The sequence below is a fragment of the Hylaeus volcanicus genome, chromosome 6 (genome assembly GCF_026283585.1).
Source record: "Hylaeus volcanicus isolate JK05 chromosome 6, UHH_iyHylVolc1.0_haploid, whole genome shotgun sequence".
NCBI lineage: Eukaryota > Metazoa > Arthropoda > Insecta > Hymenoptera > Colletidae > Hylaeus > Hylaeus volcanicus.
The window spans coordinates 15759122-15831210 of NC_071981.1; the positions used below are offsets into that span (position 1 = coordinate 15759122).

General features: G+C 43.5%; 3 protein-coding genes across 3 annotated transcripts; 2 read left to right on the forward strand and 1 right to left on the reverse strand.

Moving 5' to 3' along the window:
• Nucleotides 1-926: 926 nt before the first annotated feature.
• LOC128878421 (fibrillin-2-like) lies at nucleotides 927-36715 on the forward strand. The gene is made up of 43 exons (XM_054126618.1): nucleotides 927-961; nucleotides 1455-1643; nucleotides 4002-4383; nucleotides 17408-17490; nucleotides 18302-18409; nucleotides 18494-18631; nucleotides 18948-19050; nucleotides 19118-19302; nucleotides 19675-19923; nucleotides 20067-20222; nucleotides 20668-20952; nucleotides 21233-21355; nucleotides 21565-21813; nucleotides 22022-22141; nucleotides 22271-22486; nucleotides 23023-23222; nucleotides 23322-23502; nucleotides 23578-23883; nucleotides 24193-24534; nucleotides 24675-24800; nucleotides 24931-25264; nucleotides 25417-25583; nucleotides 25881-26209; nucleotides 26453-26879; nucleotides 27300-27653; nucleotides 28083-28196; nucleotides 28273-28431; nucleotides 28517-28731; nucleotides 28884-29241; nucleotides 29422-29567; nucleotides 29684-29792; nucleotides 29910-30188; nucleotides 30786-31211; nucleotides 31832-32080; nucleotides 32148-32351; nucleotides 32428-32553; nucleotides 33008-33247; nucleotides 33329-33501; nucleotides 33838-34032; nucleotides 34354-34458; nucleotides 34569-34721; nucleotides 34833-35036; nucleotides 35280-36715. The coding sequence occupies exons 3-43, from the start codon at nucleotides 4247-4249 to the stop codon at nucleotides 35499-35501; spliced, it is 8595 nt and encodes a 2864-aa protein (XP_053982593.1). The 5' UTR covers nucleotides 927-961; nucleotides 1455-1643; nucleotides 4002-4246; the 3' UTR covers nucleotides 35502-36715.
• Nucleotides 36716-36850: 135 nt separating this feature from the next.
• LOC128878549 (galactose mutarotase-like) lies at nucleotides 36851-39228 on the reverse strand. The gene is made up of 7 exons (XM_054126835.1): nucleotides 39131-39228; nucleotides 38632-38762; nucleotides 38316-38509; nucleotides 37998-38171; nucleotides 37616-37857; nucleotides 37317-37413; nucleotides 36851-37181 (listed from the first exon to the last, which is right to left on the reverse strand). The coding sequence occupies exons 1-7, from the start codon at nucleotides 39226-39228 to the stop codon at nucleotides 36999-37001; spliced, it is 1119 nt and encodes a 372-aa protein (XP_053982810.1). The 3' UTR covers nucleotides 36851-36998.
• A 9091-nt stretch (nucleotides 39229-48319) lies between these two features.
• Nucleotides 48320-54043, forward strand: LOC128878465 (SOX domain-containing protein dichaete-like). Its single transcript, XM_054126686.1, has one exon. The coding sequence runs from the start codon at nucleotides 48612-48614 to the stop codon at nucleotides 49581-49583; it is 972 nt and encodes a 323-aa protein (XP_053982661.1). The 5' UTR covers nucleotides 48320-48611; the 3' UTR covers nucleotides 49584-54043.
• Nucleotides 54044-72089: the final 18046 nt, after the last annotated feature.

Sequence of the window (72089 nt, forward strand, 5' to 3'; positions counted from 1 at the left end):
TGAAAAAAATAAACACGGCCGTCGTTAATCATCCACCGATTTCCTTTGCCAACTCGCGGCGTGGATTAGGAACGGTCGACGATTTTCATCGTCGTCGCTCAAAACCGTCGTCGCGAATCGATGGAAAACCGTGCTTTACGACACTTTCATCGGTCGTTCGTGATTGGGGATTGTTTTTCCACATCCCGAACATTCTCGGGATCCCGTACATTCTCGGGATCTTTCCCGATACTCCCGGATATTTTCGGGAATCTCGCACATCCCTAAACATTAGACATAAAATATTGTGCATGTATTGCTATTTAAGGAAATGAAGAAACTTTTGGGACAACCTAATGACAACAACATGTCGAATTGAGTAACCTCCTCCTTCTCGAAGTCGGTAAAAAAAAGTCTCACCTGGATAGCTCGGTGGAATGAAATGCCAGCTTCTAATCACGGTAATGTCGAAGTCTTTGAAGGGTCTTTACGAGACCAATCGTCCGTCCTTGTTGAGCGTTCGCGCGCAGGGCACACATGCTCGTCGCGTTGACAGCGAAGAAGAAAAAGAAGGGTTGGGATCGTCGTTGCGGCTGTTCGTGGTTGTTGGCTTCTTGGTCGTCAGCTGGACGCGGCTGCGAGAAAACGAGCATGGAACGGTGGGGAAAGGGCGCATGGAGGGGCGGGAAGGCGCGAAGAACGAGGGACCAGCGTCTCTTCTCTCCAGATGAGCCCTCTCTTGGAGCAGCTCGTCCACGATCTGCCGCTCTAGTCTTTACGGTCTTCAGTCTCGCGTCGAGTCCCGTTCGCGCATCTTTTCGGGGCTCGTTCCTTCGTTGCTCTCGCGTTCCTCGTCGCAAGAACGTGCCGCGTCGATACATCGTCGCGCCAAGTGCTCCGGAGACTCATTCCTTTTAACCTTTTTTCTGCTGAATCGATCGGAGATAGGAGGAACCTTTGCGCCAAATCCACGATTTATTCTGTAATAATTGCGAAGAATTTTTCATTATTTTTCGCTCTTTCGCGTCGTTTGTTTCGCGACAGACGAGGGAGGCAAAAATTTATAATATTAATAGTTGGTTGTCATCTATTGGTCGTTTTCAGGATAACGTTTTAAATATGATATCGTGTGGAAATTTGAGAATGATCGTGGCTCTTGAACGAGCTACGAAACAGTCATAAATTGGAGTAATCAATGTTGATTGTTCTGTTATGGAGGGTTAAAATATCACAGAAGAGTCAATGAAAGTATTATATATTCTTCGTGATTTTTTTCTCGGTATCTTAACTCTCGATGGGCTACGATTATTCCTGTGCACGGTACATATTTTCCAGTCGTGATTCGTTTAAACTCGCGTTAGTATCGTATACGAGATAGTATTGCTACTCTCGAGTATGCTCGAACTCAGCAGTCGAAAGGTTAATAATCGAGGGCTCGTCCGACCCGTCGCTTTCTTTTCCCATTTTTCGACAAGTCTCGGTTCGTTGAACTCTCCGACCGGGGTGGCTCCGATTTGCTTCGTTTCTTGGGGTGTATCGGGCTAGTGATCGGACGTTGTCGAAAACACATGGATAAAATTGGGATCGCTGGGAAGTGCAACTGGTGACACACTGTGAAGTACCGATAGTTCGCGGTGGAGTAATGTTGATGGTTTCGTTGACAGGTATGATATCGAGGATTCGTTGAAAAGATGCCGAGAATATAATTGAAATAACATCGGTTGGAAAACGATTAGGTGCTTCCATCGATTCAAGCATTCTATTCTAAACGTAGAACATTTTATTACGTATGAGTCATCCTTGGTATATTTGACAAGATCTACCAGAAAAATGTTCACAGATACTTTTATTTTTGGCTCGTGGTCATAAAGCTCCTTAACGAATACGTCGATTTTTCTTGCAAAGAAACTCATCGAGGATCCCTGTCTCGACGTTCTGATCTTGAAACGGGGAAGGAAGTGAAAAATAATGGAGACGCGCTCTTCCACTCCGCTTTCACCCGTTATCGATAACGTAAAAGCAGTCCGAGCAGAGGCTATCGTTAACGTTCCATAAAGTCGCGCAAAAAGAGATCGGTCTGGTTCGCACGTTCTATCGCGATGTAAAGTGGATCGTACCGTCGATGACGAGGAATATCGACGGGATAGACTCGATTAAAAAATGCTCGCCACTTGCCAGCAATAAATCGCTACGCTTGGGTCAGGGAACACGTATAATCTTTGTCGATCGCTTCAGATTCTTTTCGATGGCTTCCAACTGTAGCCGCGGTCGACTAATTATCCTTTCTAACCCTGAAATCAGAAAAACTGATTTCAATTGGGCTCGAATAGTTGGCGAGGATATTGCTAATACTATGTTCAAAGTCTGTACAATGAGATACGAAGGATATCTCAGAAATTATACAGCGAGATTTGATAAAATTTAAACGTGTTATAGAATGTCGATTACGGTATCAGTAATAAGTTACCCAGTTTTTAAGTTTCGAAAATTTATGTTTTTAACTGCTTTAAGAAAAATAAAAAAAACACCAAATATATCTTTGTTCATCCCCTAACTTTCTACGCTCGCTAATCAAATATTTTGCTAAGTATCATAAAGTTTTAATAAGAAATATTACTTGGAGATTTGTATCGAAATCGGTGAATTATGGCTAGAATAAAAAAAATATATTTCATTCGTCGATTAATATTTCTGATATCGCCCCTTTCGTTACGAAAGTTTCTGGCTGTTTTTAATACTTTGATCAACTCGAGAGCCAACTTCGCAATTCCGTGCTGCCTTTCGTCGTGCCAGCGAAACAGCTATTGTGGATATTTATATCAGAAGATAGTTCCATCTATCTCATCGTACTAATTTGGTGCTTCCGGAAAGGCGTCATAGTCAGCGCGGAATCGCGGCAATTATCGCCCGTTGTCTCTCCACTCCGTTTACGTGGCGAAATTCTCGATTCGCTTGCAAAACGGACCATGAAACGGGAAGCGTTATATTCACGAGGAAATCGTAAAAAGAAAGACGATCGCGATCTGTTTTTTATTTTTTATTTTTTAAAGAAAGAATCAGAAATCATTCTTTCGTATGCGAATTTGAGAACGTTGAGACAATTTTGTTTGGCACTCGACGAATTGGCATTCTTCGTATGAAATAGTATAGTTTGAGTATTCGTTGAGAAAACGAGACGGTTATCAAAAGTTATTGCCTAGCCTACTTCGTGGTTTAATTTTGTGTACACAGTGTAGTATCAGCTTATCAGTTGACTTTAATTTGATTTAAGGAACGCAATAAATTTTCTAGTAGTGCAAAACAACGCCAACATCCCTTTACAAATACAGTGGATCCTGGTTATTTGGGTCATCGATCGGCTGGCTAGAGTGCTTACAAATTTTAACTTTTTAAAAAATATGATTTTATAGCATTGCTTATCTACTTTTAGAATATATCAAACTCAATGCTCCGTCTGCCGTTGCTTTTACGTCGTATGGGACTAAGTTACTGATCAAACTTGCGATTAGACTATGCAGGTGAGAGTGTTTTCGAATTATAGTTAATCAGTTTAATCAAATGGGAAGTTTCGTAGGAAATAAATGTGCTTTGCCTCGAAATTATAGACACCTCTGAGTCAGGGCCTGCAAAAAGAGTCTCCCTAAACAGAATCTCTCTTATCGGGAAGTCCCTTGCAGATTTCGAGACAAAGCACATTTATTCGTTTAAAACTAATTAACTATAATTCGAAAACACTCTCGCCTGCACAGTCTAATCGCAAGTTTGATCAGTAACTCAGTCGCATACGACGTGAAAGCAACAGCAGACGGAGCATTGAATTTGATATATTCTAAAAGTAGACAAGCAACGCTACAAAATCACCCTTTTTTAAAATGTTAAAATTTGTAAGCACTCTAGCCAACATTTGTAACCACTCTAGATGACCCAAATAACCGGAATCCACAGTTCTGGTCCAAACGTGTCCCAATTAGCCAGAATCGAGGTATCGAGGGAATCCCTTTAAAAAGGCGTGTCCGTTTCAGAATTCCGCGAGTGTCAGATTACCAAGCAGCCGGCCGGCCGAGAACCATGATCGAGAATCCGATCGCGGTGTCGATCGCGAAGCAGCGTTGAACGGTTCGAGCCCTCGGGAGCGATCGATGATCATGCGCGTGAAACGAGCGACCATCAACCTCGCGACGAGCTAACGAATTTCGACGGATCGTTCAACCCCCTTTGGTGATCAGTTTGTCGTTCGATCAAGGGCAAAGGAATCGCGGCCGAGAAGATGGCGAACGAGGGGTTGCTCTTCGCTGCGTGGTTGCTCTTCGTGGCCCTCGGAGGCGTCTCGACCACTGGCCAGCGTTACACCACCAGCCCCACTCAGGATCTGGATAATACTTTGCAATCAGTACCACCTCTGGGGTGAGTATCCGGTTATCGACTGGGGTTATTGCGCGACTTATACGGGGGCTCGATTTTCGGGAATATTGCGCCAATAGAAGCGTCGATTCTTGTACGAAGGGCCGGTGTGAATCGATAAACGGGATAGTAAGGCGTACGATTTACAGAGTTGTTTAATTAAATTCATCTATTCGATCTGTAACGTTAGTGAAATAAAGAAATATTAGTCTATGCGTGAAGCAACAAATACATAGAAGTACAGTCAGTTCCAGAAATATTCGTACCCTCTAATTGAAGAAATTTGTTTAAATTAAATGGTAGGTTTGATATGTTCCAAGTGTATGTTTGTATAAATATATACCTGTGTAACCTTATTCATATACATACTTATAATGAAAAATTCGTCGGATATTGAAATACCTTCAGCTTAATTTGATATTTCTGACATTGAACTAATAATTAAAATTTATCATTTACATTTGTAGATCAGTTGGCTCTTGTCTCTTTAGTCTCCTTGTTGTTGGTCCTTCGTTTAGTATCTTAGCTACTTCGTTGGGATGATTTGTTATTTTAATTTTATATGTAGTTGCAAATTTGTTTACGTGCTCGTTGACATACAGTATCCCTAGATCTTTTATGGAATTTATGGAATTGACTGTATATTTTGTATTGTAGTTTAATATAGATGATGTTATAGGTTTTGTCTCTTTAGTCTCCTTATTGTTGGTGCTTCGTTTAGTACCTTATCTAGTTCGTTGGGATGATTTGTTATTTTAATTTTATATGTAGTTGCAAATTTTTGACATACTGTATCCCTCGATCTTTATATATGGGATTGACTGTATATTCTGTATCGTAGTTTACTATAGATGTTGAGCAACGAATGGTACTAAAGGATGACCGAGCAAATATGTACCTTGATTCTCGTTTTTAGAAATGCGTTATTTCGTAAAAGAAGTGCCGTGTAAGCGAGGCGCGAAACGGGCAATCTTCGATCGATTCTTGATCAGAGATATCGCGCCTGCGCGCGAGACAGTAATTTGCCGTGATCACTAGGGGTTCCGCCGCGTGCCTAACACTGCTTGGAATTTGTGGGATGGTTGGTATATTCTGGATAATAAGACGGATATGGTAATTCAATACTTTTGAATTAACCGAATTAAGGGTAGAGGGATGCGTATTCAGCCGACGAGAAATTGTTGCACTGGAAAGATTCGAGCGCCACGAAACGAGAAAGTATTTAATTTCTAAGCGAGCTTCTTTAAATCTGAAGGATGCTGTGACACGAAGGCACTCCACACGAAGGTAATCCAAATCGTGGTGTTTGCCGAGGAGTCGAAATAATTAGACGAATCGAACGAGCAGACTCACGATAGAGTTCTCACGAGGCAAGTGTTAGTGGTTTGACAACTCCCTAACTTCTACACGTGGGAATGCCAGTGATAAAGCTGTTTTCAGCTCGTTTCTATTTTTACTTTGCTAAAGGATGGGGGACAGTAGATGGGGGGGAGTGTAGTGAAGTCGTTTTAACAAGGAACTTTCTGCTCTAGTTTCTTTTTTCATTGGAATGACGTAATACCATGCCGTCTTGGACCAGCGTAATGTTTATCACGTGTCTGGCGTTTCGGTCTGTCCGTTATGAAGCACACCGACGAACTATTCTTCGCGTGAAAAATTTGCTTTCGGTTTATTTTACGCGAACCTACGTCACAGCGTTTACGTTAGGTCAATTCACCGCGTTAAAAAATTGCCTTCGGTTTATTTAACATACGCGATTGTTTGATTTTTCCATTATTTATATAATACATTACGGAGACGAAGGAATGTCGAAACTATAATGGTCTAAATTTAGCATCCGTGGTGATTTCAATGCGGCCGCAGCGTACGTGCGCGTTCGTCGCAATTGAGTAACGTTCACACGCGAACAATTCTGAAACATTGTAACATCGCGGAAACGATTGCTATTCATTTTTCGATCTGCTTTGACTAAAACTTCACCTCGAGATCAAGGAAAGTACAAAGATCACAGTTGCTCGAATAACTGTGAGTCGTAAGGAAACCTAGCTAATTATGTACATCCGACGATAAATATGACTATAATAGAACTATTTCGCGGTCTTATCAATCGCGAGCGTTCGATATCGATGCAAATATAACTGCAGTTATGTAGTCAGCTTTAATAGAGGTCTAATTAGACATCTAATTTATTTTTATTCGATACGCAATCTTTTTGAAGTATTTCAAACTTTCCTTTCGACTAGTATTACTCGAGGTAATTAAAAAATCACGGTACGATTCACGAGTATCGTCCTCGAAGAGAAGGTTTCATTAAATTGATGACTGATTGTTTTCGAGGTCAGACGATTGTACGTGTTACAGATACTCGGGTGCAAAATACAAGTGAAACACAAGTTCGTTTGTTACCGAAAAAAAAAATGTTCCTTATTATGAAATAAAAGAAATTAAAATAAAGGTTCGAGAAACCCCTTTGTCTTCCAGCTGGTGTAATAAACGATCAAAGACCTAAAGCGGATTATTAACCGCATCGTCAGCATGAGACGCATAATTCGGACATAAATTACTCCAGTGTACAATTTACGTTTGACCAGTGCACGGTTCTGGGGTTAATTCGAAACCGCTTCGGCTGCGCGGCGTCGTCATCAACAGACGCCAAGTAAACGATGCGATCGGACGGGTTTTCTTCCGGATTATCTCGAGGATCGTGGCTAATTACCATCGTGACGGGATGCCCGCGGATTAAGGGGCAATTACCATTAGGATGGCGATTATTTCGATACTTATTCCCGCTTTTATTTATATATCATATTTCTTTTTTCACAATGAAAAGTTTCAGAAGTACATCGTGTAAAGAAACGATAGATTCAGGAGCATTTTGTTAGTTATGGAGTTAGTCCTTAACCTCTTAGTGTACAGCAGGGCTTCTTAAACGTTTTTCATTGACAACCCCATTTATGGTTGTGATTTTTTTCGCAACCCAAAAAATATAAAATAAAGATATGTAAATATTTTGTGATGATTTATTATCGATACATATATATATGAAAAAATACAGTTTTAGAATTTGTTTAAAAACATACAAAGGTATAAAATTAAAAATTCCAGAAAAATGTGTAAAATTGCATTTTTTGTAATAACATAAATAAAAGAGAATATTAAATACTTTACATTAAAATCTCGTGACCCCATTTGGACCCGTAGTTTAAGAAACTCTGGTGTACAACAACGTGCGAGACTCGTGGTATGGAATACGAGTCGGATATGAAAAGCACGAGTCAGACACGTATGTAATTGTACAACGAATTCTATGCTTGTCTTAAAGCTCCTTTTGGAAAAGCCTTCATCGATCAGACTCGGTGTGTTCAACATATCGAGCGATGGACCGATTTTGCGAAATCGCGGATCTCGTCAGACCCGCCTAATCCGAGAAGCGTCATTCCGTCGCGTCGAGGAACCGCGATAACACCTAATTGGGTTATCTCGCGCGTTACGTTACACTCTCGCGTTTCGATTCATCTTTTTATTTCGCACGACAGAGGCGAGGTTTCGTGCACCGTGCTCGTTTCACCGATCACGGACGACGAAGTATTATTATTCCACGCATTAGGCCCGCGATTGACCATGGCGGGCAAATACCGAGGCGGAAACCTCTTCCTGGACCGCCTAGGTACGTGTTCGCGGTTATTTAGCTACTGCTGGCCGAAATTTGTATTATGGTATAATATAATTGATATTATAAATATAAATTTGTAGTAACATGGTCATTGGAAGGCTAGGTAGGTTAAAAAGTGTCGCATTTTCTGCTTTTCAAGTGTGAACCCTGCACCTCGGATCGCTTGACCCCGCAATGGCATTAGTGAGCCTGAAAAATAAATACGGCGCAATACGATTAACAAGAGGAACGGAATTTTTGTTTGTTTGTTTTGTATAACGTTTTAAGCGTGCATTCATGTTGAAACTAGTTAAAGTCAATTATCGATTATCTATAATCTTAAAATCTAGATGATATATTTTTTTATTATTATTTTATTGGATGCCAAGTCTTACATCAGCGACTATAACGCCTTTTTCCGTTTTTACATGGTTTCGTCTTGTTCTTAATTCATTTCATTTATAACGTCTTTACATGTAATATATTCTATGAAAAGTATAACAATTTTATTTTTTGATATCTACTTTTACTTAATTCTTTGCGATATATTTATTTTACACATTTTTTTTTTTTTACTGTACATTTTACTATACACAAGTTACCTTGCGTTTTATTATGTTTTAACCTGTTGTATCGTTCTTATATATATCACTTATTTGGCTATTATTATATGTTCTAAACAAGTGTTTAATATATGTATATCTTATCCTGATGAATTTTTATGGATCTAAATGCTAAATTCACCCACTGGTGTCCTAAAGACTCAGTTATCCGGCAACGAAAAACGGAACGAGAGGAAAACATGCCCGATACACCCGAAAGTGACGCGTTTTCTTGATAGTTGGATACGTTTCTCGTTAGATTATCGAGGGGAAATGCGCAGAAAAAAGGAAGGTATCGAAACGTGAACGGAATGCTGGCGCGAATGGGAGCCAGTGACGCTTTATTATACAAAGCCACCAACTGACGGTATTAGCCACTCTCGCGGAAAAGTATTCAACATTACTGAGGGTATCGTATAACTGGGACCCGGGGAACTAGTTTGTTACGGTAAAAGATTCTTGGCAGCTCATTGCACGCGATAGTGGCGCGGATCTCTCCTGATCGTCTCGTTGCCGGTGGATCTCGATATGGAAAATAAGTAAAATCGAAACACGACGAGCCTGTGATTTCACTTAATACGGTGTATTAGTCGAGGCGATAACGTCAATCCAGTTGGCGGTTTCGCCATGGTTCCTGCCATTTTAACACGTTCGCTACCAGACTGATGCTCTTCGACACTTTTACAGAGCTGAAACTCTGTTTCGTGACTGACTGTAATCTACATTCCCAAATTTATTCTCCTCGGTCTTCAGAAGTAATTCGTTTAGTTTCTTGATGAAATACTAGTTGATTTGGTCCATTACAAAGCGAAGAAATGTCTAAAAAGAAACATTTCGTCTCCATTCAATTGAAAAAACTCACCCAATCCCATTGAGATTAATTTTGTTAAAGCTTCAATTAATTCTCTTAATTTCTCAGCGAGAAGCCCTGTTACTCATCTACAGTCCTCCTGAAAATATTTATAAAGCTAAAATTTTCTTTTTATACAATTGGAAACTATATAATCCGACATTTGCGTTAGTATTAGTTTTGCATCCCGATCAGAATTCATGAATCCTATCCAGGTTTCTTTTCTTTAACACTTCATTCCGATCTTCAGAATTCAGTATTCGTTTTTTCTTGAAAACACACGTCACCCATATACGGTTGACACGACTAGGTCTTAAATCGATCCCTTTCGAACTCCTAATAAACTCCATCCCTCGTTAGCTTCGGCTCGAGCTACACGGTGGTGGTTATTCCTGTTCTCGGATGCGGAGAAATAATATCGCGCTTAGCGACGCGCAATACTGTTCGCGTTCAGGTCTCGCCAGAAGGACGACATTCCAGAAATTGTAGATCGCGCGATAAGTATCTAAAGTGTTAAAGAGTTACGAACGAAACATCCTCCAGCAAATTGGCGCCATTCCATCGCCGCCGCGTGATAATCGACCCTGCACGGAAGGCCACCGAAAATCGAGCAAATCATCGTGCCTAGGCACCGAGCGTCACGCCTAAGCAACTTTTTCATTAATAAAGCCGCATTAACGCGTATCTTGTCACGGTCAATTAGACGCACGTTTCACGTGGCAACGGCTAACCGCTGATGCTCGACCAGGCCATTAACGCCGTAACATCGATTATCGTTCTCACGGAATCTTACATCTGACGTATCGCCGTTTTAATCGCGAGGTCGATTAAGACGATTTCTTTCTCTCTGCGTGAATGGAAGGACGCTGCGTTTACATTTATTGGTCGATACCGAACGATCAGATGTTCGAGTTTGGTAATTATTCGACTTTAATCAGCGTAATAATCAAAATTATTTTATTATTTCGAATATAAAGCATCAATAGATACCAAGAAGGTAGACGCAGTGTTGAAATTTGTATAATTTTTATCATGGAAACATATAGAATAACCATCTTCTGGTACCTTCATTTTGAAAGATTGGATCACAGAAGAGATTCTAAAAAAATGCTCCTCTAAGAAAAACCAGCATTTTTAACACGCTCGCGTACCCAGCTAAAAGAAAAATCTCTTTGGCACACAAGCGAACATCGCGCGAAAGGAAAAGTCCGAATTCTGTATTAATTTCTGCCGGATAAATTCCCGAAGACGGTGGAATTCGACTGCCTTGTCCCATCGAGGAAAGTCACGGTCGTCGAAGCGCTCCGGCGATCGTAGAAAAATCTTGACGGCGATCGAGAGAAGGCCGACTAGTCCAGAGGCGTGTAATCGCTAGATAACTCGTGCCCTACAATCGATGAACTTTGCCGTTTATCGGTTGTACTTGTTCGAACGCGACGATAACAAATGTTCTGGAGCGAATTAATAAGCCCGAACGAGTTACGCGCGACGCTTCGACAAACTGTTTAAAGGTTGTCCCCGTCTCCCGGGGCGTTTAATCTGCATTTAATGGATTCAGACGCAACCGAGTTCAAGCGTTAATGGGCAATCTCTGTGTAAGTGTGCGCGCGTGTGCGTGGCTCGGTTCGTGTAAGCCGAAAGCCTGAGATTTGTCATCGTTACCGCTTAGTCGGAGTAGAAAAGAGCTTTTGCAGTTAAACCTGCTAGGATCCTCGAGTTTCTTTTCTTCGAGGCTCGTCTTTTTACTCGTGCCCCTTTTTCCAATAATCAATTAACCGCCAGCGGGCTCGCCATAACTGTACGCGTCTTTGACGTTTATTTGAATGCATTAGCGAATTGTGTAAAACCGCTCCGTGTTTTTTTTTTCTCCTGTGTTATCGCCACTGTTTGTAGAACCACGACGCTTTATCACTGTTCTCGTGTACTACCGCTGTAATTAATTAACGTGACAGGAAGCTACTCTAGCAAAAAAAGTGATAAGTGTATTGTTATCACGTATCCATCGAAGATTTTCTTCGAAATTTTTTAAGACAGTGAGAATAATTAGATTCGACGACATTTGGAGATTTGATTTCAGAGGAGACGCGAAATAAAAATTATTGTAAAGGGTGGATTCGATGACGATGATAATGTAATAATAATCGCTGTCTCGAGTGTTAAGATGAGACATTACGGTGAAAAGCAACCGGAACGGTGAGCAACGCGAAAACAATGTAAGGGATGGGTCACTTTCTTATCATTTCTCTGCCCACCGATGGATTAACAACCTTCGCTGCTACTTTGCTTCCTGTACACTCGTAGCAGAATGTTACTTCCAACCGCTTTATCGTGTTGAGTGATACACAAAAACACAAAGTAGGGACTCATACTCCTCGTTTATTCATTATACGATTTGAACGCTAAATTTTCATTCAGTAAATAAATAATCAACTCCTAGTTGTCGAATAGAATTACACGAAGCATGCCTGAATCTGACGCACGTTCCACAACTTCTTTGATTTAAGCAAAATTGAATAATAAACAAAACACCTCTATACCATTTCTTGTAAATATATTATAATTGCATACAAATGATCAATAATGAAACTCATAAAATTAATTCCACTTGCGCGCGGTGCACACACAACCAAGCCTAATATTCCACTATACTTTCGTGCTTTTATTTCATTCCTGTCACATCACAACGACTGCAATTCCGTTTAATATTAGATCCACCACCGTTCTCAGGGTTGAATAGGATTCAAACGACAAATGACGTCGCTGTTATCGGTTCGAATTGAGATTTCGTCGAATCCGAGTTACGGTCTGACCCCGTTCCGCGAATCGATCCTAATTGGCGAACAATCCCGCCGTTGCGCGATTCCAGCTGAAACGTGCCACTATGCAATAAAGATGCCACTTTTCCTCCCTCCAGTTCCTCTTTCACTTCCTCCCGCGTGCGTTACGTAAAACCCCACTTAGTTTAAACTAATCTAAGTGGCGGACTAACCGTGAATAATTATGTAAGTGATGATCCAGCATTAGGCGTGAAATAGGTCCTATCCTATTTTCGAACCCGTCCCACTGCACACGCTTGTGGGAAAATCCACGCACCCTTTAAGGCCTTCTTAGAACTGCTCTTTAGAATTCAGACATCGTCGATACAATTTTTCCTAAGACTTTGACTCGACGGTGCATAATGTTTCCGCTTGAGAGTATGATATCCTATAACGAATGTTTTTTCACATTGACTCGGTGTTTTGTATACTATACTTCATGTTCGGATCAGTTGATTTCGCTGTAAGTATCCATTTTAATTTTAAATTCATCGGAACTTCGGGACTTTCAAAATATTGAAGACATTCTCCCACAGTCATTGCTGTTTCAAAGTTTACCATTTAATATTTTCTAAAGGAATAGATAAAGAGCTCGTGAATAAAGATCGTCACCTTCTCGTAGGTTAACTTGCATTATTTTTTAATACAACTTCACGAGAATTCATACAATGTTAGACTCCAATATTTCTCAATGCAAATTTTACAAGATACACTTCAAACTGCACACCTACAAGTATAAATATTGTAACTTACTACACGCCACACTTTTTGCGTTAAAAATTCTAAAAAAATTCCCTTATGCTTTGGGAGTTGAGTCAACTATACTTCTCGAACAAGCAAATATTGCATCGATCGAATCGTCTTTTATTCCTTTTCGTAATTATGGACCTACAGTTCTTATCGATAACTTTCTCAATCTAAAACGAATAGAAGTTTTTAATTCGCGTAACGTGGACGAGCGCGACCGCCCGCGCAATAACCCAATAAACTGCGCCAAACCCAACGCGTGTCTAAACAGCGCGAGCAGCGGGTGTGGGTTTAAAAAGTTCAATTGGAAAGTGCACGTTAATGGATCCGAAACAGCCGTTGGAATGGCACTCGAGATGGCGGATTACGGTCCATTAAAATTAAAGCCGATCAAAAGGCGACTTCTCCGCGCTCGGGGCCATGGCACGCAGAGACGAACGTAACCGCATTCGAACAATAAATTACGAATAAAAACAGCGTGTAGCAATTCGTTTGGAACGTTCATTCGACCGATACGTCTTTATCCGAAGAGCACGAGCCTTCATTCGTTTAACGCGAAGTATGATTTCATTGAGAAGGAGAAAAGAAGGAGAACCGAAGTGAAACGAATGCTCGCATTTCTCCAGCGAAGAATGTTCTTTATTTTAACGACAGTTCTAAGTTTCATTTTTGTTGAACAAATAACTCATCGATAGTTTCTTAGGTCAGAGAATTGAGAGTTCAGTGGAGGACGAGCTTGGCCCTCGGTGACGAGCAAGACACGTGGCACAAAAGTGGACTCTGAAAGAGAAATCAAGAATTGTGACGAGGTAATGGTTTTGGAAAATAACTCTTAGGGCAGAGTTCTCAGGTGACGAATGACGGGGAGATAGCTAAGCATCCAACGATATTTCATGCTCTGTCACTATGCAAAACCTCATTCAAAAGTCAGACTTTCTGACTAGGCAACTTTCTCAGTCAGTTATTCAGTTGTCATGGGCGTCGAAGCAACGATGGAAAAACGAACCATGGAGATCCTCTGTTTAGGACTCGTGGCATGAGACCTTCTTTGAAGACGCCGCCTAAACGCTTTGGAGCGAAACACCAACGATAGTTTGCTGTGGTCCTCGACACCTATTCTTTCCCCTGCTTCTTCTTCGATCATCCCTTTCTTTCGCGATACCCACGAAGACAATGTTCCAAAATTTCATTCGAACAGATATACGATACTTCTGACGTTCTATATAAATCAAAGCAAGTCTACGAAGCAAGTCTGCGAAGCGTGTCAGAAGAGTGTCAGTCGGATGTGCGAGCAAACAGCTCGTCGCGACGAGTCAAGCTCCTTTGTGGGACAAAAATGGGAAGAAGGAAAAAGTGTGGAGAATTAGGTAGAACAAACTGGCGCCGTTATTTACGGCCGTTTGAAACGCGAGAGATTAAAGGAGCCTTATTCAGGCCAGCCGGTGTGTTACGAAACCGACGCGCTTGTATCAACGGTTATGATAGAAATTTATTATTGTGCTTATTATCCTCTGGCTCTCGATAATGAGGAGAATGATCCTAGAGGTTACCTCGACGCGGAATAGGTTCGTTGCTGGCTACGATTGGGACAATTGACGCGTTCCTATTTACGTCCATTTGTATTGGAGTATGTGTTAACTAACGTGGTTTTTCTAAGTTGTTAAATAAGGTGCGAAGACTATGAGTTCAATGGGTATTGTCACGATTCGACGATGATACTCGTTAAGACTAAAGATGGAATCGGTGAACGTCCGTCGAGACAATTAGCGTGCTTCTATTCAGGTCTATTCGTACTAGATCATCTATTAAGTAACGTGGTTTTTGTTAATAGATTGATAAGGTGCAAAGACTGTAGGTTGGATGGACAGCTTCACCACAGATCTTTGAGATCACGAGGGGCCAGGGCTATCGACCTTTCAGAAGCTTCGAGTATATCAAAGGGAAAAAATTCATGCAATATTTCTTGTGTAAAGAGGAATATTACTGCCCGGTCGTCCTGGATCTGGTGGTTGGAGTCATTAGTAAGGCTTAGCTAGTGGATTCCAGATTCTGGTTTCGGACGTGACGCTATTAATCATTTGAACGGTTCGCGGAAACTAATTATGTTTTGCGAATAGCATTTGCAAATAGTTGTCGAAATTATAAATTCAGAATTCAACCAATATGTTTACCCATTCTTCGTATTATTTTTAGTGCAGTGAACTTTTTCGTATAATCGGTTAATTTTTATATACAGGCAGTCCCATAAATATTTGCACCCTCTATGTTAATTTAATTTTGTTTAAATTAAATGGTACGTTTGATGTTTCCAAGGGTATGTTTATATCAATATGTTGATGTATATATTAATAGATGCATGTATAAGCTTGTGTATATACATGAAAAATTCATTTGGTAATATCAAAACTATTACTTGATTTAGTCAAACTTCTTCGATAAACATAGAGTGCACGAATATTTATGGGATTGACTGTAAGCTTGAATTGGAAACTTCCTGAAAACAGTCTCATGGGTTTGAAACATCGAAGAATAGTCGTTTTTTTTATTGCTCCACTGATTTACAGACTAAAGGACCAAAGATCAAGGATCGAAATCCTACGATAAATCCTAATGATAGAATATTTCTGCATTTTTTACATCGAATTTCAGCAATGATGGCGTCAAGAAACGTGTGGAATCTCGTTTTCCTCGGATGTTTAAAAATTGTTAGGATGATTAACCTAAGAAGAGCAGTATGTATCATGTCATCGAGGATTTCGAAATTTTCATCGCGATCTAATATAAAAAGAAGGGGGTCGCGTTTGCAGGCGTGTAAATATGTCGGCGCGTTGTCGGCGCCGAGGCGCGTAAGTGGAAGTACTTAGAGGGCTGCCCATAGCAGCTGACGTTAATTACGAGTTACTCGGTGTGAATGGCCGCCTTGTTCCGAGGTGGCACACCACGTTCTCTTCCCATTCTTTCTTCTTCATGGTGGTACACGAGAGCAGTGCGCGTGGCACAACACCACGATGCCGCCATGCGTCTGAATAAAAAAAAAAATTGCGTTTCCGCCTTCTGATAACGCCGCGACCTCGTTTACATACGCTATCAGCGGAATCGGGAATCTATGGGCGAGAAGAAACGTTCAGGGTAACGTGCCAGTCACGGATAAGGTTCAATAAAATTACATTTCGTGTTGTTTTCTATAGTTGAAGACTTTCATGAAAATAGCAATGTGCGAAGTTAGGGGTAGAGGACACGTTTACGAAGTTTCATTCGAAATGAAAATTGTTTATCTGAGCTAATGGTTGTTAATTGTACTTAAAAGTTCCTATAATTTATTTATCCCTGGAATTGTAATGGTTAGATCTTTTATACGTTCGTAAAGTACTCGAGCGAAGAAGCGTGTAAGGGGAAGTCTTTAGAAGAAGTTATACGAGCTACCTTATTCAAAATGGTCGCTAGGGATTAAGAATGTAAGTAGTCTAACAGCTTCTCCCAGTTGGGATAAAACGTTCCGATCCTCTTCAAACAGTATTAGAATAATCGCGTTATCGGATTACATTTACATCTACTTGTGCGCTTAATGCGCTCATCTGTTTAAGTAGCTATGCGTCATAATAGAACAACTTTGAAGATCGGATACACGTAAGCAATAGTCATTCGGACATCCCTATCGATTTGATTATCATATTTGAGATCGAAGGATGCCTTGGCGAGGAATGAGAAAAACACTGACAATATTCACGCTTCTCGATAATATTAATGGCAACGCGGATAACCATTTGGTAACGTCTCTTGGAATGTCATTCACCTAGTTATTAATTGCTCAGCTGGGCGATTAAAAACAGTGGTTGGTGATTAATGATCCGTGACACGGGCACGCGTAACCCAAATAGATGACATCTACGAGACGCATAGCAGCATCGATGCGTTCTGAGTCCTTGCATGAAGATACAGTTGGACTAAAGTTAATAGATCGCTTAAGGTCACTCAGAGTCCCCTTTGTCGTTTTCAGAATACTCATTATCTACTACTCACCTCAAAAACCTCGGTTATTGCAGGAACTTCCAGCCCCAACTCACCTGCAATAATCAAGGTTCTACAGTATCATTATCTAGTATTCACGTCGAATACTTTGGTTACCTCAAAAACCTCGGTTATTGCAGGAATTTCCAGCTCCAACTCACCTGCAATAATCGAGGTTCTACAGTATCTCCTAAAAGGGCCCCGCGAATAGGTTCCAAGCATTGAGACAGTTATAAACCACCAACAATATCACTCCAGCATTAAATAACATTCCAAAAGGATAACTGTTCCCTTAGCTTGTTTCCTGATTTCTTCAAGAACAAGACTACAATGTGTGCGCGTAATTTTGCAGGCCGAACGTGTGCAGGTCAAGGTACAAAAATTACTGTTGCCCAGGCTGGACGAAGAAACCCGAGACCGGGTACTGCGTAATTCGTAAGTACGAGCTGCGCCCATATCAAACCTCAATTATGATTCCCCGTGAGTGTATCCTCCCGTAATGGGACGTGATCTCATAAGCGCCCGGCTGCCTGTGCTCTCGAAGCGAGTGCATTCAATTTTAGCGTTGATCGCTCCTCGGAAGAGGAGCAATAGCGATCGACTGCGCTTTTACACGACGATAATAATCGCGCAATTGAGCAACGAACAAACTGGGCGTTCATGCGACATGAGCGATCGGCTACCCGCACGAAATTGCTTTAATGGACTGTTACATGCTTCCTGTTGATCGCATTGTCTTCTCTGCTCCGTAATTCGGTTGCGTACCGACGCGAAGTGGTCACGAACGACGCTCTTTGTAAAGGAGCCTTCGAGAACACGCTCGAGAGGAGCTCCTTTTAATTCAACACAATTGCTAATGTTTCATTTCGTGCGAAAGTACGTATTATAGTTAAACGTGAAAGATTACGCTTCAGAATTCAGCTGACAGGCGTATTTTGTTATTAAAAAAAATGAAATCCTGAAGTCTCTTTTGGAAAACTCTTCGCTAGTCTGATTAGGGAAGCGCACGAGACGAGACGGAATCGAGATTTATCTCGTCTCGTGCGCATCACTAATCTGTTAATTAATGTGCTGATACTTGAAACGGGCGTAACTAGCAAACCGTTGCAAGTACAAGAATTTTTCCCAATTGTAAAGTATTCCACTTTGTGATAGAAATAAAAAGTTGTTGCTTTAGTTTTTTGATATCTCGATTAGTTACGAAGATATCGTGGGTTGAAGGAAAGGAATGCGTAACTTTTTTTAGCCGTGTGCTCAAGACGATGCGGCTCATTGGGCAGATGCATTAGGCCAAATATTTGTTTGTGCGAGGGTGGTAGCGTGGCCTCATCTTGTGGCAGCAGTCAAACCAAAGGTGAATATAGTTTCGTTTTCTTTGTATTCTCGATGGAGAAGAGCGACTATAAAATTGATTGCCCTACATATTATTCTCTTTCAGTAACTTCCACGAACGAAAATGGCAACGCACTGGATAGGGTGGAATCTGGAAGATGCAGGGTGCCTTGCAAACATGGCAACTGCGTGGATGGCAAGTGCCAGTGTCGCAATGGATATCAGGGAGAATTCTGCAGTGAACGTGAGCTAACAAAAATTCTTTTATCAATCGAGCCCTTTAGGGTAGCAAAGACGACCCGAACAAAGACATGTTTGGAGAGGAACGCGTTTTAATTTCCACAGCAAATGTTCTAGAGCTTCACAAATATTCTTCCACCTGAATTTATATACTTCTACTCATATTTCACAGTTCTTTTACATATTAGGACCCATGACTCCTACTAAACAATCGTTAAGTTAATGTTTACAATACTGTGTTCATCCTTGCTACCCCCGAACGACGACCCGATAGTTTTACCAACCAGCTTTGTTCCTCATTGACTGATTTAACGAAACAGCTATCTGCCGAGAGCCTTGCTTGAATCAAGGAAGATGCGTCGGTCCAGATCGCTGTGCCTGCATCTACGGATACACTGGAAGACATTGCGAATCAGATTACAGGTAACGATTAAATCTCGTCCAAATATTTCAAGTTTACTTAGGCCCGTGTCTTCGCTGATTTCCACAGAACTGGCCCGTGCTACACCAAAGTGAGAAACGGGCAATGTTTGGCGAACCTTCAGGGTGTCGTTTGCACGAGGCAATTGTGCTGCGCCACCGTAGGCAAGGGCTGGGGCCACCCTTGCGAGAGGTGTCCTGCCAGACTGGACTGCGAGTTGGGACACTTGAAGACCAATCAAGGTCAATGCGTTGGTAAGCAATCATGGTTAAAGATTTTGGTCAACGAAGTTCACTTCCACCACTACGAATTAACCCAGACCACTTTTGCAATTTCTTCGTGTGGCTTTGCATGTTCTTGATGTGTAGCGATATCTTTCTTTCTGCTACTCAAATAAAGAGCTAATCTCTCGCTAAGTTCTAAGCTAAGCCTTTTTATAATGAAACAATAATCGATGCTTTACACTAATTTTGAACCCGAGTAAGGATCTTATACAACTCGAGTTTCATTTTTCTTTGCAATCGTGCGCCCCAAAAAGTTAAACTCGATCAAAAAATTAGTTTACTAGGTCGAGTTTACTATTAGAACTAGGTCGAGTAATTTTAACACTCGAACGAATCGTCTAGATATCAACGAGTGCGAGGCGATACCAGGCCTGTGCGAGGGTGGAAAATGCGTGAACTCACCTGGCTCGTTCACCTGCGAGTGTCCAGAGGGCCAGGCCAGGGATCCCGAGACGAACGCTTGCAAAGACAGAGACGAGTGCCAAGAAGAAGGCATCTGTGTCGACGGGAGGTGCATAAACACAAACGGTGGCTACTACTGCTTGTGCAATCCAGGATTCATCCAAAGCCAGGATCGACGATTCTGCATCGGTGAGAACGTTGATCTTGTTTTCATTTTCTGTAAACGAAAGAAATAGTTGGAAAATATTAATTTTAAAATACAATAATGTATCTGTATAATGTACATGGTTATTGCGTGGATGTCACTGGTGCTTTTGTTAATAAAATTATAGATGGAAGGCAAGGGCTGTGCTACACGTCGGTGAACAGAAACGGTCAATGCAAAAATCGATTGGCAATGAGGTTGAGCAAGAAAGACTGTTGTTGCGGTAAGAACATGGGTCGAGGCTGGGGTGACGAGTGCTTCATTTGCCCCAATCCCGGAAGTGGTACGTACAACGTCAGCAATTGTAGTAAAAAAAAATGTCGATTACGTTCGAAAATAAATCAATAGCGAGTGATGTCATTCTAAGTTAATATTAGAATAACATGCACTGACCAATTCACCTTTTGATACCGGAGTCTGTGAGGGCCTGATTAAAAGTTACACGAAAAGGTTTAAAGCAAAATCGAGATAAATATGATTTCGATTACAAAATCTTCGCAATCTATTTATTTTTCAATAATATACAGTCCAGAGCTTTCGGGATCTCCAAGAAGATGAACTTATATCGCTGTCACGACGAACCATTCGTACCTACTTGATTTCATTTCGCGCCATTTGCAATGAACGTCAAAGAACTTTGTACTAAAACCGAGTGTCCCAAATGATAAGCGTGGACAATGGTGACAGGAATTGTGAGTAACAGGATCCGTGTTATTACTCAATTATAGACGATTACAACAGGCTGTGTTTGCAACAACTGCAGCCGATCACCGCGATAAACGAGTGCGTGCTGCGTCCGGACATTTGCGGAAACGGGAAGTGCATCGACACGAAGGACGGATACGAGTGCGAGTGTTATCCAGGATTCACCAAGAAGGCTGGGAGATGCGAGGACATCGACGAGTGCCAATTGGACTACTGCCAGGGTGGCTCCTGTCGAAATTACGAGGGGAGTTTCGCCTGCAACTGCCCGCCAGGATTCGTCGTCTCTGGAGAGGGCAAATACTGCACTGGTAATTTTGAAAACATATTTGGAGTACAGTAAAGTCTCCAGAAATGCACTTTCTCTACGATAAATGGGCAGAAACCATCCCCACCACTGGGGAGTATACTCCTTGAGGGGTGAAGGAGTTCGATCGCCGAGTAGTGTAACTTTAATAAATAATTTAATAATAAAATTTTTTTATTATTAACTTTTTTGTTGTAAAACTTTTGCCATCATATTTCTGAAATTATTCCGATTAAACGTTCGATGTCTTTAGAAGTTTGTAAGGGGTTGTGATTAAATTGCAGACCACGACGAGTGTCAAGACACAGGCATGTGCAACAATGGCCACTGCATCAACATGAATGGGTCCTTCAAGTGCAAGTGCAACGACGGCTACGCGTTGTCTCCTACAAAGAATACCTGCATTGGTAAGAACGTTCGAGCTCGTAATAATAATATAAATATAATCAAGAACACAAATAAAATAAACGTATTTCGATAAATGAAATAAAAGGAAGAATTTCTAATTTCGGATTTCTAATTCACTACGAACGATAGACTGCGATGATTAAATTTTCATTCAAATGAACGATTGAAAATACTAACGATGATGAACGAATGAACTTGTTGGTCTCAGATATCAACGAATGCGCCGACAATCCAAGGATATGCCTGAACGGCAGATGCGAGAATACGCCTGGATCGTACCACTGCATTTGTCAATCAGGATTCACAGCCTCGCGGGACAACACGTTTTGCGTGGACATGGACGAATGTTCCACGAGTGGAATGTGCGAGAACGGGAAGTGCGTGAACATGGAGGGCTCGTTCAAGTGCGTCTGCGATTCTGGGTTCCGGATTGGACCTGATCAGAGTCATTGCATAGGTAGGTATTCCGAAGTACGGTTTCTTTCGAGTTTCTGTCAATACCCGAAATTTAGCGTAAATATTGCCATGACACTTAAAGAACTAGATCATTTCGATTCCATAGTAAGATTCGAGACCAATTAAGATTCGACACCTCGGGGATAAATGTCATTGTTACATTCTTCAAGGTTCCGATACGTGTGAAATAATGTTTTACCACTGTTTAGATATCGACGAGTGCCTAAGCGGACCGTGTCAAAATGGCCGTTGCATCAACACAGCAGGTAGCTTCCGGTGCGAGTGTCATCCCGGATTCAATTTAGGACAAGACGGAAGGTCTTGCTTAGGTCAGCCTCGATTCTGTCTTTAACCAAAACCAATCTTTGTATCGTAACAGCTCGACATAGAATATTAAAAATGTCGCGTAAGATACGAAAATCAAGTAATCCAAGTTTGAACATTTCGACTCGTTTTAGACACGAGAAGGGACTTGTGCTACTCGCAGTACAGGGACGGACAGTGCTCGAATCCGACGTCAACAGCAGTAACGAAATCAAGTTGTTGTTGTTGCACCGTGATTCTGGGGCAACCTATGGGTTGGGGCAGTACCTGTCAAGCTTGTCCACTTCCTGGAACGAGTGAATTCGAGGCGTTGTGTCCTCATGGTGCTGGAATGACCTACAATGGAGATGGTAATCGAGAAAGAAATTTTGACTATTAAGTCCCATTGATGCAGTAAGCACCATGCGGTTCTTGAAATCAATACGGAGGGTCTCGCTTGGGATCTAGGCCCAACGAAGGAAAATGGGAAGAATCCCAATATTCTGTATACAACCAATTCCATAAATATTCGTACTTTCTATGTCTATTGACAAAATTTGCCGAAATTAAATAACAGCTTTGATATCTATATATTTATAATGAAACATTTATTTGGAAACATCAAAGCCATTATTTAATTAAGATAAATACATTTTTTCAACAGACAGGATTCTATGCCTCAGTGAACGTATGTGGCTGCTGTTGGCCAGATTACAATTGGAAAACATTATTTTCGCTGAAATAAATTGTCCTTTATTCTCTAGTTACAGCCTTTGATTTATAATCAACCCTAATTTAATACACATAGAATTTAAATAGAAAACAGCCGTACCGAAAGGGTTACATGTTTCTACCAAGAATAATACAAAAAGCATTATATCTATTAAATCGTCTTCCGCCAAAACAGATATAAACGAGTGCGCGCAGAATCCCAACATTTGCGTAAACGGCGGCTGCGAAAACCTTATGGGAACCTATCGATGCATCTGTGACAGCGGGTACGAAGTGGACGCCACTGGAAAAATCTGCACCGACATAAACGAATGCGAACTGGAGGATTCGTTGTGCAGCAGGGGTCAATGCCGAAATACACCTGGTAGCTTCCAGGCAAGTAAATACCTTAAGAAGTCTGGATTTAATATTACAAGGGTACCGTAAGTCATGAGCTCAACCTACTATTGTTAGCTAAGAATTTTTTTGAAACAGTGCATCTGTCCAAGTGGCACGAGGTTCAATACAGAGGATCACATGTGCGAGGACATCGACGAATGCGACGAACTCGGTCCAGACGTCTGCTTAAACGGAATCTGCTTGAACACTGAGGGCTCCTACGAATGCGAATGCTCACCTGGATACATCCTCGATCACACAGGCCATATTTGCATGGGTACGAACCACTAGCGAAAGGTTAATCAATAGTTAACTTATCTTTTCGCGTCTTATTTTAATGAAATTTGTTTAGACAACAGGAAAGGCTCCTGTTGGACCAAAATGATAGATGGTCGGTGCGAGTACAATTTGCCAAGGCTGGCTCTGAAATCGGAGTGCTGTTGCTCCGTGGGGGTTGCTTGGGGTAGTCCTTGCGAGATTTGCGATCAATCTCTCTGCGAGTGCTCGAAGGGCTACGCGAAATCTGGGGCGAAGGATTGCGTGGATGTAAACGAATGCGAGCTGAACACTGGCATATGCAAGGGTGGCGGTACCTGTGTCAACACCGATGGATCTTATCGATGCGAGTGTCCCCCTGGCTTGACTTTAGACGCATCGCGTGAGTTTCGTTCTAATATTTAATTTATAAAGAACACGGTTTCTGTATATCCTGAAGATCAAAAGAATAGTCTGCTTGATCTCATTGAATATTGCACGAATTTCCTTCGAAATTATTAGTAATCAAAGAGACTTGATAAATTTATTATTTTTATAAATATTGTTCCATCATGATTCTATCAATTTTCTTCAGATTTCGCTGGAAGGCCTACGAAGTATTTCCTTCGAAACTGTCAACAACTAAAGAGACTCGATAAATGTATTATTTTTGTAAATATTGTTCCATCATGATTCTATCAATTTTCGTCAGATTCCACGTGCATAGACACGAGGCAGGAGACGTGTTTCATGGAGTACCGTCACGGGCAGTGCTCGAATCCCATCGAAGGACAGTTTTCCAAGAGCCTCTGCTGCTGCTCGGTTGGTCGGGCGTGGGGTAGCGAACGATGCGAGTCCTGTCCGAAGCCAGGCAGCCACGCACACACGGAATTGTGTCCAAGAGGGGATGGTTTCACCGACAAACTCGATATCAATGAATGCGTCGAGTTCCCTGGGATGTGCCTGAACGGAAGGTGCAAGAATACCGTCGGCAGTTACAGTTGCAAGTGCAACCAGGGCTTTGCGTTGGACGAACATGGAATCAAGTGCAACGGTGAGCCGTCGAAAGTTTTCACTGTGATTTTCAAAATAAAAATTGCAACAACCCTCGATTTATCCGATTTTTCATATATCTTTACGAACCTGTCAAACTTCAATCGAGAACGACTAATAGATACGTTTATTCGTGTGCAGATATCGACGAGTGCGAGATCATGCATGGAGTGTGTGGAAATGGCACCTGCAGGAATACACCTGGGAATTTCCAGTGCGAGTGCAGTCCCGGCTATCGCAGCAGCGATATAATGAAGATTTGTATGGGTGAGTGACGAGATTCGGATGAAAATATAAATTTTACGACACGACAATGTTCACCTTTCGACGAGTGTAATAATAGTGTAAATACCCACGCGATAATTAACGAGGTATAATCCGTGGATGACACTTTCAGACATAAACGAGTGCGAGGAGACTCCAGGATTATGCCTAGGAGGTACCTGTCTGAATACAGAGGGCAGCTTCAAGTGTCAGTGTCCACCTGGCCACGAGCTGGGCCCTGACAAACAGTCCTGCAAGGACATCGACGAGTGTTCGAGGACTAGTGGGATTTGCTCGAATGGCGTCTGCGAGAACATGATGGGCACGTATCAGTGCATATGCGACGATGGTTACCAGCAAACTGGATTGAAGTCCCACTGCGAAGACATAAACGAATGCGCGGCTGCGAACGGAGGCTGCGAGGACATCTGCTTGAACACGCCTGGCAGTTTCTCTTGCTCCTGCAGGTGAAGCTTTACGGATATTGTTAAATGTGTTAAACGATCGTTGACGAAGATTGTTCGTTTCTTTTTGAGTTTCATAATTCATTGAACATTGTTTGTTGCCACCGATACCGTGGAAAATATGAAAAATAATTTTCCATCTTTTTTACCATCAGCACTGGCTATGCCTTGAACCTCGACGGTCGATCCTGCGTAGACGTCGACGAGTGCAAAGAAAATCCACGGATTTGCAACGGTGGTAAATGCAGCAATATCCCTGGTGGATACATATGCACCTGCACCGATGGTCTGCTGGCTGGGAGGGATGGTGCATCCTGCATAGGTAAACGCAGCACGATGCAATTGTACTTTAGAAATTATAAATGTGTAACACAGCAGTATATTCATGAATTTTTATGCCTCGCGGAAAAAGGCCAGTGAGTACTATCGACATTAATACGAGTTTCTTTTTTTAAATAATTATTAATTCTAATACAAGTCCTCGGTGAAACAAGGAAAAATATAATTAATACGAACAATGTTTACCAAGGAAGTAAAGAACTGACAATTTCGGACATTCTACTGCACTTCTATGTTTTATAATCAGCACTTTTAATATTTTAACGAATCTTTATGTCAGACGTGGACGAATGCACAACGCAACCCAACATTTGTGGTTACGGCGAGTGCTACAACACAGTCGGGTCGTTCAACTGTCGCTGCGAGGAAGGATACTCCGTGAAACCGGAACAAGGTCCTGGTTGCACCGACGACGACGAGTGTCTCCTGAACGCGTACTCCTGCAGCGAGTTCGCGGAGTGCCAGAACACTCAAGGCTCGTACGAGTGCACCTGCCACGAGGGCTTTATAGGCAACGGGGTCGAGTGCAGAGACGTCAACGAGTGTTTAACGAACAATGGAGGCTGCGACTCCAACGCTCAGTGCATCAACATGGAGGGATCCTTCAAGGTGCGAATATCACTGTTGAACAAATTAAAAAATGTTGTACGTTTTGCGATACCCATTTGGTGATTCTTAAGCCAAAGTGCCTTATCATCCTCAGTTTTCGAAAAACACGAGGTTTCGTAAATATATTTATTCCTTGCACTTCAACTTGCAGCTTCGTTCGATTACAATTCTTCATGACACTCCTCGACGAATCAAATTCGACAAGATCACCTGTATTCGAAAGACGATTTCTATTTGTTTCAGTGCGTCTGCGACGCTGGCTTCAGAGGCGACGGCTACGATTGCAAGGACATCGACGAGTGCGCGAACGACAACACCCTCTGCGAAAATGGCCACTGCCTCAACTACCCTGGCTCGTTCCGCTGCGAATGCGAGATGGGCTTCATGCACCCGGACGAAAACAACGACCAGACCTGCGTGGACATCAACGAGTGCGAAATGTTCAACAACTTGTGCGTGTTTGGCCGGTGCGAGAACATATTCGGCATGTTCCGTTGCGAGTGCAACGATGGCTACAAGCTGGACGGGTCTGGAGGGAATTGCACGGATATCGACGAGTGCGAGAATCCCCAATCCTGTCAGTATGGCACTTGCATAAACACTCAGGGCAAGTACGTGTGCAAGTGTCCGCCTAACTACGACCTGGTCGAGGCTGGGAATGCTTGCGTGGGTGAGTAGCCTTTCGGAATATCGGATTCTTCTGGGTCTGAGTGGCGTTACAGATACCTAGGTTCAAAATTCTCCCTTTGAACGAAGAAATATTTGCAAAGCAGACTAGACTGTTCTAATCTTCGGTTACCATGTATTGGGTTGTCCGGAAAGTCCATGTCGATTTTTGGTAGGTGGTACAGGTCTGAATATATCGAAGTGGTTGAAAACAAATAACATGCATACATCCCTTAAAAGGTGGAAACGTTATGGAACAAAATGGCACCTATTTCTTAGAAATTGGCACGAACTTTCTGGACAACCTAATATAATTATCGTGGTGTTCCGAATCTTTAATCTCATCTACCTCAGACTGTCACATCTCAATACTGGATTTCTTAAAAATAGAATCAATCAAGATTTTTATGTCTCCGTGTTGCAGATAGGCGAGAGTCGTTCTGTTTCACCGGTTATGAACACGGCACTGGAAGACCGCAATGCATCTTCGACGTGTCCTCATCGGTGACGAAGGCGACGTGTTGCTGCAGCATCGGAAAGGCCTGGGGCAACCGCTGCGAGGAGTGTCCTCAAGTTGGGACGAAGGAATTCGAGGAGCTGTGCCCTGGAGGGCCTGGGTACAGGCCTAACCAGATCACCGTGATCCTGGAGGACATCAACGAGTGCGAGGAACACGAGAACATCTGCCAAAACGGACACTGCACCAACACTTTTGGTAGCTTCATGTGCTCCTGCAACGAGGGCTTCATCTTGGACGATACCAAGACCAGCTGCATTGGTAACGATCCATCGGACCATTTTAATCGATAGAACTGTGGTACTCCGAGTCACATGGGTGAACGTGTCGAGATTATAGAAGTAGAATATTGAAAATACACCATTTCTAATTGAGTGAATTTCGTGGTTTTGCTCAGCTGCTTCACTTAGTCTTTGTTTAATTCTGAATTATTCAAATGAACTCGGACTCTCGAATTACATTTTGAGAAATTACCATAGAATATCTGGTGCTCCAAGTCACATGGGTGAAAGTATCGAGATACTGGAAGTAGAGTATAAAAAATTCACCATATTCAATTGAGTATATTTCGTGGCAATTCTCAATTCTTCAAGTGGACTCGGAATCTTGAATTATATTCTGAGAAATTACCATAGTATAACAAAGTAAAATATTAGTCTGCTTATCTCTAGTATCCTGCATTTCTTTCAGACATCGACGAGTGTGCCCTGCACCCACACATATGTGGCGTGGGATACTGCATCAACGACCAAGGAAAGTACCACTGCGAGTGCCCAGAAGGATACATGGCAATGCCAGGAGGAAGTACGTGAACTTTCCTTGAACTTACTATAAGTCTTTACTGTATCCGAAAATTACTAATAATCGACCATTTCATCAGAGGAGTGTGTCGACATGAGGAAGGAATCGTGCTACCTCGGCTACGAGTCTGGCGAATGTTTCAACCCCATGATGCATCCCCAAACGAAGATGCTGTGTTGCTGTTCCATGGGAGCTGCCTGGGGCAGTCCTTGCGAGAAGTGTCCTGCCGAAAGGACTCGTAAGAACAGATAATACCTTTTCCAAACGAACGAAGCTCGACTTTTAAATGCCATGGTAATTGAACGAGTGGAAATTTCTTCCAGGCGAACACGAGATTTTATGTGGCATGGTACCTGGCCAGATAATGAATCCTATAACCAATCACACCGAGGAAATCGACGAATGCTCCCTCATGCCGACCATGTGCACGCATGGCCGTTGCGTGAACACACCTGGCAGCTTCGAATGCCAGTGCGAGCGAGGCTACGTGTACGATGAGGACTCGCATCAGTGTATCGACGAGAACGAGTGTCTACAGGTAAAGAACTTTCCGCTAGAGTCGCGCATCGTCGAAACCACTCTTGACGCTAAGTACAATATTAGTGTGCTAATACAACGAATTATGAGTTTTTGTCTCTGAACGTAGAATATCGAAAGTTCTTCTCGTGATCTTTCAAATCCTTTTCACAGATTCCCAACCCCTGCAGCGGCAACGCGCAGTGCATAAACAAGCAAGGCTACTTCGAATGCACCTGTCCAGCCGGATACAAGCTTGGATTGAGTCACCGTGATTGCGTCGACATCGACGAGTGCTACGAGAGACCTGGGATCTGCAACAACGGCGCCTGCAACAATTTGCAGGGCAGCTTCCAATGCGTCTGTCATTCTGGCTTCGCGCTCACGCGGGACAGGGACAATTGCGTGGACGTCGACGAGTGTCAGCGGAATCCCAACATCTGCAACAATGGAACCTGCGTGAACACGCTCGGAGGGTACAAGTGCATCTGTTATCAGGGCTTCAAGCTTAGTCCTAACAATGATTGCGCTGGTAAGTTATCGAAAATTTCGGGTGAACTTTCGGTGCCTGATAGTTTAAGGAAAAAGCTATAATATAACGGGCCTCGTTGGATTAGATATAATCTTTAATTAAGTCGAGATCTTTTCGCGAATGAAATCGCTTAGGATTTATAAAGGTGACTTGAACCATTCTGTATCAATTCTGAGATAGATATCGACGAGTGTCGAATCATGCCCTTCCTCTGTCGCAACGGGAGATGTCGAAACACGATCGGCGCCTTCAATTGCGAGTGCGCTGATGGTTACGTGCTGGCTCAAGATGGACAACATTGCAGGGACATCGACGAGTGTCACGAGGTAAGTCAACTCTTGCCAAATGAATTAGTTAGATTTCAAACTGAAGTCAATTCTGTTGATCGATACGCATCGAGTGTTTCAAGATCACTAGAAATTAAAACTAACACTTGCGTTAGATACCTGGATTATGTCCATCGCCAGGAAAGTGTCAAAATTTAATGGGATCCTACATATGCACCTGTCCACCTGGTTACGAGCTGGACCACACCAGGAAGAAATGCGTTGGTAGGTGAACCAACCAAATAAAACATTAGAGAAACAATAACACATAAAACACATAGAATCTCATAAAAGCTCTACAAAAAAATCGTTCGAGTATACAAATGAACCTTATGCTCGCAGACGTTGACGAATGCGTGGAGACCCCGGGTATCTGCGAGAATGGCCGCTGTCTCAACACGGATGGAGGAGTCATTTGCGACTGTCCCGTTGGTTTCCAACTCAGCGACAAACCAAATTCGATGCGTTGCATCGACGTGAGGGAGGAATCGTGTTACGACAGTTACTCGCGAGGCCGTTGCTCTTATCCCAGAAATGGCGGGATGACGAAGAAACATTGCTGCTGTACGATGGGGAAGGCTTGGGGAAGATACTGCGAGCAATGCCCTCCCGATAACAGCGGTAATTATTTTGTTCTTTACAGGGATTACTTCGAAGCCTTTCCACTCCTTTTACTCTTTGCACTCAAGAGGTGACTTTCGGCCACCGCTAGGTTTGACGCAGTAAATAACAATATGTTACAACAATAATGTTTGTTTAGGTTTCATCTCTTTGGAATTTAATTTCTTTTTCGAAGCGTCGATAAAATGATTGTCGGCGAGGTAAACGTAACCTTGATTAAGCTTAGCAAAGCATCTCGAATTGCTGATATTAGGAGGTCCATTAGTGTTTCTTTTACAGTTCTAGCAACACGAGGCCGAGCATTGTCGTGGAGAAGGATCACTTTTCGGCGATTTGATGCAATTGATGGTCGTTTCTCTATCAAATTATCGTGTAAACGCTTCAATTGTTGGCAATAACGGTGACTGTTTCGTGTGCTTTTAACAACTCATAAAATACGACGACTTTCACTGTCTACAGTATTCGCGGTAAAATCTACATATACATAAACAGCGGCTTTCAATGCAACGTCCTAATAAATACCAGAAAGAAAGGGCTCGAGTGCGAAGGGTTGGTATCGAGTAGAAAAATGTTCGCTAAGAAATGATCTCCTTGCAGAGGAGTTCAGAAGACTGTGCCCCGAGGGTCCAGGCAGAGACGACACTGGGATCGACCTGAACGAGTGTCTCTTTATGCCAGACGCTTGCTCTGGCGGCGAGTGTATAAACACCGACGGTTCCTTCAGGTGCGAGTGCCCAACGGGATACGTTCTGGACGCGAGTGGCAGACACTGCATCGACAACAACGAGTGCCAGACCGTCCAGAACATTTGCGGCAACGGAACCTGCTCGAACATCGACGGTGGCTTCGAGTGCTTCTGCAACGAGGGCTTCACTCCAGGGGTGAATCAGGTCTGCGAGGACGTGAACGAGTGCCTGGAGCTCGGCAACCAGTGCGCTTTCAGGTGCCACAATGCGCCTGGTTCCTTCAGGTGTATTTGCCCTTACGGGTACACTCTGGCTCCTGATGCGAGGCACTGCATAGGTACGATGTGCGTGCGATGATCACTCTACTGTGATTTGATCGATTTATTCAAATTTCGGAGTGGTTATTCGCACTTTTCACCACAAGACACGCTTACCGAAGTTAACCCTTTGACCTACGATTTATTGAGGCCCTCAGACTGAGGGATCGTGCGTGCCATAATCAAGGATTAAATTCCTTGCTCATACGACGCGCCTGACTCGTGTTCCTTTTTATCTTTGACTCGAATTCTGTACCACGAGTCTCATAGTATCGACGTGGTGTACCTAATAATCCTAGGAAAATTAAATTTACTCGACTAAATATTTAAAAATATTGGATATATAATAAATAAAAATTTATCGTAGATCCAGTAAAAATTGGGAATCGATAAATAAATCTCGTTACAATAGCAAATACTGCTCTTATAGATAAAACATAATGAAAGAGAGCAATAACATAGTATGTATCACGTAAAATGATATCAATTGATGAGTTTGATAATATGATTCCAATTAATCCACCTGTATCCACCTGTAGTAAGTAAACGTCTCACACGTTGTTACGGGTTAAATGGTTAAGTCGTTCTTCTGAATCCAACTAGGCATTGCGATCAAATGATCCTTTGATTATCCTTGCAGACGTGGACGAGTGCGCCACGCCAGCGAACAACTGCAAGTACCAGTGCAAGAACCTCATAGGCTCCTTCATGTGCATCTGTCCGCCGGGCTACCAGCAAATTGGCATGACCGACGAGTGCAAGGACATCAACGAGTGCGCGATCAACTCTGGCCTGTGTCGAAACGGTCGTTGCGTGAACGTGGAGGGCAGTTATCAGTGCCTCTGCTACGACGGCTTCCAACAGAGCCCCGATGGAAAATCTTGCATAGGTGATTAGCCAGCGATAAAGATGGGCGACCGATTAAAAATGATCCGAGACTCTCGATCCTCTTCTAGATCGCAGGGTGGGTTACTGTTTCCTGCAAACCATCGGTGGTAGGTGCACAGCTAGGACCTCGGACTTGAAAACGGTGACGAAGGCAGACTGTTGCTGCACGATGGGCGCTGCTTGGGGACCTCATTGCGAAATTTGTCCCACCAAGGACTCCGAGAACTATAACGAACTGTGCTTGGACAAAGGTTTCTCAGTGGACGGTCAAGGTACTCGAGTCTTCTTGGGACTTGTTAATTTTTACGAGTTTCGGATTGATGCAACCAACGGAACATTTTGTTTCAGATATCGACGAATGCAAGACGATTCCTGACTTGTGCAGCAACGGACTGTGCATCAATACGCTTGGCTCCTACAGATGCGTTTGCAATAAGGGCTACAAGGCTGACAAGTCCGGATCTAAATGCGTTGGCGAGTGTTTCATTCATGGATATTCGAATATTCCATAGTTACAGTCAGAACAAAATCAGTTGACTGCCTGAAGTATCCTTAACCCTTTATTTACTGGCTTATAAGTCTTCTCGTGTATTAATTTAAACGCTTTGAAACCTATTGTGACTTTCAAGTCCACTTCTATGAAGTTCGTTTTTAATTGTTGGATGGCAGCAGAAGCTTTTTCTCTTTTGGAAGCTTGATGGACGCCTAGATCTTAAACATTTTTGAGAAATTCAGTAACTAAAGGGTTAAAATCGAGGTCTTCCGAGAAACTTATGCAGTGTCTGTATAGCATACATAAAAAGAATAAATGTATCCTGCTAGTAGAAGGTTCCTAGAACGAAGTCCATATTCTTCCAAAACTGAAGAGTAAATTATAGCAAACAAAGTGAAGCCTATTCTATACGATAACAACAATTTCGAATTGCAGACATAAACGAATGCGAGGTCACTCCGAAGCCCTGCAAGTACAATTGCCAGAACACCGAAGGAAGTTTCACCTGTTCCTGTCCAGCTGGTTTCATCCTGAATCCTGACGGTGTCAGCTGTAGAGATTTGGACGAATGCGCGACTGGCAATCATCTGTGCCAACAGAACTGCGTGAACACTCAAGGCAGTTACACTTGCGGCTGCCAAGAGGGTTACAATCAAGACGGCGACACTTGTCACGGTTCGTGGTTGCCACAAATTAATACCTGCGATACCCAAGAACATCATCCTAAAGTGACGTATAATTATTTTATTTATCTAGATATTAACGAGTGCGAACAGCATGGGACCTGTCCGAAACCTGGCACTTGCGTCAACACACTGGGCAGTTTTCGGTGTATCTGCCCGAGAGGATTCAAGCTCGATCAGACCGGCAGATATTGCGTCGATCAGAACGAATGTGCCGATGACACATCCTGTGAACACGGTTGTCAGGTAAATTGTAGCGAAAGCCTTTGGCAGAAAGTAATTTTTAAAAAAAATTCGAAAGCACGTTTTGAATTCATTTTCATCGCGAAACCCTCGCTAATCAATTGGTAACTCGTAAAGACGTAATGACCAATATACATAGAAATTTAATCACGGATGCACGGGCACGTGATCTGATGCGCTACTGATCTTACGTTATTGTAACTGTAAAAAATAATTGATTTTATTAACGTCGTTAAATCTACTTCATTTAATTAATAGCGAGTGCTCGTTGATCCAGTCCTCCCACGTGCAATACGAGCTTTGTATAACTGACGCTTTCTTTCATACCATTAAATATAGAACTACATGGGAAGCTATCGCTGCGGTTGTCCCGACGGGTTCGTCCAACATCTCTACTACAATCAGTGCATCGACGAGAACGAATGCAATACATCCCCCTGTGGAGACAATACCTGCATCAACACGATTGGTAGCTTCAAATGTGGTTGTCCCGATGGCTACCAGTTCGATCCTAAAGTGCAAATGTGCATTCAGGTAATGGTTCTAAAGTCTCGCTGACATAGTATAACTCATAGTACAACTCAAGGGTAAGCTCTGATAACTCATCCTGGGATTTCGATGCCAATTTTTTTGATTACTCTGGAGGTGAAAAAAAGACATACGTGTCCCGGCGTTTAACTGACTATGCCTTAGTTTCGGAGTAATAAATTTATGAAAATTGAAATTGCACTTGTCAGTCGATTTAATTTCGCTTTAGAGAATTCATTAAGATTATTGATCTAAATATATTTCGAGGACATTTATCTGTTGTTCGTGGATAACTGTACAATTATTAGATACATTTAATGGTTTCAGGTGAGCGCCGGGTGCGTTGGAAGTCCCTGTGCGTTTGGATGCACCCCCAACGGTCCGAACGGATTTATTTGTGGATGTCCCACTGGATATCAGCGAATTGGACAGGTGAGTGATCGAAACTCTCGACTCCTTCGAGTCAGGACTTTTAACTCCAAAAATTCAAGAAAAAAAAGAAGGAAGTAATGTTTGAATGCTTTTTAATTTCCGAATATCAGGGCCACTGTCTATCAACGATAACACCCCTATCGCAAGGAGGCTATGGGGAGGATATTAGCAACGCGCCCACCTTCGTCATCAATCCAGATCCTTATCACATACCACCGGCGGACGATAAGACGATATCGACGGAGGGTTGCTTCACTTGCAAGGTACTTCGTCTGAACGTTATCTTATTCTTTTAGATTTAGTTCCTCGAAACATTGTATCGGTCGATTTGAGATTCGATCAATAAGAAACAATGAATAATTTTCCTAACACAGATCAACGGCAAGGGAAGGCACAGAAGAGGCGCGAGAATTAGGTTGATAAACGATATCATGATAGGAAATAGGAGCGAAATTGCGAAGAGACGAGTACCGAGGTCTGCGAAGAGGCATCATCACGGCGAGGAATTCGTTCTGAAGATCAGTTTGCGACAGACCAGGCACAGGATGAGAATCATCAAGCTCCAGCCGGCTATCAAGGTTCTTCTTAATGTCTTTATCTAGTCAAAACAGAAACCTGTATCTAGTCATAACAGAGTTCCATACCTTTAAATTTAAATTTTATATTACTAAAACTTCCAAAATGCGTGGAACGACTTCACCTTAATACCGAGACAAACTAAACAGATTAGTCACTGTAATACACAAAACGTTTCGTAACAATTTATTTACATCGAGCAACAAATCTAATTTCTAACTCCATTTCCCATCGGTTTTGTTCAGAACGACGAGATAGAGTACACGATAGCTCGAGGAGACAAGGACGACCATTTCGAAATCGTGAAGGAACACGGAATCTGGGCGCTCCATTTCCGCAGCCGATTGAAGGAACCCGGCCAATTCCGATTGGTTATTCACGGACGGTCGAGAAACGGCATCGCCGAGGAGAACGAAGTCTGGGAAAGGCCTCTCACCCTCAGAGTTCACGTAATAGTGACGGAGTAACGTTTAGGGGTTCGAATGTATCGGTTCCATTAGTCAATTTTCTCATTGCCACGCGAGACACCGAAACAGAAACAATCCCGTGAAAAGCGAGATGGAGGGCCGAGTATTACGGCCAGGAGGATTCAATCATGCGGAAAAGTCGCGAATGCTTTAAATTTGTGTTCATTTGTAGCCAGACTTGCGTCGTTTCACTGCCAAATAATTGCGTTTCTTTTTTTTTTTTCTCTCTCTCGTTTACGTAGTTGCCGTGCACTGCTGCAACTGATACTCTTCTTTAACACTGCCTTTGCCTTATGTGTTTTATATTTTCTTTGATTCTTTGTTAAGCTACCTTAGTCGACACTTGACGTTCCTCGAGGCGCACGAGCTTTTACGACGGGGACGATATATCCTGTGAAGTTTCATGTTGGGTATTAACAGGTTCATTCTCGGTAGAGTTCTATCGTAGACGCTGGCTACACGTCATTTGAAAAGAGAGTACCAAGTATTTATACCGCCATGTCTCTTCAACGATGAATATAGCCAGCGTGGAACTTTCCCCGCGGGTCATCGATGACCCACGCAACGTGTTAACGCGAAATCGAAGCGGCTCGGGGACGATTTTAAACGATGTGTGCCAAGAAATCGAGTACGTGGAAACTTGATACTGCCTTCTGAATGTCTGCCATAAGTTACTGCCCGCTGATAACATATGAATTATTACACGTAGAAATAACACTCTAGGGATGTACAAAAAGAAATGAATTTTTTTATTACGCCTAAGATAAATGGAGAAATGTATACATACACAGATATAGCTTTATATATTTATAAACGTTTATGAACAACTAGCTGGTAACGAAACGAATCGATACCGACTGGTGCGGAGAACGTGGACCATGATTTTTATTACAATAGAATCATCAGGTTCTCGAAGACCACGCCGAACGGTTGAAAATTTTCGTTATACCGTCGAAACGGAGTGTCTTCGCGACGATAAAGAGAATTATGTAAGGATAGCGATTCTAATCGACCCGATAGTATGTACAATTTGATTAACGGCGAACGTTGTGTGACCTTAATTATCTCATTAAGTAGCAAACACAGGGTGAGGCACGCGATAGCCGTTACGATAGATGTGTGAATAGAAATCATTATCGATAGTTTTGTACAATTAGCGCGGATGCGAAGATTATTCCAGCCGAGATGGTTCACAAATATATGTATTATAAATCTGCTTGTTTGTTGATCGAATTTTCACCTCGATGTACCTCATCATTTTTGCCCTTTCTCATTTCATAATTTTTATACAGACATATACAAGTTGTTATAGATAGGTAAAATAGAATAATATGTTTTATCTTTTCTACAGTCCTGTTCGACTCCAAACAATTTCAACCCCCTGAGAATAATTCGGTCCATAGTTTGAAAGAGCTCTGGAATAGTACGAGTCTTAACATTTTTGGGAAAATGTTAGTAAAAGTGTATAAAGTGTCTAAGAATAGTCGCTTAGGAAAACTAGATTTTTGTGAGCAGGCCGAATTTGTACGTTATGTCGTGGGTGTAAACTTTGCCAGGGTAAAGTATGCTAGAAGGGAACTCGCTTATATTGACGGAGTCAGGGTAGTTCTGTGGCGATAAAACAAATCCACCGTGCCTTCGATAACGAACACCGTCTTTTCCCCAAATTTCGCTACGCTCCTCCAAGCTCTTCACCTACAGTAAATTATACTCAATAAATCAATTCCTAATGTTCACGAATATATCAATCAAATTTTGTTATCTAACATTGTCCTCGCCACTGTCGCAATAATCCTCGAAGTCGGGTGGATAAACGTGATCGAGGTCTGGTAAATCGTTTCCGGTAGAGAACTGTAAACCTGGTTGATTGGAATATATTTCTAAAGTTCTTCCCGAGGCAGGATGCAGAACTCTTTGAAGGGAAATCAAAAATTCACCATTAACATAAGCCAAGGGATGAATATTGGTAAGGTCTGCTTTGTATTAATTACTACGTTCTCGATATAATGGGCAAAAATTAAATATGAAATGTTTACGATGAATTGGGGATAGCCAGAATTTACTGTGATTTCTGTTAACGAGATGTAGTTACCAACCAACGTTCAACGACGTACCTAGCGTGGAAACGATAAGACCAGCAGCTGGGACTGGTGATGCAGAGGTTCTGGTTGTAACCACCCCCCGGTACGTTGTAAAGCCGTTTCCTGGTTAACTGAGTCGGTAAACGTAGGTCGAATACTGTACGGTCGACGGGAAATATAGCACCTGTCGGCAAATTGTCTTTGATGTCCGCGAACGTCCAACTGCCAGCGTTGATCGACACCACGTGCTTTTTCAATTCATTAGGACCGGTGGCCTGCAGCAATTACAACAATCCGTTTAAAAATTAAATTTGATACTTCCGAATTGCAGCAACTCTAACGCTATAAATTCGACAAATATGACAAGGCACGATCTTATCAATTATTCGATATTTATAAATGTATAGATTCTAACGTGTCCAGCAAGATTCATCAAGCAATTGGTAGTGATGTTGGCAGGTGTTGGCTGAGTCGCCGTTGCACGAATGTTAATACGAAGCTGGTTATCATCCGTCCAGGAGTATTTAACCTGTGTCAACATGTTTCCTGGATATCCCTCACTGTTTGCATGGCTCACGTGAGACATCACCTGTTCAACCAGAATACCGCGACTATATCTAACTACGGATTTTCATTTGAGTAATATATTCAAAGAAAGAAACTATTCGGAACAGTGGAATTAATTGGACGTTCAATTTTACTCGAATTTAATAATAACAAATTATGCTCGCACCACGTGTTTGTGCAGTACGTGAGACTGCCAGTTAACGTTGTCGAATGCAAAGAAACCGCCGTTGAAGTGACTAGCTCCGTCCTTGTCGTTGATCGATAAGGAGTAATTTCTATTGCTCAATCTCATGCGACCATTTGAAATTCGATTCACCACTCGCCCGATTATGCTTCCTATGTACCTGTTCTCCAAATATCCTGATTGTATTTGCACGAATATTACGGATCCTCCAGGATGATTTAGTAAGTGATTTGTTCGTTATTTTGTCAAAAGATGACAAAACTGTGAGTGATAAATACACGAAGACAGTGAAGATTACCGTCTATGTCGTCGAATCCTAATACAACGTCACCTAAAATGCCAGATTCATTTGGAATTTTAATGGACTGGATACCAGCGCCCCAGGATATCAATTGCACCGATGCTTTATGACTGTTGGTCAGTGTATATCTAACGAAAGGAGTCGTAAAAATGGAGGAGTCTATTTTCGATTGAAATAGAAAGAGTTTTCCAAGGAGGACTTTAGAAGTTTGTTCTTTAACCTTTTCGGTGCTCTGCGCGAGTATACTCGTCAAATTATTTTGTTCTTGTCGTGCTCAAGACGAGTTAAATCGCATGAGCTTATTGTTAATGAGTTAACTCGTCTTGAGCTCTTTCCTATTTAAAAAGCTAATGCGATTTAACTCGTCTTGAGCACGACAAGAACAAAATAATTTCACGAGTATACTCGCGCAGAGCAAATAATAATATCCTAATGTTTTTCAGGAGAACTCTTTATATTCTAATTTGACTGTTAATACCTAAAGTAAGTGTTTTACCTTCTAACGACTTCGAAGGGTCTATTGTGCTTATGGCGATTAGGCCTGGGTACGAACCCGAAACCATCCTCCTCGATGAAGGTACCGTGTATGGACATGGTACAGCAGAAATGAGAATTTTAACACCTTATTCCACACAAATTAAACCTCCACGATTAATTTATCTTCTTCGCATCTCTATTTTTTCTTTCGAATTCTCGAGAATGCTTCAACAAGAATTTTGTTCGTCGATCATGCTAAAGAGGTTATCCAAACACCTGTCTCGAAGAGGAACAACTTCGCGAGAAAGGGAACGGATGAAACAAACGCATCCATAGCAATTTATAGCATAGACATATGAAAGAAATATGAAATAAACATAAAGAAATAAACATGAAGATGTAGACCGATCTTTATACGAGGGGTAACTAATAATCAGTGATCTACAATCTGTTTTTTCTAAAAATTGAAACAAATATTAACCATTCTGTAACACTATTTTGGTTATTTAATATATTCTTGTATGTGCATAATATTAAAAATGCTACAGTCTTTTCTATTATCTTTTACCCAAAGTACTGTTACAGAATGGTTAATATTAGTTTCAATTTTTAGAAAAAACAGAAATCGGACACGTTTCCCCTTGCCGCGATTTTCAGTTGCCCCTCGTACAAAGACTTGGTCTATATTTTCATACGTCTATGATTTATAGTTTCGAAAGAAAAGTGTCCACCGTGTCAACGGTGCTTGTTATTGGTGGAAAAATCGAAGCAACTTAACGTTTACATAATATCAGCAAACGTATATTTTCTATGACTTCCCTGCCTTCCGACATTCCCCATATTTTTCCCGAATCCATTCAAACCGAAAAAGAGTCTCTCGCATGCGCTCACAATGCGCCGTTTCAAATAGATATCGGTCCCAAAGAAGAATCCGCCATTTCTGGCCGCGGCGCTGGCAAGAATCGAGAGGCAACAATTCAACAGCGAAACCCATTACACGAAATCAGGGTATTATCATCCGTAGTAAGCGAGCGAGACAAATCCGACAAGCGTGTCTCGTTTTAACGCTTCGTCGCCGCTGTGACGAATCATCCCCTGGCGTCAAGAAGGAGCGAACGCGCGGCGAAAGGAGCAAGAAAGAAAGTCGAGTCAGAGGAAGGAGGCAGAGGAAGGAGAGGAACGAAGTCGTAAGAGCATCCCTCCGGACGGTGATTCTTTTTCACAGCAGCCGGGCTGATCAGTCTCGATTTCCCGCGAAACATTTCGTGCCATCTGAAACACTCGGTGGAAATAATTACATTAATGGCGTCGCCCAGGAGAAAGCCGTTGGATACATCGACGACGATGCCCACCCCTTCGGTCTTCCTCCGAGGAACGGAAAGCAACCCCCGCGCCGGTTTCAATGGCGAAACATGGAACTGACGGAATAATGCTCCACCCACGGGCTAAGGTATACCAACGGGCTGCACCCCCTGGCACCTCGCGCCCTCCCCCACCAGCCAGCCTCGCGCACCCTCACTTTCTTCGCGACAATGCATAATGCCATTCTGCCGCGGTACCAGCGACAATGGGCGCGCACGTCCTGCTGGAAAGTAATTATCTTAATGTCGACGAGCCCAGCGCCGACGAATGGAGAACACTCGCGCGACGGCTGCCTTGTGCGAGGGATCCTCTTGCCTTGGTTACTCCGGTTGCCTTTGCCCGCACCACCCTTCCGCGCGCGCAACAACCCACCCCCGCCTGCCTTTCCTTTTGCATTCCTTCCTTCCTTCCTTCCTTCCTTCCTTCCTACTCCGCTTACTTGCCCCGTTGTTTCGCTCTTGGATGCGGATTGTGCGCGGCACAATATCGATGCCGCGAACCGTTCCCGCGATATCGTGACAAATCGTGTCGCAACACGCGCCCCGATTGTCCGCGTTGCTGATGGATGCGCCGTGGAACCATCCACGAACCTAAATAGCTGATGGTCGCCAGTTTTGGGGGATGGATTACGAGGTCGCCGATTACGGTTGTTTTTCAGTTTTAGAGTTCCCTGAAGTCGCATAAATTCTGAAGCTTGAAAATTCTACCAGTCTACAGAGAGCTAGATGGGATTACTCCGTGGTGTCAGGCTTGGCAAATTACCGATAGATGTTAATTGCTGAACCCACTGCGAAGGGGATCCATTCAGATGGAAACTGCACGGGGTGTTTAGAAAAACCCATCTATCACCACTCAAGGATCACTTGGAGAGAAAAAAATTTCAACCAGGTACGATCCTCCGAAATGTCCACCCAAATGCATCCCTGCTCGAACGTTCCGAAGGATTCAAACGAAACCTAGCTTCGCGAACGTTGCCGCGTCACCGTGCAAATGCCCGCCGTCCGAAAAACGGACGGAAGAAATTGATAAATCTGTCCGTACTCGAGACGGCCGAAGAGCGCCTCGATAAATCGATTGCATTAAAATCGTGCCGGGGATCCGAACCGGGAGTCTACCGGCGCGACAGCGTAGCCCGTAATTCCATTGGTGTGCCTGCAGGCGAGAGATCCTTTGTAATCGACACGAAAGAAGGGTATGAGAGGGGTGCCAGGAGGAAGAGAAGGGAACGAAAGGACGAAGGAGGAAAGAAAAAGTGCGTTTTACCGTGACCACCCGGATCGCATTATTCCCTCCTCTTTTCCAATCTCAATTAGTCATTACGTCTCACGGCGCGGCGTAGTGCCGATGCCCTCCTCGACAACCCCCCTCGACGTCCGCGCCCCGTTTCTGCATTAATTGCGTCTACGTCGGTCTACGTTTGCCCCTTTCGCCACCCCCGAGCCTCTCGATTCGCTGCCCCCTCTCTCATCCCTCCGACAACCAGCACGGGGTGTTTCGACAAGGATTAGTGTCGACGCCACGACCCGCCTAATTCGCCCCCCCCCCCCCCCCCTTCCACCCAAACCACCGTGTCTACTACTCGAGGAAAATCAGATCCGCGGCGGACTAGCGCAAGAATCGGCGCCCTCCAAGACGTTGTTTACGTGGGTTTAATCCGCTCGACGCATTGTAATGATTCCCAGCCGAGCGTTACGCCACGATAATTGATCGTTACGCGCCGTTTGCGCGAGCGGGCAGTATCGAGCGATTTCTGTTCCCCCTCGAGTTGCTCCTCGTATTCTTCAAGTAGAGTTTTTGAGAAAGGCTTTTGGGGGTTTCTGTTCTATTCTCTATTCGGTTGTCTGGAAAGTCCATGTCGATTGTTGATAGGTGGTACAAGTCTGAATACATCGGAATGGTTGGAAATAAATTAAATGAATGCATCCCTTAGAAGGTGGAAAGGTTGTGGAACAAAATGGTACCCATGTAAGCCAATGTTATTCAAATGTGCGTTTGAATTTTTCTTAAAAATTGCCACGAACTTTTTGGTCAACCCAATATTTTATTTGAGTATGGTTGACGTCGCACTTGGGTGGTGTGATGATAAATGTTTCCAAGGGATTTTAAACCTAAGGGTTTAAGTTTTCTTCAGAGTTTATATAAAGGAACGGTTGATCTAGATAAAATCTTAGGTACAAGGGAATAAAGTCGAATTAATTTCTCTCCGCCTTAAAACGAAAGAAGTCCACCCCCGACTACCATCTTACATAAAGAACCACCCTGTAGATCGCACGTGTGTGTAACGCACGCGGTAGGTTTCAACCGGTCGTCAGTCGCACGAACGTGTTCTCAGGGGGTTGGTCGCGATACCAGCACACGGTAACAGTGCGCCCACTTCACCCTCGCTATCCAGGCCGCCCAGCAACCCCCCTACACCCACCCACAAAACCGGAGAGGCAGTCGCTAATTACGCAACGCGTTCGAGCGTACACGTCGGGGTGGCGACGTGGCACCGTCATGGGCCCGGGTATCCCTCATCCTCCACCTTCCTCCTCCTTGCGTTTCCATCCCTCCGTTCAACCCCCTCCTCTGTCTTGTTCCCTCTTACCCGCCGCTTTCTGGTACTTTTACGATTGCCTATAATCACCCAAAGTACGCTGCGATTGCGTTCCGTTCTACCCCACCTGCTTCCAGGACCGACCAACCCCCGCGCTTTTCATCCCCCTTTCCTGCGACGAAGCTCCAGCGTCACGGTCGCGTCGTGCAGTCGACTTAATTTGCAGGATCAACATCGGAACGTCGCGCGGATAATCCGGCGCATCCGAATTACACGCTCAGCGTGCTGTCTGAATACACCGAGCACCTGCGGACTCGACAGAGGCGGAGGGCGATTACTAATTAGCCGGGATTTTGCCACCTGGATGAGACCCGTTCGCTTCACCACTCCCTCGTTCCTCGTTCGGTCCGCGTCATCTCCAAGAGACGAGCTGTCTTCCGTGCAGCAGCGCGTAGCCGATTTGCGGATGAAAGTGGCAATCCTGAGCACCTCGCTAATCGAATCACGGAGTTTCCCTTTGCGGTCGATTGACTTTGCAATTTGTTTCTTCTAATCCTCGTACGGTGGCCCTTTTTTCAACGGATCGTGGCCATTGTTACCTGAGAGCTTAACCCTTTGCACTCGAAGTACTCCTCACTTGTACTTGAAGTGTACCTCTTTGAAACCTTTTTGATTAAAAGACTCTATATGTACGACCATCGTCTTCCATTACAGGCATGCATAGTACTATAACATGTACTATAAACTCTATCAGTCTCCGTTCTCGTGTCGTCGATTACTGGTTAAACTTTCTCCAAGTTCGATAGACAGTAAATTGATCTCAACGTTCCTCCCTGGCATCATTCAACCTACTTCGATGAGTTCGTTTCACACGTCTGACTAATTGTCGAAAGCTTAATTAATCGTTCATTCCGTTCGACGTTCAATTTATCGGTCGATGTCTTCGGCAGTTGCTTCTGAATTTCCGAAAGATGGAGTCACTGTACCTGGTGGTGGGCTCGAGGGTGGATTGGATTTTACTGGTATCGAAAGTCTTGATCATTTTACATAAATAAATGAATACTTTTTTAAAAAAAATAAGCTCTCATTTGTTTCAGTTTTTCGCACATATTTCAGAACTTAACTCTCCGAGGTCACACGTTCTGGAAATAACGCGTTGGTCACAGGGGGTCCCAACGAGCCCAGCCATGTTTAAACAATTGCCGCGTTGTCAGTATCGTTTCGAACGACTCATAAAAATTCAGGATACTAGTTTGAACCTTTCGGAATAAGAATATCATGGCCTACAATTTTTATCAAATTTTCAAAATGGCGAAAAAAGATCAGCAAGGAGGCAATGCGTAAGAAAGAACATTTTTTACTAAAAAAATCATAACTCTTGCAATTTTTACTATATTTTCATAAAATTAATAACTTGTAGTAATTCTAGCTTAAAGTTGCGCTTGGGGTCATTTTGACTCCGGGTGACCGCGAAAGGTTAATCGCTTCGTAAAACATTTATTCGAGTCGATTATGCAGAATTTCTAAACGATGACTGCACGCTATTTAAAAATTACAATCTTTTCGAAGCCAGAGATTCGACCGCCCGATCGGTAATCGTAACTGCCCGGTTCGATCCTCCCATTCGTCGACGTTGCTCCAGTAACGCGCGAATCGCTGGCAAAGGGGGACAAAGGTGCGCGAAAAGAATGCCACGGAGAAAAGAAATGTCAGCCGCGAGCGAGCCCGGCGAGATGCATTCGCGAGCTTGCACTCACGAAATCGTAATCTCCGGCAGAAGACAATGGCGGCCATTGTTAGACCCCCGCGATTCTCACGGCACTTCCATAGAGATCGACCTTGGCAATAGCTTCGATAGGGAGCGAAAACACCAACGGGAGGAGTCCCCAGACGGATCTCGGGTCTCATTCGAAATTCACAGGACCCTGGATAAGCGAAAAGGGGTTGATTCGCCGCTGCTTGGAGGAGGGGTGGGGGGGTGGGGTGGGGTGGAGGTGAGAGGACGTTGCGAAAAGATTTCGTCGCTAATGGGAATCATTAAACGGGAACAACAGGTTTTCATACGTGCACACCAGAAGATATGCGGCTTTCTCGAATGGTTGAAGGTGGATGGCAAGGTGGTGAAAAGAGGGATGGCGCGAAGAGCGGGTGGCAGGGGAGGTGGCTATACTTAAATTACCTAGGAAGCATCGTCGGCATTCATACGTGGGATAAGCATTGTCATCCCGGGGGATTGTCTCACAGACACCTCGCTGGCACATGCTTTATGTCGTAGAGGGTAGCGGAGAGCCGATGCCCGGGGGTGACTCTGTGAGACGCGGGCGCCAGGGGGCGGCGAGAGAGGAGAGGGGTCGTTTGGGAGGAAGTCGAAGCTTTATTAGGTAGATAACCGAGATGCGAGCTGCGTTATATAGATGCCCATCCACGCTGAGCTGCCTCGTTTTACTCACTTCAATGCTTAATGGAATTGAGTTCTTGTAAGCGCCCTCGGCCCCCCATTCCGCCCCACCCGCCCCCCTCTAGCCACCCCGTTCGCCCGTCGACCAACCCCGTGCTCCCCTCGAGGCTGTTCGACGGGCGAGGGGGAGGAGAGCCAAAGGGGCAGCACAGGCGGAGGACACGAGATAATTGGTATTTTGTCTCGCCAAATCCTTTGTATCTCGAGTTTTAATTGACTTCGAGATTTTTCAATACCAATTTGCACCCAACTGCATACAGAGGAAAGGAACGTATGAGTGGCGGCTCCCGCCCCTAACGGGCCCTGTGTGCGTCTGTGCTCGGACGCGCGCGTATTTTCCAGAATCCCGGCTCGACGGAATGGCGACCATCCGTCGACGGACTCTTCTATTTTTTTTCCTCCCGCGGAAGAGTCCGGCTTCCCTTTTCCCCTCTTTTTCGGGGCTTTAATCGCTTCCTCCCTCTGTTTACCGTTCTCTTATTGGCGCTACGTCCCCGCACCCCCGCCTCCCGGAGCCTCGACAAACGCCATTGACGATTTCGTCGGACAGGGAAGAAATTTTGGTAATAATTGGCTCCACGGGGTTAATTTATTCGCGACATTCTATGCGTTTCGTTGGAAATTATTTTTAGGAATAGATGTGCATGGTGGTTCGTTCTGCGATTGGTACTCGGGGGTGGCAAGGGTGCGAGTTCGAAGATTCGAACTGAGACGATTTCTGATTAAAATATTTGTAAATTATTGGCAGGTATGGATATTCTAAGATCCTTTTTTGACATCTCGTATGCACGAATGTTGTGAGATTGATTCCCAGTACCGATTGAAAGTATTGCGAATGGTAAACACAGTCGCGTGCGAGAAGTGCGCAAACTGGGACGTGTGTTGTAATCGGAAAAAATATTATACCCGTGTAATAATATTGGTTGTTATTTATGAAATTAAAAGGTTCCTACAAAGGCCAAGTCGTCCTTGTTTTTTCCTTTTCCCCATTGTAATTCACTCTTGTTTCTCTATATAATATTTGTAACGTAACCTCCGTTCGACAAGTAATAAGAACCGAATTGAATTTGTTCCAGAAGCAACTTCGTTGTATAATAACATTATAAATTCTAAAAAGGAGCACCGACTAAGGAAGAATAACCTCGTCTTTCGTTGGGGACGATATTATTCGAAGTTAGCTATTAAAACGACGCCGCTCGGTCGTGCGGCGCTCCGTTCCAAAATGCAGGAAGCTCGATCGATTATTTGAAAATCGAAGTAAGGAGACACCGAGAGCCGAGGCGTACGCGCCTCCGCGACACAAAAGCACAAACGACTAATGCAGTTCACCGACAGAGAGAGCTTTTATTCGTTCGCATTGCTGAATGTCCTTTGGGAGCCGAGGGCGCGGTGAGTCGAGATTGGGAAAGGGGCACCGCTCGCTCCTTTCGCCGCTGTTGCTTTCCATTCTAATCCAAGTGCCTGTCGTCGAGAGATTTTTTGCATTGTTCCTCAGATTTCCCACAGGAAAGGAACCGGCAGATTTCAACCCCTCATTGTTTCTAAGGGAGGAGGGGAAGAAGGACGGCCAACATGCGAATTCGGATTAATTACTCAACGAAACTGCCCCAGGATTAGTCGCGTCGCCGCGAAACGGTGTCGACGTAATTATGTCAGAACGGGGCAAACGGGTTAAGTAACTTTTTGCATTTTTCGGAGTACCCTGCGACCTTAACACTTTATTTACCGGGAGCCTATTTATAAGCTTTTTAATTGCAGTATTTAGCTATTCGAATTTATTTACTGTGTCGATGGTTGTCTACTTACATTGATCAGTGTTTGGAAACATACTTGACTTTCAATGTACCCAGTAACAGTATGGAGGAATTATTGTCAGCCTAGATTGGCATATGCTACTGTAGAAAATTCTTTTTTGAATTAAAGACTGTTTCTAAATAGCCCGGTAGATAATGTGTTAAGTAAAAAGTATTTAAGCAAAGGGTAAATATTACTTTTGCGAAGTAACTTAGAACTTGGGCTAATCGAGAATTATACTAAAATATTCGTCCGATAACGTATTCCACCTCCCAATGGTAACGTTAAAAATAAGAAGTCGTGGGAGAAAGAGTTGAAGAGTCCAGCGTGCACACCAGCATCGAAACCATCCTTTCACCAGCTCTAACGACGGCTGAGATCAAAGGTGTCCGAAGAATTCGAAAAAAAGTCACCACCCTCGCGAAACAATCGAGGGTGTCTATGGGGGTCGCGGAGGTCCGAGCAAAGGAGCTAATCCGAAGATCCTCCGGCTTGTTGACCAGAAGAATCCTCCGCGTTCTCCTGGCGTTCCAAGAGGTTTGAACGCAAGCGGGGGTGGAGGGTAGCGTAAGCAATTATCGCGCGATATCGCGCCGGTGGCGGCGTGCGCGGCAGTACACGAACAGAGAGCCAGTCAATAACGGGCAGCCTATACGCTATTTGTACTTCATCGTATCGAGGTAATCGATAATAATAATTGCAGCTCGCGGTCTCCGAGGTAGCAGCAGCAGCAGCAGCAGCAGCAGCCCTCCTCAGTCCGGTAGGGTACAGAGGGGTTGCTGTTTCTGGTCGGTGTGCCGGTGTCATTTAGTGGGGAGAAAGGGTAGAAAAGGTACGCCGTAGACTCGAAGCAACCTCGACGAATAGCGTGAAGAGGGTCGGTTCGTGGGCGCGGCGTTCGACGCTCTGCGTCGGTTCCGCCCTCGAAATCCTGGGGAACAGAGACAGCCTTCAGGGGGAAAGAGAGAGAGAGGAAGAATGGATCCCTCCGGCAGGTCGTGGACCGGTCCTACGGGCAGTCCACGCTCAGTCGACACCGGCACTCCATTCGAGCACGTTCGAACGTTTTGCCGCGCTCACTTGCGCCCACACCTCTCGTACCCGACACTTGTGGATTTCTTTTCTCTCGACTCAGGTGTTCCGTCACGCACCGCGTACCTTCAGCACGAACCACGAGGCGTTAGTTAGTGGATGAGCACGAGGATAAGGACGGTAACCGAGCGCGACGGTGGTCCGCTCGCGAGTGTGTGAAGTTGAAAAGAAGAAGATTCGAGGAGTGTCAGAATCGAGCCGTCGAGTTCGTGAGAGTCTTCGATCAGTTTCGTCCGTACACGCAACAACGAGGTGACCATGATGAGCTCTCATCAGCAGCACCCCGGCTACGGGTTCCTGTCGGGCATGGATCTGCACTCCGTGCACCATGTGAGCCAGGACATGAACGTGGCCGGGCAGCAGTCCGCGGCGTCGCAGGAGCAGCACATCAAGAGGCCGATGAACGCGTTCATGGTGTGGTCGAGGATCCAACGGAAGAAGATCGCTTTGGACAACCCCAAGATGCACAACTCGGAGATATCGAAACGGCTCGGGGCCGAGTGGAAGCTTCTGTCCGATTCGGAGAAGCGACCCTTCATCGACGAGGCGAAGCGTTTGAGGGCGATGCACATGAAGGAGCACCCCGACTACAAGTACCGTCCACGAAGGAAGCCGAAGGTCCCTGTGTCAGCGGTGCCGGGCAAAGGAGGGTCCATGAGTCCTGGAGGATTCCCTAGCTTTCCTCTTCCGCCATACTTCGCAGCGCCGGCTGCTCCAGTATCTCATCATCATCATCACCCGCACCCTCTCGACTATCCGCCTCTGCCGCCGTACTTTGGCTCCGCCTTCGACGCGGTGCACCTGAGCAAATTGGTGGCCAGCAGCAGCGGGACAGGATCGCCGTCGAGCGCCGCAGCCGCGGCCGCGGCGGCAGCTGACGCGGCCAACAACAACGCAGCCTCGGCAGCAGCGGTGGTCAGCAGTTTCTACTCTGGATTTTACTCGTCGCCGACGACACCAGGTAAGCCGTACCACAACACGGCCTCGCATCTCGGTCCGTTGTTCTCCACCGGACATCACACCGTCGGTGCAACCGCGCCTCACCCTCACCTGATGTTCACGTCGTCCTCGGCGACCGGGTCCGGGAGCATCGTCACGACCACCAGCAGCCCTGGCAGCAGTCCAGGAACCACCCCGATATCGTCGTCCCACCAGCAGGTGCCGAACTCGTCGTCGTCGACCACGCTGGACCTGGAGCAGCTACGCAGACCGGTCTCCGTGATATTCTAGATCCCTAGATCCCGTCTAGGTTCGAGAACGTTTTAAGATTCGTGGGGCGAAAGGGTCACCTGGTGAGTTCCAGGGTAGAGTTTCGATTACGCGGATCGGTCTCGATGTACAATTCAAGAGAACCCGACGACGTTGTATTTAGTATACGCGCGACGCTCGAGGGCTAAGATCGGTTCGGATTCGACGCGGGCAACACACGGGACACATCCGTGAGATGCGCTTCTTCTCTGTCCAGCGTTAATAGCGGGCGGCTGCGAATTTCGAAGGACCGGGGTACGGCCGACCGCGAATCAACGTTCGAGCGAAGGCTCGCTGGCAACGACGCGGATAATTGAATTAGCATATTAATGCGCTGGAACAAAAGGGCCGTTTAGGCCCCGAGATTCGTTTTGCTTTATCGAACGGTCCGCTCATTGTGCGCTACGGTATCCCGTGAATAGACCGTCCCCTGGCTCCAGGGAGGCGTGGAACGCATTGTTTTCGAATAATGTTTTCTAATTGCGGATGTGCCTTTACCTGTCGCCCGACGAAGTCGAACACTTTTGACCGCAGCTTTCAGACACCCGTGGCGCGATTGGCTGTTCGATTCATAAAATAGATTCTATTACAACGGAACCACCGTTATTTGAATGTTCAAACTATTCGAGTGCTTTACTACTCGAACGTTTTATTTGAATAGGGTAGGGTTTTATAGAGTATCGAATGTCCTTTTGTCGTCGAAATACTTTTCACAATGGTAGAAACTAATTGCCAGAGGAATTTTATTACGAAGGATCCTTTGTTACGGTCCGTGAAAATTAGTATAGAAAGACAGAGCTTGAAAATTAATATCACGCTACGCGCTTTGTTAGGGACTAATTTATTTTTTACTGTTACGCGATGCTTAGAATAGATTTCTCGTAGATTTCTGTTATTAAAAAGAGTTCTGTTTTTATGCCAAAAAATGTAGTCTAGGGAGAACGATACCAAAGCGATACATTGTTAATGTTAAAAAAGTAAAAATTGCAACAGGGAAGACGAAGAGATAAAAATGCACCGTTATTATTCAACGAGGTACAGCTAAACTTTCATTTGTCGATGGTAAATATAGTTTCATTTTGTAACCGATTATCTGTCGTGCGTTGTTCGAAAATTCTGATCTCTATGTTAGTTCGAATAGCGTAGGTTCGGCTGCATTTTTTCGTTTCGTTTGGAGAACAGGGCTGTCTCGTCGAGCGAAGCTTTACGCGCTATTGGCGCTCTGCCCTCGAGCGTCGTTACCGTTCGTTTTAATATATCGTTTGTACGGATGTAAATATTTCGTAATATACAATCCGCGTAGGTTAAGCACCGCATGTAAACGAGTCCTAGAGGCTGTTTGCTCGGATAGCGAATAGTTTTCGTGGGAAGGTACGTTCGGTCTCCGTCAGATCTCGTTCCAGCTCGCGTGTCCGCCCACACGATTGGCGCTCGAACTGTTGGAACTTCCGGGTAATGGAGAGAGAGAGATGGGCAAAATTTGATTCGAATAACAGGTAACGAATAAAAGCAACGTGCTGGTATTCATTCGCGACGTTTATTCGATAGAATAATCGGTTAAGTTTTTGTTTTGTTCATCGTTCATCGTGTAATTAAGGGTTTTACAAAAGAGGCTTTAAGATTTTCTTTTGTAATAAACAATGGAAGACGAAGAAGTTTTGTTATTAAAACAAAAAAATTCTATAGGTCCTTCTGGGAAATCTTTTATCTCATTCTGTAATTCAGGTTCGAATTTTTATTCAAAATTATTCGCGAGTTAGATAGTCTTGTTTGGAGATGAACCTGATCCGTCAGTGGTATAGGTACGATAAGCCTTATCATCAGAGGGGCCTCACACTTACGGGGTCTTCAAGTTCACGCAAAAATTGTTATTGTGTGTTACGACTATGATTTAGTAATAGCGAGTTGTATTCTCGGTACAATGAGCATTATCACTGCGTCCTACTTTGAGTTTCTGTAACTTATTGTTTATATTTATTAGATCGCAAGACATATTTTTTTGTTAAATAAAAACATGAATAGTTACTTGATCATTTCAAATGTGAGTACTCAAAATATTTAAAATACACGAGTATTCAAAATATATTCTTAGGACTTGAATATTACCTATACATATTATAGGTATTCCAATCTACAATATTTATCTATCATTTAAAATGTATTAGTTAGAATATCAAATTATTCCATAGTTATAATAAAATTATTTACCAATAAAGTGCCGATCAATTGTTCGAAGAAACGCAATAATATTGCTCGTTGCATTAAATACAGTAAATAAAAAAAGTCTTTGTTTTAAATGTACAGTGGGTTTCTAAATTAGCGTGAGAGACCTCGAAAAAGTAAGTGGCTCGAGCCTCAAACTGAGAGGCTTTGGGAAGCAGAGATAGACAGAAGTTTATTTGAATATCAAAGGACGAATAAAAGCTCTGCACAGAGATCTATTCGCAACGCTTATTCGATTGAACACTTATTCTGAAAAGTTTTTATTCGTCAAACGTGAAACTTCATTTGATCGTAATTTGTACCGAACGAATACTGCATCAAAAGTTGTTTATTTGTTGTATCGTATACCCGAGACGTATTTATTCGTCTCGATAACGATGAATAAGAGCAACCTGAATCGGTGTTCAAATGTTTAATTCTTCGACGCGAGATACAATTTCGATCTGTGATTCGAATTCGAATTTTCGTTCGACGATTGACGAATATTAATTTTGATCTGTTGTCCGAAATTTTCTATCTAGATGGGAATTTTGATCATCTCTGGGAGGAAGAGATCTACGGAGAGCTCCGTCCTCAGCGAACGAACATTTCGTCCAGGACGCGGATCTAGAGATCGCACTTATTCGCCGGCGAGAAGCTTCGTATGTGATATATTCCGTCTTTGATCCGTGGATCGTCGGAATACAGCGAATCGGAGCGAGTCTCTGCGCCAACCGTGGTTTCCGGCCGTTCCGGATGCAGTGTTTCTGCCGATCAATGGTAAAATAGCTCCGAGGAATTTATTTGTCGCTGTTGCACAGCTTGCGAACCACGACGATTTCTATGTAATTAACCAGGCGATTTTCTTAAATTAATATTAACCGTTTTTGTAAATACCAAGCGTTTCCAAAGTAGACGATCAAACTGTGGCAATATACTCTTACGAATAGGAATAGAACAAGGTGTTGTATCACGGCGCTCCGCAAGTTTCCACGTGTTTCTGTTTAAATAAATTATATTTCTTTTGATGATACGAAATGCTAACTCACTTCGACGATTGACAAAAAACTTGACCCTTCCGTGACCATCCGATACACAAGTTTCAATTTATTTGTAAACTCGACGAATATAAGTTTTGAAACAATTTCCAATCGAATATATGGAAAAGTACACGTTTCCCATTAAATAATATCCATTTTTATTAATTCAAGACCACCGCAACTGCATTTGTTCTTTGTCTCTTTGCTATAATCATTTAATACAGCGGTTTTCAGTACATATTCCTACAACAATTTCTTCCAAATTCCATTAGGAATGTATCAACAAAAGTTTGATTGTTTAATTTGGAGACCCCGTGTATGTACGAAGGTAGCGGTACGTGCAATCAAACAAAGTAAATTTCTCGAGGTATTTTCTATTGGTAATTCGCGGCGCTACTATACTAAGCTCTTCTCGAAAGCATTTTCGTCGCCCAAAAGGTCCGGATGTAAATGGACCAGTCGTTAACTGTGATTTCGTTGCGTCGTGTGCCGCGTTCACGCGATCACGTGTACGTGTCGTTTCCGTAGGTTTAAAGAAAAAAAAGTCGCCTCGTACCTCTTGTTGTAACTAACGTCTAGAGCACACACGCTAAATAGTTGCACCGTGTATAGGGTTATTTATCAGGACGGTCGTGTCCGACGAACACCCTTCGTTGTTTTCGATTTCCCCGATACCCTTTCTTTCGTTGAAACCTCGTCTTGCACGGAGTTGGGCAAAAATTTATTCGAATTCCGAATAAAATCGATCGATCGAACGAATCTCCATTTGTTCGTTCCGTAATTCAGATTTGAATTTCTATACGAAAAGTAACCAATTTGTCGTTAATCTTTTCTTCCTTATTCGAGGTTCGTTAGCTAAATAAATTCTGCCCATCTCTGGTTTCGTCCACGCATGTACATTGCGCGCCATTTCTTCAATGTTGTTCGAATGTCCGTAAGACGCTAGTCCGTAAGAAAGCCCGAATGTCTGGATGATGATGTACATTGTGTTTTGTTAGGAACAAATTGTTATTATTCGTTAGCACGAGCGATCGATCGGAATTCACACGGGCGGAATTTCATTCTAAAAGATGATCGTTGCTAGAACTTCGGCACAGAGAATTTATCGTCGAGCGAGAATGAGTCGTGGGATTAAAGGAACAATGTCTCTTATCGTATATGTGCATATATTTATTATTATCGACGAATCGAAGTAATAAATGACTCTATGAATTTCCATTAATTGACCTTGCGTTATTTTCCACGAACCTTACCAGTGAAACGCATTCGTGAATTAGTTCTTTTATCGATTAAATTATTAAAAGCTTTACTATAGCATTGAAAATTCAACCATCTTTTGATTAAAATATCGAAACATTCGGGAACATATAATAATTAAAAAAAATAACTTCTGTCTTTAACGAAAACTAATATTCGTGTCGGTGGATTAACATTAACACTTCACAGATTAAAAATAATAGTACAAGAATTATTTCCAAGTATCCAGAGGGCAATATCGACTCGTTTTTAGGAGCACTTTTCTCAAGGGACGTCTAATACCACTATCTACAGTCACTTATTGTTCGGTTTGGAGTATCAATCCACTCGCGAACGTACAAGTAATGAAGAAATAACATTTGGCTTGAAAGAAAAATGAAACGGATGGCAATAGGGGGTTACCGTGAACACCTCAGCGATTAAAAATAATAGAAGACATTCTCTGGAGTAGCCTGAGAACAATACGGAGTCGTTTTCAAGTGTAGCCTTTATCGAGACCACCGATTGTTCGTCTGCGCTCATTTCAACCCCTAACTGCCACCGGCCGAGATGGATTCGTTCGGGGCCCGTTCTGGGTCACTATTCGACCCGAAGATCGATCGGGGTGCCCAGGTATATCCAATGAATCCCGAAAGCGATCGCGATCGGAATCCGTCGAACTCCGGGGCGACGTTTCGCACGGCGAGCAGCCAGCTGCGGGACAATGGCGAGACGCACGGTCCCGAAACGAAATTCGTAACCTCGAATTTCCTCGCGATATCGGAGAAGCCGAGGTCCATTGAAAGCCACCGCCCAGAGCAGGGAAAAGAGAATGAAAATAAAGAGAGAAGGAATCAGAGACGTCAGGTTCTCGTCAAACGACACCTCTCGTCGCGCTCCCTTCGCGTATACACATTCACGCTTATATATACATATCCTTTTTTTTCTCCGTGCACGGTCGGTGCATTGAAAAGTCTCACCCCGAATCGTCGAAGGTGACCACCCTTTGCTTTTATGGGGCGCAACAGGAGCAACGAGGAGAGACGATCTCTACGCGTCCTTCGCGTCACCCCAATGGGCATTGCGTTTCGCTATAACTACCCTCTGTTTAGAGGCCAATTGTATTGGCGCGGGGACCTTTTTACTCTTTTCACCCTAAGAAACCCCGCTGGCTCTGTTGGGCTGTTACCTCGGTGGGGTGCACGCACTTTCCTCGACTCTTTCGTTCGACGTCGTGTGTATACATTATACGGCGCGCTCCTGTGCGTTCTCGCCGATAACGGGGCGCGAACTCCTTCTCCCCGTCGCTTCCGGTCGGACTTCTTGACCGCCCTTTAGTCACGGCTCGTCTTTCAAATGGCTTTCCGTTCGACGGTGTCTGTCATGAGAAAAATTTCAAACGCTACGACAGGAGTTGCACCCAAGTCGGATCCTTGATTCGTTTTCTGTGAATAGCTTTGTCATTATTAAAACTGACATCTATTTTTCAGTGGCGTAGCTTCGCTAGAATCACTTTTATTAGAGACACTTTTTAATTTAGATACACAGCAAGTAAAACAACATTAATGATACCTATTTGTTTACCGATTAATTGGAAACGTGGTCTTTCCCTAAAGACTTTTTACCAGTAGTTTACGCATATAAATTTTCATGAATGAGAAACAGCATTTAGTAAGATAAATTAACAAAGAAAGAACATTTTTTCAAAAATAAATTATTTAAATAAATAAATAAGCAATTTCTTCTGGCATAAATCTTATTTATCTCAATTAAATAAAATGTTTGTCCTAGCTCCTCTAGTTTTCAAGATATTTAAAAAAACATGGTTTCCACCCCTTCGTTATGGACGATTGCCGATAAAAAGAATACGTGTCAAATTGTTTTTTGAGAACTACCTACCCCATTAATTTGATCAAAATCGGCCCATTGAATGTTCCCTTGTCAGTTCGAGTTTGACTCGATAGCTGTCCATTTGTACAACGAAAAGAATCTTGTTAAGTGTTAGAAACGACGCCATAAAATTGCTATGAAGTTGCTGGATGTTTCTATCGAGAAAACTTGTCGGAATGCACGAGGTTAATTGGGCGTAAAGCCCTTCGTTGCGGCATCTATAAAACGTGAATAAGCTCGCTAATGCACGGGACTGGTCAGGCACTTTGCAACAATCGCTTAGGTGTCCTTGAATGTACGTACATACAGGACGAGTTAAAGCATATGGTCACGACTGTCGAATGTGATTTTAGCGCACAGAAATGTTAAAAAGAATTTATTTCTGATAAACCCAGCTGAAATAGTCGAGTGGCCGCTATCAAAAATAGTAGAGATGCAATATCTTTTCGCAAGAACATTTCGACATTCGCATGTCGATCCTCGTTAGTAGCATTGAAAAAATAAAACAAAACCTGGTAACGTAGTTTTCCAGGAAAACTGGTCTTTCTTCGTGTGTAAAAATAGGGGTATTCGATAGCGTCGGTAATTTTTAAATTTTGTGCCCTCAATTGTGGACGCCAGGTCTGAAAGGGTTGATATCACCCGACATTTCGGCTCAGCAATGAAAGAGGTTCTACGCTGCAGCGTTGAACTCTTCCACGATGAATCGTATGCCACGTATGTTCGTAAATAACCCTGGGATAGCAAAAGATACGCGTAAAAGTCGAGCCTCCAGCAGTCACAGTTGCCCCTCGTCGCCGACTCGGTCGAGTAGCGTCCGTTGCGAAGGCACTCGATGGCCGAAAAGTCGAAAGGAGAAACTGACAAACCGAAGCTCCGGCTGCCGTGAAACAATCGCGACGAGGATCGAGTGCGCGGAGGGGTTGAAAAGAAAAGCATTATCGGGGCAAAGTGGACCGGTCAGGCCTCTTTAACGAGATCATTGTCGGCGTCGACTGGTAGGCAAAAAGTGTTTCAAACGTACATACTGCCAGGTACCCAGGCACTCGATTCCACGGGCATTGTTTTCGTCGAACGGGTTGAAACAATGTCCACTTCAGGCCAACAGTGCTCTCGTCCCGATGATATAATGCACTTAACTGTTTTCGGAGCGGGTCGACGTCGCGGTCGTAAATGAAAAAGTGGCATCCCAGGGATCGAACAGCAAGAATACTGTACAGAGCAGTGGTTCTTAACCCTCTATAGACGCGAATACGCGTTCAAAGAAAGCTATCCGCGTGCTGTATAGACGCATATACAATCACTCTCATATTCGTACCCTTTATTAAAGAAGTTTGTCTAATTTTCATTCGAAATATATACATGGATGTACTTTACGCTTGTATATATAATGAAAAATTTATTTAAAAACATAAAACCTATCGTTTAATTTAGACAAATTCCTTCAATAAATACAGAGTATACGAATATTTATGGGACCGACTGTATGCTTTGACAATCTTATGAATTATCAGTGTTTTGATTATAGAAGCATTCCGCCCTAAACGACCACAACCGATAGTTAGTAGACAGCGCAGTCCACGAGGATTGCTTTGTTCAAGGGTATCCAGGACTCAAAGGGTTAATACGTTTATTGCCACACCAATAATTATGAAAATTTCTACCAGGCTAAAATTTTGTTTCCATACAATTGGAAACTAAGAATAACATACCTAACAATGAGATATCGTAGGCCTTCACGGCACGGCTCTTCGTGATTGACACTAACCGAGGTTTCCTTTGGGTAACGCTGGTCGATGTTTCGACAGAATTGCAGTTAGTTTCTTCAAAGGTAATTTAATATTTGTCGTGGTAGTTATTTCCGTGACTACCTAACACAAGAAAACGTGACAATTATGGAAAATGTCTAGAAATATCAAGTGCACCTTTGTATGTCCTTTTAATTAGCCGTTACAGGATATAAAATTTTATTTAAAATAACAATTTTGGATAACTTGATTTTTTCTGGAGAATTTTATTGGCTGAGTTCCGAATTAGTGGTAAGCAATGACTGGAAACGACACAAGGGCTGAACGATATAAAAGTGTACCGAAGGAACGTATTGACGACTTTGAAGGATTACAGAAATAACTGAGGACGGGATTAGGCATGGTTTAAGAAATTTTATGGAGATCGGGGAAACTAGGGTAACAAAGGGTTCGTGAGACCGTCTGGCAGTATTTATAGGAACGATTGATACATTTTTGTGACCGAAACGTCCCGTCTATATTAGGCGGGTACGTTACACTTTGAAATTACGGTAGCTATTAGACTATAATAAATCTTTCACAACAGTTACCCAAAGTCACTATTAGGTCTTGAGCCGAGAAATTATGAGCTACCTTAGCTTGTAATTGTATGTTTCCGATATCAAAGGGAACGCTCAAGGTTGGCATTGTGGCTAACTTTCAAATACTGACAAAAGTGTTTCATTAATAACTGCTGGATTCGAGATTCTTTTACGAAACGAAAATTGCGAATACCTGAGAATGTTACAGAACTATTATAACAACTATTTTAAGAAAGCGCTCAGGAGGTCTGCTAGTTTGCCACGGAGGGTACGTGAAAATAAAAGTTAAGAACCACTGGTATAGAGGGTGGAACGTGAATTCGTTTCCTCTTGACTCGCTCGCATTATTAAAGTCTCGTTCTTTGTGTCACCTTGTCACTCCATCTTGAAAGCACTCGATCGCGTTCCCGGGACATTTGGCCCGGGAACAGGATCGCAACCCACGTTCGATGCATCGTTACAATCGCCATCAGAGTCGCGGATGGCAACATATGCCGCGAACAACAGTGATTCGAATTGAATAAACCCCTCAAGTTGTTACAAACATCGTCCCCCGCGCACAGATTCTCAAAAATGGGGCGTCAAAGTTTAAACAATAAATTAAGCAATATTCCCAATTAATCTTTCTCGAAGATTTTGCTACCATTTGCTTCTGTATGTGCAAACGCGCGAGTCGGAGAGATACGGGAGATGAAATTTCGTCTGTTCTTCAGGCTAGTACCAATCGAATAACAACCCGGAGTTACCGTAATTCGCGTTAGAAATCGATACGTGTGGTTGTAACGTGTCGTGGTTCTGCGATTCTTGTTTTCCGACGGGCGATGATTAGTTAATTAAATTTCTTTGAGACGATCGGGAGCTCGACGAACGGAGTACGGTTCGGAATAGGGTGCTTTGAGTCGTTTGCACGAGGAAAACCGGAAGCCTCTCGGATGCGGGTGAGATTGATTGAAAAATGGGGAATAGACGAAGCCACGTGCTCTACGCCATCTCGCCACCCCTTTTTCGACGCTAATGGATGCATTCGGGTTTTCGCTGTTACGCTGAAACGGGTGATATTGTGTAACGACGATTTGGTATTTCTGCCATGGGAATTGGAAATATTTGCAGTAGTTTCCCGATGAAAGATCATAACTGCGTTACAATAGAAGAGTTGTGCAATTTATTCAATAAATTCATCGCTCGAAACGATTTTCCGAATTTCATTAAGGAGGCTTAGCTTCGTGTAAAATATACATATAGCCATGTTTTCAGGAAAAATTGCAGTTTTACAGAGAAAATGTGAACCTTTTTTTAGATGGAGGCTGTGTTAAATTTTGAAAGGATTTGTAATGATCATTTGCCCAGGACTTCAAGAAAACACAAAGTAAAATCGATTACGTCGTAGGTCTGGAGTAGCAGACCCCCTTTGACATTCTCACCCCGGTTACCCAGTGCTCTTTCTTAAACTGTATCGCCGTTTCTGTCGCAGACCCTCTCGCCCCAATTTCAAAGGGTTGCAATTTACCCGGCTTCATAAGCGTCCAACGACCACCGAACAATTTCAAGTAAAAAGTTGCCACCGCGATGGGGATCGCGGAAGGTGTCCAATCGTACGTGTGACGCTCCGATGTCTCCCCCTTCGAGCGAACTTTCCAAGCCTTTTCCAGCCAGGACGAATTCCCCCGGGAAACTTCCAAACTAAATAATTAAGAAATCCACTTAGTTACCCCTCCGTGGCTGACAAAGGATTCTACATTTATCAAGCGACAAGTCGCGCTTCCATCGGCGATTGTTTCGCGTTCGAACGAAGTCGTCGAAAACGCGAGGAAAGTCGCAACTCGCTCCCCCGCTCCCGCGAAGCTTTTCAGAAACCGTCGCGAAAAACAAGCCTTTCCCATTTCGAACAATGCCGTGGCGCCTTATTCTCGCGCGAATTTCGCTCGCTGAACTTCCTCGGCGCTGTTCCAGCAACGATGAACGACAATTATTTTCGCGCCCGTGAAACGACAATCGCGCGCTGGCGAATTTGTTCCGAGGCCGAGAACTTCTCCTGAGAAGAAACCAGGAGGGTCGACTTGGAACAATGTCACTGAGAAGGACTGTGTTCCCGCAAAAGTCCTTTTATGCCCCCCCCGATCGTACCGCAACCTCGAATTATGCGACGAAGAATGCACGAAATAAATGCGCGTAAATGATATTCAACCTGTTTCAATGCGTTGCAAGCCGCCGCGAGTTCTCGTCGACGAGTTCTTAACGAACGGGGCACGAAAAAATGGTATTAAAATGTAAAACGTCCGAGTAACGAGGAAATCTTCGAAATTCTATAACGCCGATCGCGTGAATGTGCTTCCACCCCAGTTCGCAACATTGTAGCGTAGGTTCGGAGACAATTAAGTCTTCGAGTTACCCCGTTAAGAACGAGAATTATTTATCGCCAATTTTTGTATTTTTTTCGGTAGAGTATAATATCGCTTGCGTCCTTGCAAGAAAATAGGGGAAAGACTTCTTGGATGTATAATTACATTGGAAATTTTGTGTATTAATTTAAATATACTGTGGTTTGGATTTCTCTGTACACGCTCGCTTCTTTGTTTCGCTTCTTTACTTGATAGTTCTCATACACTCGGACAACGAATTATACATCCGGGGATTTCTTTATGTCTCTAGTGAAAAGAATCTCATAAATAAACCTTTAGTAATTCCATGATGAAATCGAAGAGATTATAAATATTTGAATAGAAGGCTTACGACGAAACAATCCTTTTAGTTCGATAAATCATTAAAAGTCTAAAGAGAAAAACTATCGGAAAACGTAGTTTGGAGTATTCTGATGAAGATTTGCATCGATCTCGAAGACCATACTCGTCGACCCCTTAACCATCGACCTCTCATCGTTGCTCTACAAGCGAGATCCGCGAAGTCGTTCACAATTAAAAATCCTCCAAGGTTTCATACAACGGTCGCGCACAATGTACATGCGGTGTATATAACCTCGTTCGCGTAGGAGGGCATCCGAACCGTTAAAGATTTCGCGTGCGTGTACGCGGCACAAAACGATGTGTCTTCCTCACTAATTTCTTTCCGCGGGGTACCAACGGGGGTTGGGGGATTATTCGTCCCTCGCCACGGCGAATCCGTTTTTCCCAGCACGAGGGCCCTCGTGCGAGTATTCACGGAATATCCAGCGCGTATCAAGGAGAGCCTTTCAAAGCCGGCATGTCGCAGCGACTGCCACGAAAGTCGGGCGATGCAATGGCCGCATCAAGTGCAACGGATGAATGCGCCAGTTCTGGCGGGTTCGCCTGACAATCGGACGCAGGATATAATTTTCACCGCGGCTGATACTCGCGGCGCAGAAACGAGACCCGCGAACCGCCGGATAGAAAGACGTTTCTGCAAGGAGGAACCGAGGGGTAGGTGGGGTTTCGACGACGGTGAATAGGGGCTGCGTAGGCGAAGAAAAAAGGGAAAAGGGGGTGAACTGGCGGAATGGCACTCTGTGGACACTCGCGGCTCTCCTCTTTCGGGAAACGCATCCCTTGACCCTCGACCGTAGAGAGAAAGAAGCTCGTGAATGTAAACCTTTTAATGGCCTCCGCGCCGGGACCCTTTTGAGGATTCCGTTTTTTGCGGTGAATAACCGCGACAGAAGACGCCGGTACGCACATCCGCGAGCTCGTTCTACGTACAGTGGACGAAATCGACGCTGAAGACGATCACTTTGGGAACGCTCCTCAGGAAAATCGTGTACGATTTTTGCATGTTAATATTATACATCGTACATACATCGTTGATACGGGAAAGGCTGATCCGAGGAATTCTTATTTTCTGATCTCTAATGCAGGAACGCGATTTTCGATCCCCGGCTGGATGAGTCGAAAGGTAAGGATGAATATCGAAGGATATTCGGAGCAATTAATGCAGGACGAATTACTGGAAACGAGCGTTTAGCTTTTGTAAAGCGGCACCGTCGTCGACGAGTAGCACTGTGCAGGATGCCCTTTAGCCGCATAAAGCTTTGGAAAAACATTCGAGGGTTCGCGTATAAATGTTTCTTTCAGCATTATCGGCGCTCGGCGAAGGAAGGGAGAGGCCCCCGGAGGTTGGTTTCTCGGCACTTGAAAAATATCGTCGCGAGTCAAGATTCTGCCGGGCTTTGGCATAATATGACCGGGGTTTTTCGAGTGGGCCGTGGGTTCTTGCCCTCCTTCTCGCTCCTTTTTCACCCTCCCTCCCTCCCTCCTCCCAACCACCCCTCGCCCCACTGCCAGGTTCCTTTTCTGATTCCTTCCTTTTTTTCGAACGCCATTATGCCTCGTTCTTACGTTTCGCGATGTCGAGTGCGTGCAGGCATTGACCTTTGCCCCCAGCGAATGAAAACGCGAGGGGGTCCTTTTCTCCGTCGAGTGGGTCATACTCCGTGGAGAGGCACCATTCCATCGTTGTTGATACCACCGCTTTTGTCAGGATATCGAACATTTTTTTTTTTTTTTTTACAGCGCAAAAGGGGTCCGTGGTTCGCAGAGAACGTTTTCGTACGCTATTTTGTAGCGCGATCGTTCGATTATCGTAATTGCGGTTCGACTGGTGCCTGCCAAGTGCTCTCGTATCGACCTTTTCACAAACGGTCCAAGGATTATAATTTCACCGCTATTTACCGCTTACCTTTCGCTCAAAGAAACTGAAAACATTAAAACGATACGGTGATCATTAGATGTTTGTGCAGTTATGGCAAACGAATATCTGTGTACATCTGTAACGACTATAAAAATATACAGTGGGCGTAGAATGTATTCGTACACCGATCAATTTCCCAGAAAACTTTTGTGTGAAATTGTAGTTTCTTAACTTCTTTTTTTATAATCAATGATATTGTTGCGCCGGGGGGGTTGACTTCAATTTCAATTCTATTTCTTCATCAGTGAAAAATGTGAGTTTGCATAAACATCAATAACATACAAACTAAGTGGTTTATTTTTGTTTCCACGGACGACTCTACCTCCTTTTTTATTTTAGCGACTCGTTCGGCACGAAGGATTACTGGCACTATGATAAAATGCGTGACCTGTACTCTGTTTGTTAGTCAGATATCGCAGATATTGTATTACGTTATATTATACTCTGGTATAACTATTTCGAACGATTTTGAGTGTTATGTGATGACTAACAACAAAAGCAGAAGCGCAAATAATTAAAATAAATGCTCGGTACAGTTCCTGCATAGAGAACTGTTTCATTTTAACAAGCATGAATCCACATCACTATCGTAATACAATCTCCCGCTCGAAATATGGAACAAATCGTCCATAACTTTTGCACGGAACAAAGCAACGCCATTCGATGCATTCAATTATCGACAACGCTTCAGTTCCCCGATTGAATCGAAAGGGTTAACCGCCACAAGTCGTTCAGTTTTTCAATCACAATACAATAACCGAATCGTAAAACGATATCTACATAGAAACGTGAGACAATCGTACGTATTTTAACCTGAAACTGTCACAGTCCTCCGTTTGTTGCAACGTAAACACGCTCGTCCTCTTCTGCCATGGAGAAATGTCGAAGCTGTCCACGTCATCTGAGATCGGCAATTACGTACAGAAAAGAAACACATGTTCCTCGCGTTCGATCACCCCGATATGTAAACAACAACGTAGAACATTCGAACATAATTCTAACCTGGGAACTATCACAAACTGTCACTAACAATGATTTTTCACGGTGATCACACGATCACGATCGCAGTCGTGATTAAACTTCGATCACACGACCGTGATCCGAAAAATGGCGTTTCAGAAGCGGTTCATGTTAATTGTTATCGTTAGTGTCACGCTGTCTCCACTTAGGGGAAATTCAAGAAATTACAAATGAGTCCAATTTAAATTATATTAAAATTATATTAACATGAATGAAAAGAATGTTCTCTACCAATCAGAAGCGTTCACGAAGAATCACGAATCACTGTGAAAAGTCATCGTGATTGAGAATGAACGTGATCGAATCACGGGTGATTCAAAAGTAGCGATTCACGCGCTCTCTAGTGATCAGTGGTCGAACATTGCGCGCAACTTCACGCGATGCTGGTCGAACCGCGCGTTCGATAGCCCCGATTGATTCGTTAACGAGAGGAAATGCCGTTCGCAAAGCGCCCACGGCGATCGCGCGAAAGTCATTAGTTCCGTGAAAGCAAACAGAAAGAGTGTTGCTTCTCTGACGCGAGTGCGGGTGACAATAATGATTAGAAGTGGCTCTCGCGATGCAGACTCTCGAACAATAACGACGGGACGCCGGGGGAACAAAGGAGCAGGGCCAACCTCCCTCGTCTGTGTTCGCAGGACCGATTTATCCATTGCGGTTAAAATCACGCTCCGCCTCCGAGGTTGCGGGAGAGCACGACAACGGATACGTACGGGTAAGTGCATTGCACGCATATAATCGTAACGCGTATTCTTTCGCACCCTGTGGCATTGTTGTCGTTCGCAGCCACCGTACGCAACGTAAACCTGCATTTATTTAGCAGCTGCTGCCCAAAACGCGATACAATGAAAGTACACATTACCACGGTGAGAAAGTATATAGGTCGACGACGGCCATTTTCATGATTTTCGACCGCGCTCTTTGCGCGGGAATCCGTTGCCAACCCATCGAACGATTTCATACTTTGGCGCGAATATTCGACTTTACGAGCTTACTTGGATCGTCGACTTTTTTATGGGTTGAAAATTAGAGAAAATTATTAAATTCAGACTATACGACACGGACCGTCACGTTCCGACAACGACACGTACCGGTACCGACACGACGAAACATTAAAACACGGGTTTTAATGGAACTATTCACACTATTCCCGTTGATGGAACGTTCAGGTCGGTGTCTGTTAAGTGTGAATAGTTCCATTAAAACGCGTATTTTAATGTTTTGTCGCGTCGGTGCCGGTACGTGTCGTTGCCGGTCGCTGTCGGTAAATGGCTTAACGTATTTTTAATTATATCGATGCTCAGGAACCGCAAGTATCGACTGGGGTCATATTGTTCGTACATAATTTGTTAGAATGATTGCGCAGTTAGGGGACAAGTGAAGCTTTCCTAATGTCATCTGTGTTAAGCATTCCAATTGAACGAAATGAATAGATACTTTAATACGTATAATATTTTTATAATAACACAGGAAGGTTTTCCTTGCGAAGCAATATCAAACTTTACGCTGGTCTGTTCGTTGAAATTGTAAACAAATGTTTCTGATCAAAACCACCTATTCCGCGCAAGGTTTGGACCGTTCAAACATAAGAGTATCCTTTCAAAACGAATGCAATTCAAATTTTAATGAGATACAAATCAAAAGTTTCCAAAGACAATCGTTCCCCACTTGTTACGGCTACCGTGTTATGACCAAAACGTCTGTTCGCATAAGTAGGCGGTAGCGAATCGCGTAAGTGTATTTCCAGGCGACAAAAAACGTTTCGCGAATGAAGTCTTTTCATTAATTTATTACGCGTTCGTCGCGGACAACGCTAGCCAGCGAAAGATTTATTTCTACGTTCTCCGTTCCCGGTGACAATGCAGGTTTCCGCGAAACAATTCTTCGCGCGACGAAAGGTGCGCGAGTAATTTAAGGTAGCTCGGTTAAGTGAACCAAAAAGAACCGCAAGGAATTTAAAACGTCGAGGGGGAACGACACCTCCTCGCGGTCCACCGAAAAATTCCAATCAGCGGTACCCTAGCGCGGCGGCCATTATTAATCAGTCGCGCGGAGCGGCATTAATAAAGCTCGGAAAAATATTCGTCGGGAGGGGAAAACCGTGGAGGGAAAAAATACCCGGTGTATTTGGCGACTAGTTGTCCATAAGCCTGCACAATTTACAATAGCATTGTTCGACGCTGGCCGGGGCCAGCGATGATTTATCGAAAATCGTCATTCCGTTCGGTGAAAATTCGCGACCATCGCCTAGCGTGGGGGGCGGGAGGGAGAAGGAGGGGTACGTGTAACAATGGGTCGCTTGTCAACGTCGGACAAATTAATCGAATCGGTGCGCGGATTTACTACCGCTCTCCCTCCCTCCCTTTCTCTCGGGTACCCCTTCTTCTCCACCCTCCCCGAAAAATAAAAAAAAATGTATATGACACACAGTGTGTCTCCTCGCTCGTTTGAATGCGAATAAACGGCGCCGTATGATGACGACGGTGCGGTGACTGCGTTGAATGGAGCCCGTAAGCGAGACAGAGAGACATCGAGCGGTATAGTAGCGAGAACGAGCGAGACACTAATACGCGGGGAGTGGAGACAGGTCGGAACCGTAAAAGCGTATGTTTTGTCTCCGATTGTGCGGCGATGATTGATGATGCGGTTAGTGGTATTTTATTAGAGACGCTTTCGAGGGTCAATAGACAACGGCACGGATGAATAATAACTCTGTTACGGCGTTACTTATTAGGATTACTCCGCGACGTTGTTTCTCCCTGTGCGATCATTAGGGCGCTCGCGTCTCCGGGGCTTCGCGTCTTTATTTGTTGGGGGATCGGATGAATAATTAACGCGTTAATGCGTTCCGAGCGGAGTTTGTCGGAACGCGAATGTGAGAAAGTTGCGACGGCAACGAGAGGGGAACGGGAGGCATATATACCTCTGAATGGCGAATGACTTCTCGACGGGAACGTTACGGATAGCTCGATTGTGCTCGTGAATCTCGTCTCGAGAATTCTCGAGATTTTTCTAACCGAGTTTCATTTCTGTTTCGCGGGAAAACAATTTTTAAATGTTTCTCGCAGTTTTGAGAATCTTGGGGAAGTGATAATTAGGAGGTCTCGAGGAGAAAGATTGCTCGAGGTTCGTTGCCTTTCCTTCTTCATGACGAAGGTGACAGGACGAGTTGAGGAAGGAGCATTTGCTTCGGTCTTGGTCATACCCATTTGTACAGAATTCTGGTTTTGTTATGTAAAATAATTTGACTCATTCGTGTACCTCTTGTCTCATTTGTTTTTGAATTCATGGGCTTGACTTAAGCGCGATTATACAGTCAGTTTCATAATAAATAATAATAAATATTCGTACCCTCTATATCTATTGAAGAAGTTTAACCAAATTAAATAATAGTTTTAATAATACCAAATGAATTTTTCATAATAAATATGTATGTGAATAAGCATATACATGTATATATTTATATGTACATGAATATATTTATACGTATATTTAAACCTCGCATCCTACCATTTAATTTAAACAAATTTAGACAAATTTAAACAAAATAGATATAGAGGGCACGAAAATTCATTGGGTTGACAGTATAACGAAGAAGTAATGTTTTGTACACAACTATTACAGGGGTATTAAATAAATCACAACATATTCTAGAGATGGTTGAAACTTACTTTCCGATCTTGTCTTAAAAAATTCTTCGTTTTTTTTTTTAATCAAATCAACTGTTTTCTACAATATATTTTCAATAAATCGATTAGCACGACAGGAATAGATTTGGGAAGGATGTTCGATCCTCCAGCTTAATTTGTAAAAGCAGAATTCTATTGTCATTTTCGGATCGCAGGCTATTACTATATACGACCAGGGAAAAGTCAACTAGACGCTCATAAACTTACAGTTAAGATTATGGCCTGCAGTGACGCGGCCTCTAATATAATGCTCATTTACGGCTGTTTGGCTTATTACAAGCGCGTCCGTTTTATTGGTCATTTCTTCCCAAACGGCCGGATTTGTTGGGGCGGATCTCTCGTCTCTTTCTTTCTTTCTTGTCCCGGGATTAATTCATAAACAATAACAAGGAACGGCACGTGCAGGCTTGTATTCATTTTCTTAAGAATATATATTCTTTGTCTCGTAAAGTCGTACGTCGTTTTCTATCTTCTTCTTTGTGCACGCAAAATATTCGTCTTATTCTAAAAAAATGTATCAAGATTAAGAACGAATTTAAGATAGAACACTGTTTCATTTGTACATTTCAAACGGGAATAGAAAAGGAATGGAGACAAATTTTTATTTCGCAACTGATATTATTTAGTAGTTGCAAGATATACGTAGTTTTGTTTATTATCCATATTTCCCCAAAGACTTTCTACGTTCCTATACGCATAGAAATTTTCAGTTCCAAAAGGTACAAATGAAAATATAAAAAAAAAGTATAAAATGTTTGATTGGGGTGAGGGCAATAAAAAATTACCGTTCTCGCCAAGCGTGTCAGACTTTCTTTTTCGGGAACGATAAGTCGAACGATTACCTGGACAAAGCGACCCATTCTTGGAATAACCTTATTAGCCTTCACGGTGCTAAACGGTTGTGGAAACAATGGCACCAAACCGTTCAATATTCATGATCAATTTCGAAACAACTATCGCCCTCGAGTCGGTCAACAGCCGATACACACCATCGGGGTCCACTCGAAACTTCCCCTGCCACGTGTACTCCAGTACTCCAGAAAAGCAGCGAGGGCCCAGGTAGGAAGGGCAGTAAACCGACCAGCGCGACTTTTCCCCAGTGTTTGCGTTCCCCGTGTAACTGTTTTCTGCGAATAATCTCATTACTCTAAGGGTCGTTATACGACACAGCAAACCATTGTCAACCCTCGAGGGTGTGAGGCCCGCGAGATTGCAAACAACGTCTCTGTCCGTTCGTCCCTTTTTCTTTTCCTGGCTAACAGCAACGAGAACACCGAGCATTGTCGAAGGTCGCGGGTAACGACCCATCAGGTTAATAAACTGACCTTAGTTTCCCGCTTTACGACAACCAGGGGGTGGGCTCCTCATCAAAGGGTGAGTCCTTAAAAAACACCACGCTGCGAGGAACCTCTTCGAGGTTTATGGTAGTAGACGTCGAGAAGTCGAATGTCGCTTGGGACATTTTTTTAATTGTTTTATGAGAAATGGGAAAATTGAGAAGGAGGAATTTGAATATTGTGCCGGAATAGTATGCGTTATTTGGTTATCTTTTATTTAGGTATTTTATTGAGGAACATGTCCATCAGGTTGAGAGCGTGGAAAGTTGGCAATTTAACGTAACAAAATGACGAGTAAATGTAGATTATACTTAATATTATATTATTTTTAGTATAGTATTTACTTAGGTATTTTATCGAGGTACATACAGATGCATTGTCCATCAGGTTGAGAGCACAGAAAGTTGATAATTTAACCTAACAAAAGTGACGATTAAAGATATTTTTAGTTAAACCAGAGGTACAGAGTACACCCGATAGTGTATTTTCTTATTGCTTCCTCCTACCCCTGCTTGTCGACTCGTAAAGTAAAACAAAAAAAAGAGGAAGGTGTGACAGCGTAGAAAGGAGTCCGACGAGAGCTGAATAAAATATTACCGCGGAACGGGTCGGAAAATCGTCGTCAGAATCGGCTAATTAAATTATTTCGCGCGTCAAAGCAGCGCGAACTCGCGCGCTGGAGAGGGTAGAGAAAGCGCCGAATTCCCGAGTCGACGCGCGACCGTCATATTAGCCAATTTCTGCTCTCGCACACCCCCGAGCTTTGAACTTCGGATCAAACGTCGACTTTGTCACGGGAAAAGTCGGTGCACGCTCGCTTGCTCGCCTCGGTTAGCGCGAAATAAAACGCGGAAGCTCGTCGTCGCGGCAGACGAACCCGCCGCGCACAATCCGCAGATAATTACGACGTCCAATTAGCATTAATTACTGACCTCTTTCTAATTAGAGGCGCCCGGTTTGAAATATCGCCGATATCGTTCCCTCGACACGCGATTCGAGTGCCCTCTTCAACGTTAACTATCTGTTACCCTATCCGATACTTTGAAGCATCCGATTCCCGGTTTCTTTCCCCGACGCGTCCTCTGCGAACCCTCCCCCGACCCGCTTTCTCGTCGCTTCCAGCCCCCGCGATATTTATCTTCGCGCGATTTAGCCTCGTTCGATCGCAAGCAAGGGCGTTAATAATTTGATTCCAGCAGCCAACACCTCATTGTATGCACGTGACGCAGACATATTTGATTGGTTCGCAGCCAGGCTCTCCTGAATAATTCGTTGATTAAAATCCGCGACACCGCCGGAGATCGGGGGTAATTACGCGAAATACAGTCACCGTTGTGATTCTCGCGACGCTGCCGGTTACAGAGGGAGAAACACCAGCGGCCGTTTAATGATACCGCTTTGATAAATTTATTTCTGTCGCGCGTTTTCTTGCGATTGTGAAACCGAGTTCCTTGGATCGAGCCGTCTTGGCTCGTTAATTGGAATTCGTTTCGACGCTGCACCATGCTCGCGTTACTACCGGGAACAACGAACGAGTCAATTAGTGAATTTATATTGTTCGATTGTTCTACTATTCTGAAATCAATTCAAACATCTGTGCTTCACAAAAACGGATATTTTCATCCATTGCATTCATTATTCATACAGAGTAACAGATACTCTACCCTAAAAATACTTTCTAACGTAAAAATCTATTTTAATTCGGTATGATAATGTACTACTCCATTTTCTGAGCTCTGTACAAACTCGGTATCAACAATTTAAAATTACCCTGCATCAACGTTCTATTTAGTACAAAATTAAGTGAAACACTCGTGTTCTATGTAGGATGATATTTTTCGTAAATTCAGGTTGAATGGAAATTCCTTGTTTGCGTCACTTTCCTGTCGTTCGAGCGTCATTCACCGATGTTTAACCTGCATACGTAATGCGATCGGGCCGACACGCTCGAAAAAAAAGGAAAAAGCAACGTCCAATTTGGGAGATAATGGTGGGTTCGTCACGGGTCATCAAAATTCTTTCGAACTGTCCCATTGACGCTGAGCCAAGTGTAAATGCAGGTTTCTGTCTGTATTTGTTTATCGAGCAACGTTCACCGGTTCGACCCGGCCATTGTTTGCGTACGCACGCGTATCCTCCGTGGAAAAGCTGTTGGCACAGGCGGTGTTTATTTTTCTATTAAAACAGGCACCTAAAGTTTTCCTGACAGATGACAAATGTTATCCCCTGCTACCGTTTTCCTCGAAGAACTCGTACCTTTCACCAGGAACCAAAAGAAAGTTCTTTGACAGTTTCGTGGTTAGTGCTCTTCCTTTAGTTCTTACGAATAGTTCTTTTTTTCTAAACAAATAGGTACCAACAGTCCTTTGTTTGATGTAGGTTTAGTTCGTGAAATACTTTTCCAAAAGGAGGCAATACTGTTGGTTCTATAATTTTTTTTTTACTTAGCGTGAATGTTAAGTATCGTATTTTAACTACTTGTAATTATTTCTTGTTCTCCCGCGATTAATTTCACTCCCGTGAAATTTCGATAATACACTCTCGAATTATTCTACTATTTACAATGAAATTCGGTACGCGCATTACCGAACAATAGGGCATTTAATTCCGTTCACCAACAATCCGTGAGATTAATTCGTTCAGCTATATTAAGAAAAGCGTGTTCGGTTATTGTACGGCACAGAACGTCTGTCTCCAGAGGGAGATCACGAGGCGTATCGTCGGCAGATTACGGAAACAAACGTTTCAGGGTATTATCCGAATATAATGGACCGTATGACACATGTACGCACGGTACAGCTGCTTATGACTTTAGGCCTTCGTGGCACCGGGATTTATAAATCTAAATACTCGTGGGTACAAGCTCGATCTCGTAAACTTTCCAGCCTTCCGCGTTGGAACATTGATAATTCCGTTAAATGCGGACACCAACGAACGAACAAAGGGGACGTTAACTTCCGCATAAAACACGAAACATTTACTCGCCTGTTTCGCCTCGCGAAAATGGTAAAGGGATACGTTTCGTATTTTGAAACTTCCGACGAGCTGAATATGTTAGACATTTAATTCGTTGCGAACAGTTCGGT

Bases quoted from the DNA above. Each gene is read 5' to 3' on its own strand.
- LOC128878421 (XM_054126618.1), top strand. From the start codon at position 4,247: ATGGCGAACGAGGGGTTGCTCTTCGCTGCGTGGTTGCTCTTCGTGGCC. The intron at 29,793-29,909 runs GTAGGTGAACCA...TTATGCTCGCAG, and splicing joins CACCAGGAAGAAATGCGTTG to ACGTTGACGAATGCGTGGAG. The intron at 33,502-33,837 runs GTAAATTGTAGC...CATTAAATATAG, and splicing joins CCTGTGAACACGGTTGTCAG to AACTACATGGGAAGCTATCG.
- LOC128878549 (XM_054126835.1), bottom strand. From the start codon at position 39,228: ATGTCCATACACGGTACCTTCATCGAGGAGGATGGTTTCGGGTTCGTA. The intron at 38,763-39,130 runs GTAAAACACTTA...TCCTTTCGTTAG, and splicing joins CCCTTCGAAGTCGTTAGAAG to ATATACACTGACCAACAGTC. The intron at 37,414-37,615 runs GTACGTCGTTGA...TTCCCTTCAAAG, and splicing joins TCTTATCGTTTCCACGCTAG to AGTTCTGCATCCTGCCTCGG.
- LOC128878465 (XM_054126686.1), top strand. From the start codon at position 48,612: ATGATGAGCTCTCATCAGCAGCACCCCGGCTACGGGTTCCTGTCGGGC.